The sequence below is a fragment of the Ictidomys tridecemlineatus genome, chromosome 11 (assembly GCF_052094955.1).
Source record: "Ictidomys tridecemlineatus isolate mIctTri1 chromosome 11, mIctTri1.hap1, whole genome shotgun sequence".
NCBI classification, from domain to species: Eukaryota; Metazoa; Chordata; class Mammalia; order Rodentia; family Sciuridae; genus Ictidomys; species Ictidomys tridecemlineatus.
The window spans coordinates 122,664,031-122,735,671 of record NC_135487.1 but is presented as its reverse complement, the minus strand read 5'-3'; the positions used below and the strand labels follow the sequence as shown (position 1 = coordinate 122,735,671).

Genomic DNA, 71,641 nt, shown 5'->3' with positions numbered 1-71,641 from the left:
AAAACTAAAGAGATATAGCTGAAATTAACTTGGACTGGAAAGGTTAATGTCTCTTTACTTATTTGTCAATAGGTCCGATGGAGATCAGAGAAAGCAATTACCTTATCAAAATACTAAGAAAGTTGTCATTGTTGAAGACTTTCATATATTTTTATCCAGGGCATCTGATTACAAATCTCATTGGACAGCGATCTTCTAGAATAACCTTGAGGTCAGTATATTGCCTGGTAATTAAGATTAGCATTTGGATTGGCATTAACATAGATTCTAAGCTATATTAATTTTTTTTTTTTTTTTTTGCAGTGCTGGGGACAGAACTCAGTCCTTTCATGCTAGGTAGCACTGCACTACTGAGATGCACCCCAGCCCCAAGAGATATTATCAGGATCATCGATTTTCTCATGTGATTTTTGGTTTAGATAAGTCTAATATTAGAAAAGTTACTTTTACATTTATGCTGACTTAAGGATCACTGCAGATGTAAGAAAGTGGTTCTAATTTTTTAAGGCGGTTTAGGTGAATTCTAATAATAGAGTGTGATTACACTTATAAGGAGTTTTAGAGGTAGCATGGGAGCTAGATCTAAGTATAGAAAATGCCAAAGATACCCTTGCTTAGGATTGATGCCTTGACATTTGAATATATTAAAAAACATTGGCTTCAATTTTAAGGCTAAGAATGGTATCAGGTGTTGACTCCTTTAGGTTTATAGCAACAGTAAAAATGTCCGGATGCAAACGTTCACTTTATTGTCTTCTTGGCGTTGTACTGAGACAAAGAGAGCTAAAAGACAACTTGTCACGCAACCAAATATCCAATAAGTTGGGATCCAGTTGAGAGAGCAATTCGAGTTGCCAATCATGGTTTCAGGCTTACAGATGAGTAAACGGGCTGATAAGTGGTGGAAACAGAAAGTGTGTCAGAAAGTTCAAGGAATTAAAAGCTGTGCTCGGATGTCTCGATGGCAGCATTCAACATGTCAGAAACAAAGCCGTTCTGGCCAAAGACCAAGCCCAGGTCGTGAGACTGGGCGAGGGTGAAGGTGGAAGTTGCAGAAGCCGAGGAGAAGAGGATAGCACTGAGGGACTTGGGCAGCTGGAACAGATGGCGTGGGACTCAGTGGGAGGCAGAGTCCAAGGCTGTGTAGACACTTGCCGAGACCACAGTGCTATCTGACACACATCGGTGTGGGAGGCACTCTGCCGGGCACTAAATTATTTGGCACCAAGGTAAACTCCCAACCACAACAATATTTGATAAGTTCCCAAATTTCTGGTGATAGGAGCTCCCCCAGCTCACACCTGGGTGAGATGTTATGCTCCCAGTCACCCCCTCCCCATTTGATTGTCCTACTTCCAGTCACCTAAAGGAGGTGGGGGACTTACAGAGCCCCCAAGCACCCTTCCTTTTACCTAAATTTCTATGGATCCCATATGTCAGTTACTAGGCTGTGGGCTCCATGGGGGGAGGAAACCATCTCAAATGCTCCCCCCACCCTTATATTCCTAGCACTTGGCCTCAAATATACAGTTGCTGAATCAATAAATAAATGAATAATTGTATTGGCAGCCAAAGAACCCCACAAATCTTTAGACCCACCAGAAATGGCATCTCTTGGCTGTGCTCCTTGTCCATTATGGCCACATGGGCTAATATGGGCTGGGGGAGAGAGGTAGGGTTTCCGGGAAGCGTTGCCATATGACCTATTAATTGATTCTGCATTATTTATGATTAATTGGCTGTTATTAATGATTTTTTTAAAAAATCACTAAATATCAGAGTTGCTTATTGAAAAAAAATTCTCATTACTCACAGGAAAGACGTCCTAAGGAGACCTCAACTTCCACAGCGACCCTGTCAGTCAGGGGGCCCTCGTGGATGCTGAGGAGCACACAGGACCCCTGAGCTGTGACCTCCTTCAACCCGCAACAAAGCCGTAATGGTCTCCTATTCCTCAGGTATCTGCAATGAGGGATCCAAAGAGGACAGGCAATGGCAGCCCAAAGAGTAGAGTCCACGGGGCAGAGACCCTGTCAGTCTGGCTGCCTGTGCGTATGTATCTGTCTGTTTATGTCCTGCTGGTCTGTCAAGGTCTCCAAGGAGACAGAATAACTAGGATGCATGGAGGTGAGATGGGATAGGTAGGTGATTGATAGATGATAGATAGATAGATAGATAGATAGATAGATAGATAGATAAATGGATGACAGAGGCTTATTAAAAAAATTGGTTCACATCACTATGGGGGTCGAGAAATTCCATGGCAGACTGCAAGCTGGAGACCTGGAACGCTGGTCGTACACCCAAGACCAAGTTGGAAGCCTTAAAACCAGGAAAGTTGATGGTGTCATTCTCAGTTTGAGGCCAAAGGCCTGATTACCCAGGAGGATGGAGTCTCAGAGCCAGAAAGCCCAGAGTTCTGATGTCCCAGGACAGGAGGAGAAGAGCGTTCTAACCCTGGGATGGAAAGAGGGAGAAGCAATCCTTTCTTTCCTTTTTTGTTCTGTTTAGGTCCCCAGCTGATTGGACGATGCCTGCCCACACTGAAGACTAGTCTTCCCCACTCGGTCCACTCGCTCACACACGCGTCTCCTCTGGAAACACCCTCACAGATACCTCTATCAGTTAGCTATCTAGGTGTTCCTTAGTCCTGTCAGGGCAACGACTAACATTAACTTCTAAACAGCTGCTCCCATGGTTCGGGGGTGCTCTGCCCTGGAATTCCACCCTGTGCTCTCCTGGACTTCATTGGAGTTATCCTTGAACACAAGCATTAAGGCCCAGAGGCCCAGAGCCTGGGCTCTGGAGGTGGGCAGAGCCCATTTCAGTGGTGATTCAGTCACTCTCTAGCTGTGTGAGCTCCATCAAGACACCTGGGCCCTTTCTCCACACTCCGGTTGCACGGGATTCACCCTTCCTTTGGCCGGGACGATCAGTTTCCATTTCTGCCTTTTACTAAATACACATCGAACTCATCTGATCCTGCTTAACCCACTTTCGTGCTCCTCTTTTCAATGGAAATTCAAAAGTGGCAGCAAAGCCAGTTAAGATGTTGACACCTCAGAGAAGCACCAAGCAGGGGGCCTGGCTGACACCCCAGTGCCTTGGCCTGGCACAGGCCCCATGTGCTAAACTCACGGTGAGGTCTGAGAGAGCCGCGGTGAAGAGTCCACATTCTGATCACGTCAGAATCAGTGGGTCCGGGGAGGGCCGTGGGGGGAGAGGAGCCTTCTGGGAAGCTGGCCCCAGACTGGGAGGTGTCCCTGAGGTTACTGGACGTCACTGCACTCTGCTGCCCCTGCCTGGGGGGAGGGGTGTTGTACCAGTGGTGACATGAGAGTCCCCTAAGGAGTCACATGCACAGCTCACCCCTGGTGCTTCCTCCCCATCCTTGGGAATACTGAGCCGTGAAATTCCAGTCCCTCCTCAGCAAGGGGATGATGGTTTTCCTTATGTGATCAAGTGGACCATCTCTGTCCTACCCAACCCCAGTTTCTCTCTTCGTGAGGACCTGCCAATATTTTGTGTACCGACGTGATTTTGTCCCACTGTTATCTGGGTGTGAGTGTCTGCTTTCCGTGTTTCTCTTTTATCAACTGGGATATGCCACTCTTCCTGGAAAAGCAGCTGGGAGTGGAATAAAGAGATGATCATTGTGAAATCTGTCACAACTATTGCACTTTTGTAAATCAATTGAGTCATGTATTTTATTCCAGTTTCCCCTCCTGGATCCAGAGGAGGATGCCGTCTACTCCTCTGTTATGGCTCCTTCAATCTGGAGCCTTTCCACAGTGTTTGGTTTTTGCATATCAGTGGCATTTTAAAAACTATTATCCCCTTGTCTGCATTTTCTTTTCTGTTTTGAGGATGTGTCTTATTGTTGTTTTTTTAAAAATATTTTGTTTTAGTTGTAGTTGGACACAGTACCTTTATTTTATTTTTATGAGGTGCTGAGGATTGAACCCAGTGCCCTGCACGTGCCAGGCGAGCACTCCACCGCTGAGCCACAACCCCAGCCCCCAGAATGTGTCTTAATTTGAACCTGATGTTTCACATGAATTCTCAGCCAGAAAACTATGAAGGTGATGCTGTTCTCCATGCTGAGGCTCATGATGCCCATGTGCTCCTTAAACAAGGTCGATGTTCGTCATCCAGTTCAGGTGATGTCGTTTCCCCTGATAAGTCATTCCAGGGGAGATACTTTAAGACCAACAAGCCTCATGCTCTGCCTCACACATTCACTCTGTCGGTTGCCTAAGCCCATCTTTACCATGAGGGTGACGATGTGATGATTTCCCGTCCTTCGGCCATCTCTGAACATTTGCCACTTGGTATTTATTTAGCATTGACACTGTAAGCAAGAGTCTTCTCTTTTCCCTCTTATGAACTTTGGAATTAACCTAACTCAATGATGAGACATCTTAACCAAAAACGTGGTTGTCTTTCTGCGTACTCAAATCCACTTTTGCGATGCACCAGAGTTGAAAAGGATCCTGTGTTTATGGAGAACCCTGTGGAACTCGGCTGCCAGGTGGTTATCCAGCTTTATCTTGGATACCTGCGGTAATGGGGAACACAGTATGTGCTGTTGGAAAGTTCCCATGTGAGTAAACCTCTCTGCTCCCGGGACCTACAGATGCTCATGTGTGGCCTGCGGTTTGTATGGAAGGTGCAGTTCTGGGGCCTGGGGACACACCTGGGCTTGTAAAGTGTCTGTCAACTCGGACGTTCACAGAGGCACTAGAGGAGAGCCAGGTGCCCTGTGGAGAGCATTGGTCAGAGCCGGGGCCTGTCCCCATCCGGGTTGCTCACCTGGCTCACGGGCTCAGACGAGTCACTAGATTCTGGGAGGAGAATAATATCTACACCTGGACCTTTTCTTTTTCCTTTCTTTCTTCTTCTTCTTTTTTTTTTTTTTTTTTAATGGAGAGGTGGGGGCAGGGCTAAGGGACCATAAAAGCTCATTAAACTTGAAGCAGAGAAGTGTTCCTAGGAGCACCTGCCTGGTATCAGAAGACCTTTCAGTCCCAGGGTGGAGGACGCTCTCACTGCTGCCCAGCGCTTCCTGGATCTCTTCGTGTTGAGGTCTGTTTAAAAGCAGGGCGTGAAGGGCTAACTGACCTGGGTCCTCCGAGGGCGGGGTCCAGCCCCTGGAGGCTGCTTGCTGGAGGGAGAGGCTCAGTGGACCCGGGACCAGCCTTAGCTGTGGGAGAGGGGACCCCGACCTCGGTTGCCTTCTACATCGATTCCGACACCCAGTACTAATCCTCTCATAAGCCCTTCCATTTCCAAGGATTTCGCTCCTTTTCTTTGACCTAAAAGCTCGAGCCCTTTAAATGAAGCCGGAGACCCTCCACCCTGAGCTGCAGAGGCCCAGCCTTCACCTCCCTGGGCCTCTCCAGTCCCCCTGCTCCTCTGCCCTTCTGTCTCGGTTCTCACTTCCCTCTCCCGGACGGTCTCCTTGCTCTGTGGTTCTTGATTCTCGGTTCTTACTTTTTACCCACCTTCCTTCCTTCCCTCCACAGTTCTTCTCTCAAGGTCCCTCCTTCGGTCCCCAGGGAGGGTCCTCACCTGCATGTCGCCCCGCCCTGTGCAGGAGAGCAGGCTGGGGACGTGCCCCGTCTCCAGGGAGGGGCCTCAGTCACTGAGAACTGCCTCAGAAGCCACTAGGAATGTGGGGACAGGCCCACCCCAGACACCTCCTTCCTCACTGCCCTCTGTCTCTTCAAAATACAGGATTGGGGATCCCAGGCCCTCTCCTCCAGGTTCTTCTTCTAAATTAATTTTCTCTCCTCTCTCTCTCCTCCCTCCCTCTCTCCCTCTCTCTCTCTCTCCTGGAGATTGAACCTGGGAGTGCTTTACCACTAACCTACATTCCCAGCCCTTTTTATTTTATTTCATTTTTTTTAAACCGACTCTTGTTATACTGCCCAGACTGATTGGCCTTGAACTTGCAATACTCCTGTTTCAGACTCCCAGGTCACCAGGGTGACAGGCATGTCACCGCTGCTCCCTGTCCTGCCTTGCAGTGAACAAGGCACTCTTCCTGGTTTTAGTGGGACTACTCTTAATGCTTCCTCATGACGTGTTGCATTTAGGTAAATGTATGTTTAACATGTTAAGAAAATACCCACGATTTCCTATTTTCTCAAGAGATTTTGTGCAGAATGGATGCTGTTTCCTCAATGGCTTTTTTCATCATCTGTGAAGGTAATCACGTTGATCTCTTTTAATTCTATTTCTATGGCAAATCACATTGATCTACTTTTCAAAATAAACCATCTTCAAATCTCTCGCATAAGCCTTGCTTGCTTGGTCATGGTGTATTTAGGTTATTTATTAATCTCGATTGCCTAGGCCACTCCCCGTGCTCCAAAATGGATCGTTTGACAGGCCTTTGTTCTAAATTTAGACCTTATATAAGATTATCATTTTCATATGAAGTAAAGCTCCTGCTCTGGTTACTCCAGAGTAAACTATTTAATTCAGGGGCTTATGAGAGAGAGGGAGAGAAAAAGTAAATATGGATCTGCTCTGGGATTGAGAAATGTACCAGGGTATTGTCATGTCTTATTGGCAATATCTTGCCCCGGCAAAGAAGGAATTCATTAAAAGTGGCTGAATCCATGTTCTGTGATGAGATGTATATACGGGAACACAAATATACATCTTACCTAGCAACTAAGTATAAGATTTAGTTGTTTTTTGGTGTATAATTTAGTGTTTCCTCGCTTAGAAAATGTTGACTTCTTCTTAATTAGTTTGACCAGTTACTTTTCATTACAACGCTCTTGGAATTCCATTATTACGGATTCTTCTGATCATCTCCTGTATGGTGGATGGCCATTCTCCTTCCACACTGTGTGGGCTGGAATTGTCTCTTCCCTTAGGTCACGACATTTACTGCTATTTTCAGAGCACACTGCTATCTTCTAGAAGGAGAATGGAATGGAATAAAAAGATGAAATCATATGAGTTAAAGGCCACAACTATGTGGAGGAGTCCTCGGTGTTTTGCATCCATGATTAAAAAGATAAAGATGGAATGGAAGTAGAGCCTTTAAATACAAATGACCGAGGATGTGTTCGACCTTCCTAGTTATTTCCACACTTAAAATAGTCTTTTTTTTTTCATTTTTTTATTCATACACTATAAATTTAGCCAATATTACTTAGTCTGTGTTCTGTTGTTATAACAGAATATCTAAGACTAGGTGATTTATAAAGAAAAAAGTTCATGGTTCTGGAGACAGGAAAGTTCAAGATCATCTGGTGAAGCCCTCCTTCTGTGTCTTAACATGTCAGAAACCGTCACATGGGCAAAGGGCATGACAGAATGGCAAGGGGTGGTTAAACAGGGGACCTTGCTTTATAACAACTTGCTCTTGAGAAAACTGATCCATTTCAGTGAGAACTAATACAATCTCACAAGAAAAGCACTGATCACTCTTAGAGGCCTAAGAACCTCTTAAACGCCCATCCCTAGTACTGTACATTAGCAACCAAATTACATGTTTTGACAGGAACAAACTACATCCAAATAATAGCAGTGTATTTGCAGGTTAGCAACTGTCTGTCAATCATGGTGCTAGGTTCCATGTAAAGACAGGTGTGAATAAACCCTGACTTTTGCCAAGATAAATACTCATTAGGGAAAGGCAGAATCTTGGCAATGCTATAGTTTAGGTGACAGGAAAAAAATTATTTATAGTCTCCTTGTAATTTTTAGTGTAATAAAGAATTCATCCTTCTTTAATATGCTTGAAAATACTGCACTTATTAAGGGCTCGTAAACCTGACTTATCAGTTATCTATCAGCACGGAGCCAATCACTTTGAAACAATCACTGTTTATTAATTCTTGCAACAACCATTGTTTATTTAGTCCATAATTTCATAGGTCAGCAGCTTGGACCGGGTGTAGCAGAACCGTTCTTGTCTTAGCTGGGCTCACTCTGCAGCTGGCTGTAGGACAGATAGCTACCTCTGATTCTCATGAGTTGGCTGACTGTCAAGGGGGATGGGGCAAGAGTGGTGGGCCACCGATCTCTCATCATCCATCAGCCAACTCCATGGTATTTCCACACAACAGAGCTCCCGAGAGCAGCCGTAAGTATGCAAGTACTTTCCCAGACTCGGCTCGCAGCAGCATGTTTGCTACCATTCATTGGCCAAAGCAAATAGTAAAGGCAGCCCAGATTCTGGGGGTAGAGAAAAACACCATCCCTCAAAGGGAGAAGGTTTCAAGACAAATTGCCCATGAGGTCTGGGCAGGAAGATTTGTGGCCATTTTTGAAATCTGTAATAGGTGACAGAGCTGATGAAAAGTATATTTACCACACATTCATTCATTCATTCATTCATTCATTCTCTATCTCTCTCTCTCTCCATCCTTCCTTCTACCTACCTATCATCTATCTACCTGAGTCAGGGTGAAGGGCAAGGCTTATTTTCTACCACATTGTAAATGAGAACATTAAGGAGAAGCAAAACGTCCAAGGAATACTTATTTTGCCTTTTGTGGTGGGGGGAAGTGATATAATTTTCTTCTCGATTTTCCTTACTATACAACTAATAACACCTACTTTGCTCGCATAAACTGTTAACTATGATTTTACCATGCATCGTATGGAAGTTTTGACAGACCTAGGAAAAATAAGTTTCAGTCCACGTGTGTAGGAAAATAAGCTGCAGACCATTTATGTAGGAAATGCTCAGAGATGGGGACATTGCTTTCTGCCCTTGTGAAATTCTAGACGTCTAAGATAAGGCCAAGAATTTGCTAAAAATGGATTAGTAGTAAAGAACTCCTTTTAAGAGGTTTTTATGTGTTCCATTTTCCTCCACCATCTCTCCTCAGACTAAATGATGGAGGCTGCAGAAAATCTCTTTGTGTACAAAGATGAACGCCTTCTTTCTGGAGTTGGGAAGGCCTTGGAACTGCTATCTGACTCGCATCTGAAATTGTCTGAACATGAGCAAATGGCTGGAGTTCTCTGTAATAACAGCATGAAAGCACAGTGCGGCATGAGCAATAGCCGGTACATTCAGAGTTTGGCAGGAAAGATACACGTTTCCTGTGGTCACTGTGAACCAGATGGGACCACCTTGAAGGTGACCTTGTGCACAAGGATGCACAGAGGATGAGGTGACCTCAACAGAGATCTTCTCGTCAGCTTTTACCCTTATTATTTCCTTCATTCTGTTATTTTGACTTTATGTGAACTTTTTCTAGGTTAAGATGTAAGTAGAGATATTGAATTATAGATCTTTCTGCTTAAGCATTTCAAGCTATGAAAATTTCCCCTCAGCTCCGCGGTAGCTGCTGCTATTCACAAACTTTGACATGTTGTGCTTTTAATATCTAATTCCCCTTGAGATTTTTTTTTCTTTGATCCATGGCTTATTAAAAAAGTGTGAACTTAATTCCAAAATATCATGAATTTTTCATTGATATTTTCACTCTTGATTTCTAATTTAATTCCTTTGTGGTCAGAGAATTTTCTTTATGATGATTAAAATCCTTTGATGCCCATTTTATAGGCTCTATAAAGAATGTGACTTGAATATACCCCGTATACGCTTGAGAAAGGCATCCTGCATTTGCTGAGTGCAGTGTTACATAAAATCTATTAGATCAAGTTTATTGGTTGAGTTGCTCACATTTTCTACATCCTTATTGATGACTTCATGGTTTTTTACATGCAGTAATTAATTTCGTGGAGGTGAGAGGAAGGAAGATGAGCCCGCCGAGGGAATTATGTAGGTCCCAAAGAGGAATGACATATGGAAACAGACTTCTGTCCAATCACTCCATCGAAATGCTGAGAAACTGAATCCCACCAGTGAGTGCAGGTTAACTTCTCAACCAAGAGAGTCTTCAAATTCTGTATATAATCCAGCTTCTCCACAGATACCTACCAGCGCTCTAGTCTTGGTACACATAAGCAGAGCTTGAGATAGGTAGGTCTCCACCCTTTATCTGATCTAACTACTCTGTTTAGGTGCCTGTCTCATTAGAGGCAGGGCCTCTTCACGCTCTCCATAGAATTGCCACATCTTGGCATAATTGAGGGTACCTAGTAGGTGCTCAATGAATGCTGAGTGAATCCACGAAACTCTGAATCCATGAAACGCTGCTTACTTACCTAAGTCATTGGCCAGGACACATTCAAACTCTTTGACTCACCCAACATCTTTATCTATTGAGAGAATTTGGACAGTTTGTCAGGCCTATCAAAAGGCTGATCGAAACAAAACTAAAATATAATTTTAAGCATTCATGTTCAGTTAGGAGAGCGTGGAAAGAATTTGGGCCCAAGTTGTAGGAGGTACATGTGGAAGATTCAGGTGGAACTAGAACTGACTCTCGGATCTTTTTTTCCCTCCTGCACTCTAGGGGCAGCCTTGGGACACTACATACTTTGGGGCAATCTGTGCCCTGTGCATCTCCTGGGTGGGTTGGGAAGGTGCCATTCACTTTATGCTCAATGAGATTGTCTCCTTGGAGTTGTGCTCTGCAGGATGCCTCTATATGGATGACCCAGGTACAGGAAAAAATTACCCTGCATAAGCCTTGCCTGAGTAGGTCAACAGCTAGGCTTTCTCCTTCAAGGGAAAATAAAAGGTTTTGTGTATACCAGCAGAGGGCAGTGTACTCTCACCAATCCTTGAACTTAGGCAGAGCCAAGTTTAGAAACAAACGTATCATCCTACCAGCTATGGAAGATTTAAAGTTGATTCAGAAATATGTGTGTGTGTTTCTACAATTGTGAAATATAATTTAAATTATATTTATTTGCTAATAGGTTACATATTCATATAGTTTTTAATTAAAAAATGGATAAGATGGCATGCACTCTTATCTTGAACTATTAAGTTCCCACCTTTGGGAGCAACTTGTCTTACTAACTGCTTAGATAACATTTTGAAGAATTTTTATGCATAAGCAGCTAAGTACACACATTTGCTTCTCTTACCTTTTTAAAACGGTGACATGTTACGTTAATTGGAAAATCTCTGGGAAAACTCCATAGACATTGTAGTGCATCTTGTTTTCTTTAAACAGTAGTTCTTAGAGATCATTCTAATTTGGTATACAAATTATGTATTCATTTTCATAGTAGAATACTATTTTTTATGTCTTTTTTTTTGTACCAGAGGTTGGACTCAGGAGCACTCATGCACCAAGCCATATCCCCAGCCCATTTTTGTATTCTATTTAGAGACAGAGTCTCACTGAGTTACTTAGCACCTCACCATTACAGAGGCTGGCTTTGAACTCAGGATCCTCCTGCTTCAGCCTCCTCAGCCACTGGGATTATAGGCATGTACCACTGCACCCCGCGCAAAATACTGTTTCATATTTCAGAATACTGTTAACAAAATTAACCTTCCCTCTGCTAATGAAAATAAAGATTATGTCTAGTTGTTACCTATTTCAAATAATGATGCAGGGAATGAGTTTGATTATTTGCTCTCTGTCACGTGAGCTCCATTAGCAAAGGGGTTTTATCTGTTATTCATTAATGTATCCCAGTGCTCACAGAAGTACCTAGTGCATAAGTTGGATGATCAATAAATCATTATGGAGCTGACCCATTTTTTCACATGCACACACACATGTACACACATCCATAATCTGTCTACACCTGGATCTATTTTGACCACAAGGTGCCTATTCACCCTTTAACATTAGAGAACTCATGCCTCGCACCAAGAAGATCCCTTATATTCTTTTTGTCCTGTACACATTCCTCACCCTAGAACAACTTCCTTCTGGTTCTTATACTCTTTCTGATACTGTAAATCAAGTTCACCTGATGTTGGATATCATATAAATCAAACCATATAGCATATTCTCATTTGTTCTGGTTTATTTCAATGGATAAAATGTGAGAAACATCCATGTTTTTGCATATATCAGTCATGACATTTTTTAAGTTGCTGGGTACTTCATCGCTGTATGAATTTATTACAGTTTATTTATATCTTGTTAAGCATTTGGGTAGTTTCTAGTTTGGGGCTATGATGAATAAAGTCATTGTCGACATTCTTGTACAAGTATTTTTTTTTTAGTTGTAGCTGGATGCCATATTTTATTTTATTTATTTTATTATTCACTTTATTTAATTTATTTATTTTGATATACTGAGGATCAAACCTAAAACATTCTACCTCAGTGGTACAACCCTACCCTTGTACAAGTATTTTTTTAATCTGTTTTAATTAGTTACACATGACAGTACAATGATCTTAACATATCATACATTTGAATCAGATGGGATATAATTTCTCATTTTTCTGAGTGTACAGGTTGCAGAATTACATTGGTCATGAGTGTACAAGTCTTTGAAGACAAAATATATTTATCTGGGATAAATATTTGGGAAGGGGATTTCTGAGTCACAGAGTAGATGCATCTTTGACTTTATAAATGCTAGAGAATCCTTCAAAATGAATGTACCACTTTATTACTATTAATCAATGCCTGAGCATTCTAGCTGCTGCGTATCTTCAACAACACTAAGTGTTTTCAGTCTTTTTAATTAAAGACATTCTGGTGGGTATGATGTATATTTCATTATGACTTTAATTCACATCTCCCTGATGACTAATGATATTAAGGACCTTTTCATTATTGACTATCATATATATTGTTCTGTGAAGTGTCTGTTCAAAGTTTTGCTCAGTTTTAATGGATTGCTCATTTCTTCTTCTTGTTCTGTAGGAAATCTTTGCATAGTCTAGGAACAATTTTTTTCCCTATTATGGCTTCTCTATTTTTTCTAAATTGTCTTCTTTTTTAATATGGAAAATTTTTAATTGTAATGAAGTCTGATTTATCAAATTATTGTAAATTATTAGAGCTTTTTTTTTCCTGCTTAAAAAATCTTTGATTACCTTTAGGTCACCAGGACATTTTCCTATGTGTTCTTCTAGAAGCTTTATGGAATTGTGTGCTTAGTTAGGTCTGTGATCCATCTCGATTACTAGTATTATTATTTTTACACAATTTACAAAATGTGATTGTGTTAAGAGCCAAAAAAAAATCTACATCTTGATTTTTATGAACTGTTCTGACTTCATAATGGGAAACATATATAGCTTACATAATTGAAGTACATTGTTTCTCAGAATTTATCTGTTCATCTCAACCTTTTGTTAGACCTTCATACGTATCACAAAATGACTGGCTTGAGTGTCTTCATAACTCTTTCTTTTCCATCACGCGGTGATGGGATGGCATAGGACTGTTGGTCAGTTCTTAGAAATTTGGTTTCTGTAATAGTGGGGAAGTGATGCAGGCAACCTTCCTGTTAACCTTCCTGAACTTTAGTTTCCTCTTCATAGCTCTAATGTTATGGTTATGATTTTTATGATGATGTTGATGACATTAAGTGAGACAGAGACCAAGGTTCCTGTTTTCCATTCAGATATGCAGTTGACCTAACATTATTTGTTAAGAAATCTCTCTTCTCCTTAATGCATTGAGTTCACAACTTTTTTTTTTTTAATCAACTGATGGTATTTCTGAACTCTCTATTATGTTCCATTGATATATTTGTTGATCCCTGCAACAATACCTCATACTGTCTTCTTTTCTCAAAAAAAATTATTTTGGATATTGTAAGCCTTTAAATTTATACAAATTTTAGAACTCACTGTTTGAGATGTTCAAAAAAGCATGCTGAAATGTCAACAGGGATTGAAATGAATCTTGATAAATTTAGAGAGAATAGACATTTTTAACATTGTTGAGTCTACCCATCCATGATTTAGGTTTTTAATTTCTCTAAGAAATTAAAGTAGAGGTTTTGTACATATTTCATGAGATTGTTTCCTAGATACCTGTAATTTGATGTTATTATGATGATGTTGTTATGAAATGTTATCTTCAATATTTTCCCTAGTATTTTGAGAGCCATTTGATTTTGTATTTTGGTCTTGGGTTCTCCAACCTTGCTAAATTATTCATTTTAGAAGGTTAGATTCCTATGAATAAAACCATGTTGTTTTCAAATAACAATACTTTTGCTTTTTAAAAAAACTTCCCCAGTTTTTATGCCTTTTATCACTTTTGTCTTATGATATTGCACTGTATTAGCGCAGATGATACAATGCAGACTAAAGGCAAGGAGGTAGAATTCTTTGATTCTTTCTTGATCTGCATAGGTTGTTATTCTTTATTAACTTAAGGATAGGTCTTTCATTTATAGTTTATTGAGAGTTGTTCTGTTTTGTTTTAATCATGAATAGAGGCTGAATGAGTGATCAAGAAGATTCCACTCTCTGGACTTTGTTCCCTTAGAGTTTGTTAAAATAAAAAGTGCTTAATTTATGTTCCATGAACTATGTGTAGGTTATCTATGTGAATAATCCGACTAGTGGAAAGAGGACAACAGACCTTAGCAGAGTGAGTTTTGCTTGAGTTTTTCTTGTTCTTTATACCAGTTACTTTTCAAATGAAAAATCTCCATTGAGATTTTCTAACTTGTCCAAGAGCACACAGGAAAATAAAAATTTCCATCAAAGAGCTGTTAATATTTGGTATAATGTCTCAGAGGAAGCAGTGTAAAAGCAAGCAAGACTGAAATACACACAGAGGAGAGGGTCAAAAGTGGATATTTGCGGTCACTTTCTCAGAATTCTCTACCAATGCTCCACTTTCCCTCTACATTAGAATTTGGCTGTCTACTGGGCAGTTAAGGCAAAGCCAGGTAGATCCACTTGTGGTTGTGTGTTGTGTACCAAGTTGTGGGTGATTACTACCATGATGTGCTGGAGAGAATCAAGATCCAGGGCTCCAGGAGCAACTGTGCTACCATATCACTGTGTGACATCTGCCAAGTCACTACATGTCTCTGGACCAGTTTCCCTTTGGAGATAAAGGACTTGAATTAAACCAAGAACCCTTAATCCATGAGTCACAGGCTAGAAGCCACAATCAGGTTCACTTCAAGGGGTGCAGAAGAGTTAGAAATGGGCAATGGAGAGGACTCATTACCTCAAAAATCTCTTACATTTTTTCCCTCTCTCTTCTTCCATCCTCCAAATATCAACAGTATTTTCCTTCATTGAATAATGAACCCTGTTCTTCTTCACATGGAAAGATAAATTTTTTAAATTAATTAATTAATTTTACAGTAGAATACACTTTGACATAGAGTACACAAACGGAGCACAACTTCTCATTCCTCTAGCTGTACATGCTTTGGACCAGTTGATTTCTAAGTTTTCTTCTCCAATCCTGAATATATGGAAGGATCTTCCCTGTGGGCTTGCTAGAAGGCTAGAAATTCTCTTGGTCATTTCAGTAACTTTACTTATCTTAAAATAATAAAGATGACAATAACAAGTTAAACACATCTAATCCATTCCCAAATCCGTAATGCTCCAAAGTCCAAAACTGTTTGAGCTATGACATGATGCTATGTGTAGGAAATTCTGCACCTGTTTTCAAGTGACAGGTTGTATGTGTGCCTGCATTTTGGCTGCAACCTGTCACCTGAAAACAGGTTTTAGCCCAAAATGTAGGCACACTAACAATATTGTATAAAATTACGTTCAGGGTATTAGTATAGGGTATATATTCAGAAATGAATTTTGTGTTTAGACTTGAGTTATATCCCTGAGATCTCTCATTATGCATATGCAAATATTTTAAAGTCCCAACAAATCAAAAATCTGAAACACTTCTGGTCCTAAGCATTTCAGGTAAGGGATACGCAACCTGTATTGTGAAGTTTAAGTGCGTTGATTCATGCAGAGCTTTTAGAACAATGTCAGTCACCTGTTAAGGACTTGACAAATATTTGCTATTTCCATTACTATCTGCTTCACCGTGACAATGATTTATAGATCAGTTTACGTTCCAGATTTACCCTAGAAGAAACAGAAAAGCCAAAGAAGGAAGTCTCCTGGAGTGGGTGGGAGCCCAACCAGTCCTTGGGGACACAGGTTTTCGGATCTGAGCCTCCGTAGCTGGATCCTGCCCTGAATGTGGCTCCAACATTGCTGTGTCTCTCTCTAGGTGAGACTCGGTAGAATGCATTTTGCAGTTGGCAAATGGACATTACCAACTCAAGACATTATTATCAAAGGCTCCAAATTTGGAGGGAGATGTGTCAGATCTGAGGTCCACTTGCTGGCTGAATTATGCCAGGTGAGCCGCCTAGAGCCTTGTCATGTTCTCCATTCAACTGGGGAAAAAGACTGCCCTGTTGTTACCAGCCACCACAAAAACATCAATACTAATTCATGTGCATCTACAATTCAAATCATCATTCCCTGAAAGGATAAAAATGTTTCATTTCTTTGAGTAGAGAGTTCCCCCAAGATTTCCCTAGCAGTCGTTGTTCTGTTTAGTTGCAGGAACATGTAAATCATGTTGCTATTCTTAGTTACCCAGATGAGAAGACAGTGTTCACTGTGGGCTTGCTCTCTGACTTTCAGATCAGACCTCTGCAGATGTGGCAAAAAGGGTGAAGCTTTTGATATCAGGCTTCTGCCTTTTCTTTCATGAATAAGTGATGTGCACGGTCCCCACTGCTACTCCAACCTGGAAAAAGTGTGTGGTAAGAAAATTTTGTTTCCAGACCCCCACTGAGTTATATGTCCCCCCAAAGATATGCTGAAGTTTGACCCCTGACTCACAGGTTTGCAAAAGTAATTAAGATATCATTAGAGTGGAGCCTAATTGATAAGAATGGTGTCCTTATGAGAAGGAGACACTTAATACAGATCGCAGGGAAAACACCAGGTGACAATGAGGCAGAGACTGAAGTGGTACATTTTAAGCCAAGAAACTCTTGGAGACACCAGATACTGGAAGGGGCCAGAAAGGATCCTTCCTTAGAGGATCCAGAGAGAAATGGCTCTGTCAATACCTTGAACTTGGGCTTCTCTAGGGAGGCTGCCAGCATCTTGCCAGGGGGGTCCTTCTTCCTGCCCCGGAGGGTGTAAGCCACTGGAGAAAATAAGTCAGAAATAATTAGTGAAGAAAAAAAGACACAGAGTCAGAAAAATAGTTTTAAAGCAGAGCGCCTGATAGACTCAGCCCAGCAGGAACTGGGGTTGGACAATTAGAAAATGGCTCCCATGGTTTATTTAAGGGGGTATCTCAAAGGCAGAGATAAAGTTTCAGCGGTGAAGTCTTGCTTCGTGATGTGTTGCAGTCAGCAGGTTGATTGAAATCTTGGCAGGTCACACCCATCTCTGAGGGGCTGTGTGGCTACAGCAGGTCACCCCGTCTCCGGCGCTGTGTGGGACCAGGCAGAGCTGAACAGAAATTCACGTGTATGTGGGACTGCCACAGGAAGTTCCCAAACACCAGATGTTCCTATTCAGTAGGCTGTGGTGCCAATGTAGTCCACACACCACCCACAGAGGGCTCTCAACAGATTTCTAATCACAGATCTGAGAAATAATAGATTTCTATCGTTTTTTTAAACCACTCTAGTTTATAGTACTTTGTTACAGCAGCCACAGGAAACTAATACACACACTGTCCTCATTCTGTCCTCATCTCTTTACTTGCTTAGTTATTTAAACCTTTCTTTGAAAAGCTCTTGTCTGTCCAAAGCCTCAGAAAAGAATGGAAACTAAGCCTCCTTTACACTGAGGTAAGTGAGCTGGAAATGGTGTAACGTGGTAGCTCTCTCAGGCCACTGGCTTCTGGGGCTCACACTCCTACAGTAAAGGAATCAGTGGAACAATAGACACATTGCCTGGCTAGGAATCAGTTGACCCCTTTTGGCATCTCAGTTCACGTCAAAGCTACGTAAATGCAAAGATATCTTTCAGATTTGACACTTGTTGATTATTTGAGTCTATGAATGAAGCTCCAAAGGTGGAGTCTCAGATTTTTATCTTGATGGAGAGAATGATTTTGCTTTATCTAGAGCCTTCTGTCTCGGTTGACATCAGTTGATTCTCTCCATTTTTTAATCAGTTCAAGCCCTCAGTGTCTCTCTCCAGATTGTTATAATGTTCCTTAAGGACATCACTTCCTTTGATCCTCCCTACAATCTGCCAAAGTGATAGTCTGGCTTAATTTGCATAATTTCTCTGTGAAGTCTAGCGTTAACGACTTCAGACAAATCAACCATCAGAGCCCTATGGAAGACTCCGTGGAACTTGTACCTAAGCTTTCTTTGTCTCTCCAGACTCCTCCCCCACCACATCCTTCACTTGACTCACATTTCTCACCTCCTCGCTCCCTATGAATACTTAAGCTTCTGCCCTTGTGTGGTTTTGATGAGGCCCTTCCTCCAGGGTGAAAGGCCCTGCCCTCATGCAACCCTGTTGCTGCTCTACCCATCCTTCAGGGACCACTCCTAACCAGACTCCACGCCCCTTTCTCTGTCTTGCACAAATACTTTTTAGCAGTGTCCCAAGTTTTCTTTTGCTGTAACCTGTTATTTATAAACCCAGTTTTATCCACTGTTTGTCACCTTCTTGAGGACAGATTTGGTATCATATTTATCTTCCTATTTCTATTTCCTACTCGACTGTCTGGTACATGGTGTTTTTAAATCAACCTTCACTGATATGCATTGGATTTTCCAAATGCAATCAGTTATTTCAGGTAGTCAAAAGAAATGTTCTCATTGGCCTTGAAAACTGTTTATTGTATTTCTCACTTTGCTAAAAATCTGCCAACAGTTAAGTGGAAATAAATACAAGTGGGTCACAGTAGTCATAGAGTTGCAAGTCTCTCTATTTTTTTGTACCTAAAATTCACTTTTTGACTTTTCCCTGGATTTGAAAATGGGAATCCTGCCTCATCATCTCATTACCATAAGTCTGTGTTCATGAAGCTTCCTGGTGACTCTTGGGACAAAGTTCACCTGAGCTGGGGGACAGACATGGACCAGAACCCAGCAATGATGTTCAAAGTCCCTGAGCATGGGGCCTCTGAAAATTTCTTCAATGTCTGAAAAGTTCCTCTTGTTCTCAGCTCTCTTGCTCTACTCTTATGATATAAAAATATATGGTTGGGGCTGGGGCTGTAGCTCAGTGGCAGAGCACTTGCCTCACATGAGTGAGACATTGGGTTGTAACCTCAGCATCACATAAAAGGTAAATAAATAAAATACAACTAAAAAAAATCTTAAAACTATGCTCAATTTATCGTATAAACACAGAGTAGCTGATTTTCTCAGATTAGTTGGATTTTTTAGAAGCCCAGTATTTGTCCCTTTCTACTTGAGAACCTTGACTTATCTCATCTATAAGACACACGGAGCAGAGTAGGAGGAAGTGTGGTGAGGGAGACGCCCATCTTTTCTCTCTTCACCTTCCCTTTCTTTCCTTCCATCCCCACCCCAGGCTTGGGGAGGCTTCAACTCTGGAAGAATACGTATCTTTCTCACTAGGCTCCTAGCTGTGTGCCCATCTAGAACACATTACGGTCTCACATAGTCTCACCCAAGGAGATGACTGTCCTTGCCACATCCATCATGGCATCTGCAAGGCAGCACCACACCCTTGCCACATCCATCATGGCATCCACAAGATAGCAGGTACAGAGGAGGATGCGGAACAAATGGGCCAAGGCAGAGCATATCAGAGACCCAGGTCTTTCCAGAGATCCAGTAGCAGCACAGAGAGAATGAGAAGGCCTGTGTCTGGGCAGAAGCCTGTGGTTTGGATGAAAAGGCTACAGAGTATAAAACAAAGAATTATAATTTGAGGCACATGTAGCTATAACAGATATGGGCCATGGGTATCTGCCAAATACCCCAGAAAAAGATGGGACAGAATTATTCAGAACTAAGCAGGAGCCAATCCGGTGAGTCCAGGGATAAAACCAGGCTACCCAAGTCCCAGGGACCCCAGGGAGGAAGCTCACTGCCCACAGGCCCCTCCGTTCCAGCGGAAGGCAGCCTCTCTTCTGTGGTCTCCCTCTCAAGAAATCTCTTCTACGTCCACCCGTCATCTTAATAAACAAAACAAAGATAAAACAGGGCTTTGGGGAGTTTAAATTTGGAATTCACTGAATATGTATGCAAAAGAGGCTGAATTTGGATAAAAGAGACCATTTAAAATTAGCCAAGTCTCAGGCCTATTTAATAGGCCATCATTTTCTTTTATTTATGTATTTAATTGCATACATTTTCTTAAGACATCAGCAAGGGTAGAAGCTCAAAAATAAGATATCCTTGGCCACAGATAAGAATGAAAGTGTCGATTCTTTGCACATCTGAGTTGTGAATAAGCCTCACATAATCTTACTCTATCTCCCGCAGACACCTGATATTAAGACCCTTGATGTAAGCAGTATCAAACCACAGATGTCTGCAAGACAAACATTTATTAGCCTAAGTGAGTTTTATTTTTATCTCGAATGGGAGCCAAACGATCGCCTTCTTGGACTTTATCTCCTTTGCACCTCTATCTAGGAACTCAGAGAGACCCTGTCTCTAAATAAAATACAAAAAAAGGGCTGGGGAGTGGCTCAGTGGTCGAGTGCCCCTGAGTTCAATCCCTGGTACCCACCCAACCTCCCCCCCAAAGAAAGAGAAAATAAAAGAAAGAAAGTCAAAAGAATAAGTCTGGTTCATTCTAAACCTTGGCCTCCCCACGTGACAGCCTTCCTTGCCCTCTCTTAGCTCAGGGCTGACTTCTTGGAAACCTGAAGCAAGGAAAGAGGGGGTGGGGTTTGTTTCCTCTCTCTCTTTGCTTCACTTCCTTGCGAACTCATGATCTGCTATTTGGGGATGGGTGGTGTTCAAGAAGTGGGGACAGGATGGGAGCGTTTATGACAAAGGGTACAATCCTCTGTGAGCGGCTGTTACAGTGGGCTGGTGCCCCCTGGGCAGGGCCCATGTCCAACGGCTGCCTCTTCCTCTTGAGCAGTATCTTTGAAGCTTCTTTAGAGACTTGTCCACCTGAACCTGCAGGTCCCAGGTGCAATGACGTCTCCTCCAGCCAGCTACTTGTTACTCCCTTGCTCTTCCGGGTATTCCTCATTCCTGTGGAGATTCCCTCCTAGATGTCCTCTCAGTGTGGTCACCTTCGAAATAATCCAGTGGTACACGTGAAACCCTGAAAAACACACAGATTTCCCAGCTGAAATCTTAGTGCACAGGCTGCTTCCAGTATGGCTCCAGACTCTCACCTTCAGACATTTGAAAATATGAGCCAAGGACCGGTCCATGGCCCTCCAAACTCCAGGGGACACATGTGAAACTTTCTCATGGATGATCTGGATTCCTCTCTCAGTTTATTTGGGGGAATGAAAAAGAAAGTAAACAGTACACTAAAAACTCTACTTAAAGAAATTCCCTGTTACGTATTTCTTATTACTTGATGAATTCTTGGCTCAGTATTATAAAGCACAGATGTGCAAGAGGAGCTAGTAATGATGGCAGTAAGCCATTTAACTCTTTAAATAAGTCTTGCACAAATGTTCTAGCACTTATTGTTCCAGGCTTTGGTGCTTCTGCCCAAACTGAGATCATTTGAAAAATCATACTTATGACTAAGAGACATACTAAAGATTTTTATAGTGGAGAAATGAGAATCTACATTAGCTCCTCACAACAGTGACAAACACCAAATAAATCCCCACTAAGCATTTCAATTCTTTCCAAAGTTACCTAGTCTCAGTTTCACTGAAATTGAATCTTGATTCTTTTCCAGCAAGATATAAGATAGCAGTGTCTATTCTTTGGTCTGTGTCTGAATCTACAGCTAAATTTATCTATATCCACAGAGAGTTTTATCCCTTGCCCCCATTTACAGAAGGGACTTATATTACTGAGCTTACTTTATGCCATGGTTTTCAACTTACTGGTAATTTTCAAGTGACAAAGTTTATATATACACAATGGAATATTACTCAGCCTTAAAGAAAATGAAATTATGGCATTTGCAAGTAAACTAATGGATCTGGAGGATTTCATGCTAAGTGAAATAAGCCAATCCCCCTCCAAACCAAAGGCCGAATGTTTTCTCTGATAGGCGGATGCTAACACACAATAGCGGGGTGGAGGCTAAGGAAGAATAGATGTACTTGTGGTTAGACAGAGGGGAGTGGAGGGAGGGGAGGGGATATGGGGGTAGGAAAGAGAGTAGAATGAATTGGACATTATTACTCTATATGCATATATGATTATACAACCAGTGTGATTCTACATTGGGTACAACCAGAAGAATGAGAAGTTGTACTCCATTTGTGTCTGATATGTCAAAATGCATTCTACTTTCACGTACAACTAATTAGAACAAATAAAAATAAATAAAACAGAATAGTAATTAAAAATAATAGCAATTACAATGTTAAACCAATTATAAATCATAATCATATTACATATAATTAGTAATGTTATAGTAAATGATGGATCAAGTATTAATATTAAGCAAACATTAAGTATGGAGGCTGTATTAATAATTATAGGAATATAACAGGAACTATGGATAAAAATTTTCTTAAAATTTTTAAATTTATACTGCAGCATTGAAAATATAGTACTTGGGTCTTAAAAGAAAAGATTGTCATTAATTTATTTTGAACTCATATCCTCCTCCTTCCGACAGCCAAGGACAGTGCCTGATGCCCAGGAGATAATCAGTAGCTATGGTTAAATTAATGATGCTTCATTGAAAATCTTATTACCAACTTTGAGAGTTCTGAGAATAAAGCTGGCGGGATGTTCACAGGCTGCTGTCCTTTCTCCTTGTCCTACAGGTTTTATATCCATAGACCAATCAGCGTGCGTGTGTGTGCACTCGTGCGCGCGCGCGCGCGCACACACACACACACACACACACACACACACACACACGATTCTCAATGAAAACAAAAAAATTCTCTCCACTGAGGAAGCACATGGAAAGTACTGTCTGTTGGAGTTTGGTCCCGACAGACCAGGTGGGTGCGCTCCCAGGGGGGCTGCTGCAGAGTTCAGAGTGGGGAGCTTCGGCAGCGGGGACAGAGCTCTAACAAGGCTGGGTAGAATCTAGTCTAGAGAGATGGGATCAGCAGATCTGGATTGGGAGCAGGCAGAGGCTCATCTCTGCTGAAAGTCTGGATCTCAGAAGCCTCCCAAGAGTTCTACTGCCAGAGCAGGGGAGCCAGTCCTCCAAGGGTCTGGAACCTTCCACTGCCATGAATAGAACCCTTCCTGGCTTCATCCCCAAGGGTATTCACGCCCACCTGCTCAGTTTCCTCACTCTCTTCAGTTGATCATTGAATTCAAAGGAAGTGAGTTACTCTCCTCTTGGTCTCTCTGACTTGAATCCCCATGGGGACAATCTTCTCTGTGCCTGCTTCACTTATGTTCTTCTAGGTACACCACAGGCCACGCAGTAGGGGCTGAGACAACATGGCGACGTGTGCTGTGGTCTCCCAGGCTCCTGCCTCCTCAGCATGGCTCCTGCCCCAGTTCTGCACTTGCCAACTGAGAAAGGCAGGCTGCTTTTCAAATACCAGCTCACTGGGCAGCCTCTGGATCAGCTCAGTTCTGGATCAGCTGAGGCTGCTTTTCTGTTCTATAGGTATTTTAAGCCAAATTTGTTCATTGTGTTTCTGTGTGTGTGTGTGTGTGTGTGTGTGTGTGTGTGTGTGTGTGTGTTCCCTCCCCTCTGTGATGAACCAGCTGCTGGGATGCTGCTACAACCAGCTTGGTTCTTTGTTCAAGGACCCTAATTCCTGAGTCTCTAGGAGACTCTGTCCAATACTGAACCCCAGTGAATCCTGTCTTTCACCCCTTTGCTGAGACGCAGCACTCCACTGCTTGAATTCCAAGCCTCAGAGCAACTGGAAATTTAGTCTTTCACTGTCTTGAATTCTTCCTGGCCTGCATGCTCTCAGACATCCTTCCCATCTCTGCCTTCTCTTCCATTTCCAACCAAGCTTTGGTTAATAAAAGCAGAGGGAGGAGTTGAAAGGGAAGCTGTTCCTGCCCAGGTCACAGGCAACAGGAATGATGCAGATGCAGAAGGGGATCTGCAGACCCTGAAGAAGAGGACTCAGGGCTGGGTACACAGACAGGGTCCACTTGGTCATGCAAGTCAACCCCTCCGTGAGGAGGGACTGGAATTTCACGGCTCAGTATGCCCAAGGCTAGGGAGGAAGCACCAGGGTGAGCTGTGCATGTGACTCCTTAGGGGACTCTCATGTCACCACTGGTACAACCCCTACCCCCTCCAGGCCGGAGCAGCATAGTGCAGTGAGGTCCAGTAACCTCAGGGACACCTCCCAGTCGGGGGCCAACTTCTCAGAAAGCTCCTCTTGACTCTCTTCCCATGGCCCTATGCTGAGCCATTTGTTCTGACATGATCAGAATGTGGACTGTTAATCTGGGCTTTATCTTTCATGAAGTCTAAATTCAGGAGCAGGGCAGCCCTGCCCTGGAACACGCAGGCCCTGTGCAAGGCCAAGCCACCTTGGGAGGGAGGCAGCCTCGCCTGCTTGGTGCTTCTCTGAGGTGCCAACATGTGAACTCTTTGCTTTGCTATCACTTTTGAATTTCCAGTGAAAAGAGGAACACAAAGGTGGATTAAGCAAGATTAAATTAGTTAAATGTATATTTAGTAAAAGGCAGAAATGAAAACTGATCATCTTAGCAAAAAAAAAAAAAAAAAAAAGTATAAATCCTACGCAACCAAAGTTCCAAGAATGGGTCAGAGTATCTTGTTGGAGGTCACACAGCTGGAAAGTGACTGAAGTGAACTGGAATCGGGTCTGCCCACCTCCAACGTCCAGGCGCTTGGCCTCTGTGCTTAACGCTTCTGTTTAGGGATGATTTCAGTTAAGTCCAGAAAAGTACAGCTTGAAGTTCCAGGATGGAACACACTGGGAACACGAGGACAGTGAAGGCCAGTTTTCGTGCCAGCAGGACATAGACAGCTCGCTGGATGCAGAGTGGACAGCCAGGCTGATAGGTTTTCCTCCCTGTGGAGTCTACTCTTTGTACTACTGTCACCTGTCCTCCATCCTCCTGGACCCCTCATTGCAAACACCTGTCAAAGAGGAGACAGTTATGAGTTTCCTGTGCCCCCGGGGGAGACCACAGTCCTATCCTGTCTGTCCTCAGCATCCACAAGGGTCTCCAGAATGACAGGGTCACTGCTGGCCTTTTAAGAAGTCATTAGCGCCTCTTAGGAGATTAGAATCTTTTGCAATAAACAGCCCTAAAATTTGATGATTTAAAATATTAATAATAATCAACCAGCCATAAGTAATGGAGTGCCTATTAACAGGCCATGCATGTGACTGCAACATGTACAGTTGCAAAATACTATGGGTCAATTGCTCCTAGAAAGCTCCTCCAGGAGACGCCCCGTTTTCCTGATAAACGTCTCAGGACGTCAGTCCCAGCGGACCGTAGAAGACAGCAGGGCAGGGCCGAGAGACGGCATTTCTGGTACATCTGTGGGCTCACCGATGCTCTCCGCCTGGTCACTCTTCAGGCATTCATGGAACTGTCAACCATTTAGGGCGCGCCGGGCGCAGGGACTATTCAGAGGGACAACTCAGATGTTCTGCACTGTTCTCACGAAGCCCACTATCAATGGTCACCACTATTTGCCGGAGGGATTTCACCTTGATGCCAGTCCAGCGGGACGTGGAGCTTGCCTTCCTGACAGTATCAGAGAGAGTGGCTTCAGTTGCTGTCATAATTGTCCACAGCACACAGCTTTGAGCTTCCCCCGTCAGTCTGTGTCCCCTGGCCCAGCTCCCTTCTCTGGGCAAATCTCTTCCTGAGAACCCCTTCTCCATTCCCTGAACCTCTCCACTCCTGAATCTTCCGTCTTCATTCTCCTCCACTCCCCTGGCTGGGCCTCTCATTGCCCGGAACTGCTCCTCCTCTAAAACCTTGAACAGCCTTCTCCAGGCTCTGAGCCACCTCCGTGACCTTGAACTTCCCAATGCTCTTCTTTCCCCAAGTCCTGCCTCCTTGAAGTCCTTTTCTCCAGGGCTTCTGATTTCCCTTTGTAGCAACCCACCTGCTGGCTTCGCGCAGCCTTGAAACCACTTGCGTTGGTGCCTCAGCTGGAAGCCCTGGTTTTATGATGCCACCCACAATGCAGGCTTTACAACCCAATGCTGAAAAGTGGATTAATTTCTCCTGGTCTTTATCTAGGGCCCCTTTTCCTCTGAGTACTTATTTCAGAGCTTCGCTACATTTTAGAAGCTTCTAGCCTAATACAGCCTCCCTGGCTCACATGAGGCGACTTACTGCCCATTTCACCCCCAGACACCGTGACGGTCGGGCAAGTCTCATACCTTCTGTTTGAGATCTCCTCTGCACCTCTGACTGGTACAGAGTGCTCTCCTCCTGGGTCTCTGTGACTCCCTAGGCTCTACCTCCATTCCACGTCCTCCTACATGCTGTATAGCCAGATCACATGCTCTGACATGCACAACACCCTTTAGTCCTTTATGTCCTCTGGGATCATGTCCTTTCCAGCTACAGAGGCTTCCTTTCCCTTCTTAATGTTCTTGACTCTGTCAGTAAAATAAATAAATAAATAAATAAAATATATATATATATTTGGTGCTGGGGATCGAACCTAGGGCCCTGTGCATGCAAGGCAAGCACTCTATCAACTGAGCTATATCCCCAACCCCTGTAACATATTTTATTGGGGCAAAGTGCTTTATCTTTCCTTCCCACTTCTTTCACTCAATTGTCCAAGTGAGAGGGGGAGAAATATATTTCCGTATCCTGAGACCTGGGCTTGTCTGCTCACAGGTCTTATGAAGGCTTTCATCCTTCAAGTGTAAAGTCAGTTGTCCACATCATGCTCCTAAAGGATGGAGCCGAATGCATAGGATCTTGGATTCCAGTTGCCTCCTAATTTGGCTTCATCAAATAGTAAAGCTGCTATTTTGAGCCTCTTCTAAATTCTGCGTCTGTTACTGCATTGAAACAGAAACTAGAGAGGGAAGAATGTGAGTAATTAGCATTTACAAACCCATTTATAATATATCTTCCATAACACCAGTAAACAATAACCCATGACCCCTGAGCACCAATCAGACCGTGATCCATTCATTCCAAACCACCTGTCATTCCTTAGATGGATAATGCTGCATTTATCTGCATATGCATTGCATATATATATATATATATATATATATATATAATATATATATATATTATTCTGACTATCCACTCTACTCACCTTTAACTCCTGCTCTTAGTGAACTCTTCTCCAATTAGCTCCAAGCAGAGGTAATCGTTTTTCCCACTGTGTCTGCAAAGCATCTTATACTTTCCAGTCTCACAGTAGTTTTTGCGTGTGATTGCAATTACTCATCCTTATTCTTCTGGTGTGCTAAACTATACCTCATTCATCCATATACTCCCCCTACCTAGCATGTCACCGGGCACTCAAGGCTGCTCCAAACTTTTTCTTGAACATAAGAGAAGTAAATAAGAAATACAGGCTTAAAAATGAATGCCTGCAATGAACCAAGCATCGTGTCAAGTGACCTGAGTATTACAAAGAACCTAAGACATTCCACTGTAGAGGGACAATGACCCTGCTTGAAACAGCAGGGGTTGTGTCAGCATGTGGCGTTAAATGTTTAACTAATGGAGTTGAATCACTTTTCAATCTCGGCTGAATAATTCAACAAGGCAGCGGGGCCCTGGCAACACTGAGGGTCTTGCTACTCAATCTCTGTCCATCATAGATGTAAAGAACACTTGAGGGGCTGGGTTGTGGCCCAGCGGTAGAGCGCTTGCCTAGCTAGCATGTGTGAGGCACTGGGTTCCATCCTCAGCACCACTTAAACAAATTAAATAAACAAATAAAGTTAAAAAAAAAAAGAACACTGGAGCTGAGTCCAGTGATCAGGAAGCCCATCACCACAGGGACCTATTGCCACTCAGTTTTGAAAGATGGGCACAAGCACAGAGGCAGGGCAGACCTGTTGGACCCTCTGGCCAGTGTGGGGAAGCCCATGTGAGGGTAAGAAAGCCAACTCTGTAGGTGGACATCACCACCTGGACTCTACTGTGGCTCCAAGGGGATCTCTGCATTTATTCCATGACCTCTGGCTTCCATATTCTTTATGAAATAAATCTAAATTCTCCTACTTCCCCCCAAAATCATCCTTAGAGACTAGGCATTACCTGACCTTCTAATGAGAGAGGGCCACACTGGGTCACTCTCCTTTTTCTGTGGAAGGGCAAGGGGCAGGAGCAGAGATGGCTGGAGCTAAACTTGCAGCAGAATCCGGACATGACAGACTGGTTTTGTTCTTGTTTGTTTGTTTGTTTCAGCATCTTTTTTTGCCGGTTACAGCCCCATTCCTTCATCTAGAACAGGCTGAATTCAGCAAGTCCAGCTCTATCATTTCTGTCCCTCGAGTCCACTGGCTTCTGGTCATCTGATACAGCTCTTGCAGCACAGGGGACCTGCCTCTCTTCCTACTCTGAGCACACTTGGGGCCCAAACTGAATGCTGCTGCCTGGGGACTTATTACCAGCCGCGTTTCAGTTGGTCATCTTCGACCTGAGGGATGGCTCCGCTGTTCTCCTTGATCCTTGGTGAGTACCTTTGCTTCGGTGGGTTTACATTTTAGGGTTTTCCGGAAATTTCATTAGGAGAATCTTTTCCCTGCCCAGATTCAAATATCTTCGAAGGATGGCTTTCTCCTTTCTTTCTCTACCTATTCTAAGCCCTAAAAACCCCTTGATCCATACCCAATTTATATTTTAATGGCCAGATTTTTTTCTATCGCCCCATAGTTATACCAACAGATATATGACATTTTTCCCCTTCCTCTTTTCCATTGTTTCCCCCTAATATACTATTATAAGAAGACAAATGAGTGAGATGCTAAGTAGCAACAGGTAGAGCAAGGAAAGATGGTACTGCTATAAGACAATCACTTTTCATTGGCTATTTTGTCTAATTTCCTCTGAAAGGTGCTTCACATAATGTTTCTCTCATTTTCTCCAATTTCCCGTTGCCTAGCGAGTCTACAGATTAGCATGAATGATCTGGAGGCTTTAATCCTGGCCCCTGGATTCCTTCCTTCCTTCCTTGTACTGGGACTATGAACCCAGGGTGTTATGTGTGCTGGGCAAGCACTCTGCCACTGAGCTGCAGCCCCAGCCCTCCTGGCTCTTCAAATTCTTAGCTTTGTGAATTTGAAGATTACCATATTTCTCTGAAACCTCCCTAATCTATACAGTAAGACTAATGTTATGTTTCTCAGAGTTTTTTTTTTCTTTTAAAGGAGATGTTTCATATGATAACTAATACAGGGCATCTAACAGCATGGGATAAACCTCTATCCTCGTTGATCACATTCATTTTTATTGTCTTGATGACCTAGGCATTGCTGAAGCCCACAGTCTTTCAACGTAGCACTCGGGTGTCCCGTGTAGGGCACTTGCCATATTTAGCATCCCTGCATTTCCCACTGCACCCGACAGCTGATGCTGCCTCTCAGGGTGCATTGCTGGCTCTCCCAAGCTCACCTGCAGGCCGGTCTCCTTCATGGATTCTTTCTGGTCTGCAGCTGCTATTGCAGCTATTGACCCTGTGGAGGAGCTCCCAGTTACTCACTAGCTACCCCGCATTTGCACCTGCACACCGGGCTTCACACTTTCCTTCCCCTGTGTAATTCTGTGGGGGAGGTTATGCAACAGCTCATCACATATGTACAATATCGCCTTGAGTCTCCCAGAGTCGTAGACAAGACTTCACCGAGTCTGAGAGTGGCCATGTGAGAAAGACGGAGGGCATGGGATTCATGAGAAAGAGTCTGGAAACTAAGAGAAGAAAATATTTCAGGGTTAACCACTGAAATATTTGGTTCTGCCTGGAAAGCCCGAGGATGGAGTTCCACAGACTCTCAGTCACTCTTTCATAAACCCATTGAGGGGGTGAATTCTTCAGTCGCAAATACCAAGGTCTCAGGGACTACTGAAGGTCACAGGGTTCAGGATTCTTTACAGCACTAAGAGGGAGCCTATCGGACAAAAGAATCCAACTATACGGAGATCTCACGGGAAGAAGCTTGATGTTCCAAAGATGTACTGGGTGCTTAAATGTGGAGATTCCAAACTCAACATTGAGCTGCTTCTGACCCGTTAATCTATAGTCAGTAACCTACAGCCTACCCGTTGAGAATGGCTTTTATATTTTTTAACAGTGGGGGAAATTTTTTTTTTAAAAAATCTAATATTTCATGACACATGAAAATACATGGAACTTAAATTTGTGTCTCCATACATTAAGATGTATCGGAACACAACTGGGTTCATGTATCCACAAGGACATGGCGACTCTCATGTTGTAAAGATAGAGCTGAATAGCTGTGTCAGAGACCCTGTGGCCTCAAAGCCTGAAATATTTAGTATCTGGCCTTTGAAAGAAGGAGTTTGCCAACTCCAGTCTGAACGCGGTGTCCTTGAACTCCGGCAGATCCCGCCACTCCCCTCCACTCTCTGCCCTGCCCCTCTGCAACCTTGACCTTCCCCACCAGGGCATCTTTCCAGGGGGCCCCAGGGCTCTTTTCTGCAGAGCTAAGGGGGTGCATTACCACACTTCTACTCCAGCAGTTATGACCCTCCGATCCTCACCTGGGCTGGAAGCAACACCACCGTGGTGGCAAAGGGCCGGGCCAACTGTGACAGAATTGGCCTCTGGCTTCTAGTCAGTGTCCAGTGTTCTCTGAGGGCGGTCATCAAAGGACACTGTGACCCAGGACGAGAAGGTGACAACTGGACGGATCTTGGAGGTTCCCTATCTATTGCCTTAAGTTTGGCAAGGGCCTTCTAGAGAGTTCTATTTTTAAAAATAAAGCCCTGGAAATGTACTCGAGGGTCTCACTCACTTCCTCTTTTTCCTCCCCTCAGTCATGTGCGCTGGACCCGGCCTCTTAGGTAAGACTTCCAAGGGGTGGGGTGGGGGGAAGAGTCCTGACGGGGCGGCCTCTAGGATTAGGAGAGGGGAGATTTTGAAGGTTCCTGGGCTATGAAAAGAGACCATGGTCCCAAACAGGCCGAGTACCTTTCTTTTCAGGTTTCCCATCCCACTCTGTCAGTCTTGTGTGGGTGGATTTCCACTCCAGAGCCCAGAATGGTTTGAATGGTTTTTATCCAGCCAACGAACCTCTCTCCCCACTTGGCCTCTGTGGCCAGAGAAGCTTGGCCAGCATCCCCCAAAAAACCCGAGATAGCTTCATTTCAAGCCCAGGGGCATTTCACTGGCTGGGGGGTGTAACTCGGGAATGAACTTCTTGCGCCCTGATGGGTTCCAGCACATCCAGTCCTCCTCCCAGACTTCCTGGCACTTTTGAATTAGAAATGCGTCAGCTTCTGTGAAGTTCATGACTTCACCAGTAGAGGGCAGGATGGAGCTCAGCCTCTACCGGCTGCCTCCTGGAGGAATCTGGGCGCTACACCCCTGTGCACCCAAGGAGAGCAAGGGTGCATGGAATGAGTGTGCAGGAGTGGAAGGCTGTGACCGCCCAAAGCCAAGGAGGCTGTTTGTGGATTACCAGCTGCTTTTGCACCGTTCCTCCACTCTGTGCTTTCACTGGGTGGTGGTGGCTTTGCCAGAGAGAGAGAGGCAGCTACAAAATCTGCTATTGGGGTGGCCGATTCTGCCCTGACGGATGCAATTTGATTCCTTAGAGTTCCCCTTCTGGGATCTTGTCCAGAAGCTTAAATTACTTGCTCTTTTTTTCTTGATCTTCAGGGCTGTCCCTCACTGCCAGTGTGGGAGGACAACTGTTTTTGTCACAGCCTCCCCCTTCCCCGGATGTTGCTCTCCACCCCTGGGTCTTTCTCGAGCTCTGTGCTGATAAAGCAGGCTAGTGTCGGGCACGCGCCCTGGGGAGCCCTCAACTCTTTCCTTGAACATCTTTTCTGTTTCCTCCAGCTGAATTTCTTTTGTTGTGGTGGTGGTGGTTATTACTATTGCCATCACTGCTTGTTTCTTCTTTCCTGGGAACTGCTCTTGTCTACTTCATAGAAACTGAAAATTCAGGCCAGGCGTGGTGGTGGATGCCTGCAATCCCACTGGCTGGGGAGGCTGAGACAGGAGGATGGCGAGTTCAAAGCCAGGCTCAGCAAAGAGGAGGCACTAAGCAACTCAGGGAGACCCTGTCTCTAAATAAAATACAAAATAGGGCTGGGGGTGTGGCTCAGTGGTGGAGTGGCCCTGAGTTCAATCCCTGGTACCTCACCCCCCCAAAAAAAAGAAGGAAAAAAAATAAAAATTCATTGAAAGTGAGAATTTTACAATCCAAAATAAAACGATAACCTGTGTATAATTCTGAAGGCAGCTTCTTTCCAGAGTATACAATAATAACAATCCAGACTCTAATCTAGATCCAATGACCCCAAAGCCATTTCTAGGTGACTCTCTTGAATTATATTTTATTCAGATAAGTAAGCTTTAAATTCAAATGTGTAAAAAGTATAAATCTTTTTTTAAAAAACTTTTTAAAATGATTTTAAATTCTATCTCTATTTTCTTTTTTCAGTACTAGGGATTGAACCCAGGAGTGCTGTGTCACTGAGATTCGTCGCCATCCTTGTTTAATTTTTCTTTTTGGTCCTGGGGGATTGAACGCTGGGGTGCTTTACCCCTGAGACACATCTTCAGCCCTTTTTAGTTTTTATTTTGAGAGAGCGTCTCACTGAGTTGTTAAGGGTCTTGTTAAATTGCTGAGGCTGTCTTTGAACCTACAATCCTCCTGCCTCAGCCTCCCAAGCTGCCTGGATTATAGGCATGGGCCACTGTGCCCAGCCTTTTCAAAATTTTGAAATTGGGCTGGGGATGTGGCTCAAGCGGTCGTGCACTCGCCTGACATGTGTGGGGCCCAGGTTCGATCCTCAGCACCACATACAAAACAAAGATGTTGTGTCCGCTGAAAACTAAATAAATATTAAAATTCTCCCTCTCTCTCTCTCAAAAAAAAAAAAATCCTCCTGCCTCGGTATCCCAAAATGCTGGGCTTACAGGTGTGTGCCACCATTTCCAACTAATCTTCATTCTTTGTATCCGTTTCCCCACCACCAATTAAGGAAATGAAGCAAAAACAAATCAATAAACCAGACATGAACTTCTCACTGTAGTTTAAAACTCAGTCATATTGGAGTTTTGTCACTTAACCACTCCTCTGGGTTGATTTCATGTTCTGGGGAGTCTGTAGAGTTAAGACAGGAAGTGGGAAGTCTGCTCCTCAGGAGTCATGTGACCCACATTGGCCCTTATTAAGCTGTTCATATTCCATTAGGGCAGAGACCACAAGTCCAAATGCGACATTTTCTAGAACCCCAGACATGTCTCTCAGTTAATGGTCCCATTACACAAAGCTGTGGCAAATTCAGCTCTCTGCTCTCTTGCTTTGAGGCTACCGTAGACTTGGTGAGATTGTTTTAAGCCTCTAAATATCAGCTCTTGGGGGATAGAAGTCCTCTCTGTCTTGGTCATCACTGTTCTCTGAGTTCATAAGACAACACCCCACACGTGGTAGGTGCTTAGCAAATATTCAATGTCTGATGAGTTCTTCCCTCGTCACTCGACACAGCCATTTCTCCTCCACTTGTGTGCGGTGGTGGAAGGGAAAGAATTTCTCTTCATCTTTTCCATACCCAGAGTTCTCATTCCTCAGAACTTGTCCGGAGGCTCTGAGGTGCCTTGCTCCCACCTGGACCCCCGAAATCCTCTAGTTAAGTACTTAGAGCTGATCTGTCCTGGGCTTTCACTGTTGGACAGTGTGACCACCGGATCATCGCTTCCATGAGGACCCTTTCCCTCCTTTGTGGAGTACAGGGGTGGACATGGTATCTCTATGGATTATCCTGGTTCCGACCATCAGAGTCTCACAACTCTGCTGGCTCTCTGACTGATCTTTCCCTTAATCTTCAGCGTGAAAGGCTACCGTCAGGTCTGGGTCCTTGAAGGGGGATTTCTTGGTAGGGTGCAATTAAAGATGCGGTAGAATCAGAACTCAGGAATGGGGTCCCCCAGTGCGTCTCCCTCCCCTTCCCTTCTGACCCCTCCTGTCTAGTCCCCTACTCCCTGCTAGGAGCCACTGCAAAGTATTACATTCATATGGAAATTGGGCTCCTACTGTTCACTTAGGCCCATTTGGGGACTCAAGTTACAAGACTCCTGGAGAGTTCCCATTGGTTGGGGAAGGATGGTAGGAGGGTGTTCCGGGGGAAGTGGAGCCCCCGGGTCCGGTAGGGACACACGTGTGTGGGTGTGTGGACCGGCTTGTTAGGGGGACGCACACGGCCTCTCACAAAATAAAACTTTGTTTCAGTTCCATCTGGCTTGTGTTTTTGTGCTCAGCCGGATTGCAGCATCGCAAGCCGGCGTGCACTGACAGCGACCCGCGAAAGCGCCCAGCAGGAAGGCAGCAGGTGAAAACAGCAGCGGGCAGAAGCGGAGCCAAGGCTCACGCGGCCCCCGCCGTCCAGCCTGCAGCATTTTGGTGGCCCTTGTACGGGGAACGCCCAAAATTTATAGGTGAGTGATATCGCTCGCCCCTAAGGAAAGGCGACAGAATGGGTATTTTTGTTTTGATTTATTCTGCTTTTATTTCAGGCTCTCTAGCCTTACAATTTTTTCAGGCGAATTGGGAAAAATGGTTGGCTCAAGGTTTTAAGTTATTCGGCCCTGAGAAAGAAAAAATTGATATAATCATTTTTCTCCTCTCCGTTTCTGTTTCATTCTGTTTTGGCTTTCTTCTATCCTACCTTATTGGGTTACGTTACCTTTATAGTAGATTAGAATCTAGTAAAAAACAAACCGAAAGACTGTTAAGTAAATTGTTAGAGGTCCAGGCTATGGCAGAAAACTTATTAGGTCAAGCAAAACAAAAGGTCCCTCAAGCTAGTCAGACAGAAGAAAAATTGAAGAAGGCAAGCTTAGGGAAAAAACGACCCTCAGATAGGGAGGCTAGTACTAACTCCGTTCCATCACCAGAGGGCGTAATTCAACCAACAGCTTCACCTGTAGCTGAGCAGCCCTCAGTTTCCATAGGTGATGAACAGAATCCTGAGGCAGGACCCCAAAAGTTAGCATGCCCTGTAGTTGAGCGGGGAGAAGAAAGGGAACGAGTTTACCGTGCCTTAGATTTCAAAATAGTAAAGCAATTAAAGGAAGCTGTACAAACCTACGGGCCTGCGGCTCCCTTTACTGTCAGAATGGTCGAATCTATTACCAGCTGGGACTTAACACCAGAAGATTGGGCTAGCGTGTGTCACTCTGTGCTAAATGGAGGACAATATTTATTATGGAAAATTGCCAATGAGGAATTTTGCAGGGAGACAGCTAGGCGAAATGCAGCAGCAGGTTATCCTGAAAGAGATTCTCAAATGCTATTGGGGAAAGGACCTTATGAGGGTCAGAGGCAACAGATTAGATATGATCCTGGCGTATACGCTCAGATCACTATGAATGCAATTAAGGCATGGAAAACTTTGAAGGGACAAGGGGATTTACAAGGTCAACTATCTAAGATAACACAAGGAGTTAATGAGCCCTACGCTGACTTTGTAGCTAGACTTATTGAAACAGCCTCTAAGACATTTGAAAATACAGAACAGGCAATGCCATTTATAAAACAACTGGCTTATGACCAAGCAAATCGTTGCTGCAAAGAGGTCATTAGACCGTGGAAACATGGAGATTTAAACACATATATTAAATTATGTAGCGACATTGATGAACAAGGACAAGTCATGGCAGCTGAAGTAAAACAGGCTTTAGATACCAAACCAAAAACATGCTATAATTGCAATCAGAAAGGACATTTTAAAAGAAATTGCCCCATAGGAGGAGGGTTTAACAAAGCTAGGTATCAAAGGAGTAGAATCCCGGGTATTTGCCCACGATGCCATAGAGGGAGACATTGGGCTAATGAATGCCGTTCTCAAACCACCATAGAGGGTATTCCGTTATCAAAAAATGGACAAAGACCAAGTGTCTACCCACAATATCGTGGAGAAAGGTATCAGGCCCCGTTGTCAAAAAACGAATTGGAGGGCCCAATGCCCCGGGGCCCAAAGCCACAAATATACGGGGCAATGGAGGAACCCAGCAGCACCATCAAGGTAGTGCCCAGGACGCACTATCCATCAGATCCCTCATCAGACAAACTAGAGGGAGCGCAGGGTTGGACATCTGTGCCTCTGCCAGAGCAGTATTAACTCCAGAGATGGGAGTTCAAATCATTCCCACAGGAATAAAAGGACCTCTTCCCCAAGGAACAGTAGGCTTATTATTAGGACGCAGTTCTTCTACACTAAAAGGACTTATGATAAGTCCTGGGGTAATTGATCCCGATTATGAGGGTGAAATAAAAATTATAGCCAGTTCTCCAAGAGGTATATCCGTAATTTCATCAGGAGATAGAATAGCACAGTTATTAATAATACCCAGCCTACATGATGAATTTTCCAGTTGTAATGTAGAAAGAGGTTCCAAGGGATTAGGCTCCACAGGTGTAGATTGGGCTATGCTTTCTTTAAATTTAGATTCTCGCCCAATGCTAAAATTAAATATTCAAGGACATGATTTTAATGGGCTGCTGGACACAGGTGCTGACCTCAGCATCATATCTCGTCAGGAATGGCCAAAGCACTGGCCATTGCAACAAGCCACTCAAACGCTTCGAGGCCTAGGAGTGGCAACTAACCCCCATAGAAGTGCTATGGTATTAGATTGGAGGGATCCTGAAGGATGTGAAGGAACTATACAGCCTTATGTATTGGACCATCTTCCCATAAATTTATGGGGACGGGATGTCCTAGATCAATTAGGATTGACATTAACAAATAACGTCAATTCTAACGCGCCCACTAGTAGGGCTAAACAAGGCTTTAGAAAAGAAAAAGGATTAAGGAAACAAGATCAAGATATGATAGCACCAATTCAAATAGATCAAGAAATAAATAAACATGGATTGGGTTTTCAAAAAGGGCCACTGAGACAATCAAAATTACATGGAAATCAGAAAGACCAGTGTGGGTTCCTCAGTGGCCCCTGACTAAAGAAAAGATACAAGTAGCCCACGATCTGGTCAAACAACAATTAGCGGAAGGACATTTACAACCTTCCGTATCTCCCCATAATACTCCCATTTTTGTCATTAAAAAGAAATCTGGTAAATGGAGATTATTACAAGATTTAAGAGCCATTAATAATGAGATGGTTATTATGGGACCTGCTCAATCAGGGATTCCCCAATTGTCTGCTTTACCAAAAACCTGGCATGTGTTAACTATAGATATTAAGGATTGTTTCTTTTCAATTCCAATTCATCCCGAGGATAGTCCACATTTTGCATTTACTATCCCTGCACTAAATCATGAAGGTCCTGATCAGAGATATGAGTGGAAAGTTTTACCCCAGGGGATGGCGAACAGCCCGACTATGTGTCAAATTTATGTTAATAAAGCAATCCAGCCACTTAGAAATCAAAATCCTGAACTACAAATATTTCACTATATGGATGATGTGTTATTAGCACATAAAGATAAGAACACATTGCTAGAATGTTATGCCACACTTACAAACTTACTAAAAAATTATAATCTAGACATAGCAATAGATAAAGTACAATTAAATTTTCCAATTAATTATTTAGGAGTTTTATTATCCTCAACCATGGTCCGTCCACCAAAAATTCAAATACGAGTAGATCAACTCAAATCACTTAATGACTTTCAAAAATTATTGGGAGACATAAACTGGATAAGGCCTTACCTAGGCATACCAACAGGAGAATTAGGACCCTTATTTGATATCCTAAAAGGTCCATCAGATCCAAATTCACCCCGCATGTTAACGCCTGAAGCAAGAAAGGCATTAAAAATCATTGAAACATATATGGAAAATATGCATTTGGATAGAATTGATATAAGTTTGCCTTTATTATTTATTGTACTACCAACAAAAAATATTCCTACAGGAGTATTTTGGCAAGAAGGTCCATTATTGTGGATACATTTATCGTATTCCCCTAATACTATTCTTACTAGATATCCTGAGGCTGTAGGACAATTAATACTCAAAGGGATAAAAGCAGCGAAGGGAGTGTTTGGGATTTCTCCCAATAAAATTATTACTCCATATACTATGGATCAAATTGATGAGTTAGCTAATGAGTTAAATACTTGGGCAATAATCATGTGTAAATCTAGTGTCTCATTTGATAATCACTTGCCATCTAATCCCTTGTTGTCCTTTTGGTCTAAGCATCCTGTAGTTTTTCCTAAAATGACAAAAAAAAACCCTATCATGAATGCTCCAAATATATTCACTGATGGGTCAAACAATGGTACAGCAGCGGTAGTTACCCCTGATCAAACTTTTACATTTTTAGTACCCAAACAATCAGCTCAAAAGGTAGAGCTCAATGCAGTATTACAAGCTTTTATGATGTTCAAAGATTCTGTATTTAATTTATTCTCTGATAGCCAGTATGTAGTTAATGCTATAGCATCCCTTGAAGATGCTGGTAGGATTTCTCCTTCCTCTACTGTTTTCTCTTTGTTTTCTGCTATACAAACTCTAATCTGGGACAGAAAAGATCCATTCTTTATTGGACATATCAGGGCACATACAGGGTTGCCTGGAGCCCTTAGTTTGGGTAATGAACTAGCAGATAAATCTACACATGACATACATATTTTCTCCACAATAGAAGAAGCTATAAATTTTCATAAAAGGTTCCATGTCAATGCTAATACCTTACAAAAACGTTTTAAAATAACTAAGGAACAAGCCAGACATATAATAAAACAATGTCAAAATTGTGTGACATTTTTACCACAAGTTAATCTTGGAGTCAATCCTAGAGGACTGATACCTAACCATATTTGGCAGATGGACGTTACACACTTGCCAGAATTTGGAAAATTAAAATATTTACATGTTACAGTTGATACTTCTTCTGGATTTTTAATGGGCTCCCTTCATGCCGGAGAAAAAACTAAAGATGTTATAGCTCATTGCTTACAAAATTTTGCCACTGTGGGTGTTCCTAAACAGTTAAAAACTGATAACGCTCCTGGTTATACGTCTAACTCTTTTAAACAATTTTGCTCATCATTTGGCATTACTCATATAACAGGAATCCCATACAATCCACAGGGTCAAGGCATAGTTGAAAGAGCTCATCAAACTATTAAAATGTACTTATTAAAACAAAAGGAAGGAATTGGAAAAGGGTATATATCCCCCAAAGATAAACTTAAAATAACCCTTTTTACTCTAAACTTTCTAAATTTGGATTCATCAGGACTTAGTGCTGCGGAAAGACATATGTATCCGAAAAATGTACATAAGCCTAAGGTACTTTGGAAAGATATTCTAACAGGACAATGGAAAGGTCCGGACCCAGTAATAGTCTGGAGTCGGGGCTCCGTCTGTGTTTTTCCACAGGAGGAACAGCAACCAATTTGGATTCCAGAGAGATTAACTAAAACAATTTCTACAGAAAAAGAAGATGATTTGACTCAAATCCATAACAGCTGATATCCAGAGCTCCAGCTTGGCTATTCTTACATCTACAACAGTGATTTACCACGGTGCCTTTTTCAATATCTATTTTATTATTACATTTTTCCCACATCATAAGGTTCTATTTTATTTATTTATTTATTTTCTCTTTCTTTTTGAGCTCATACAAACCTAGGTTAATGTTTTTCTGATCAGTTTTATTTTTTGACTGTGTTTTATTTTTTTTTAACTGTAAAGTTTTTAAACATTGCAATGGAGATTTCACCTAGGTATAGCTACAAGGCCTTTATTTACTATTGTCCTATATGTTCTATGTTATGTATGCACTGTTTTGTGTTGTATGTCTGTATGTGTGTATGTCCATATTTCATTTATAAGGAGCGCTCATGTATAAATAGATATAAATGGATCCAAAAAAAAAAAAAAAAAAAAAAAAAAAAAAAAAAAAAATCACGTGACTTATATGGTTTAATTTAAATTAGGTAAACAGCTGTTATAAATTTTGCTTTTAAAGGTGGTTAACAGATCTGTTTGTTTACTTTCACCTTTCCTTTTCATTATATTTAACAATTCTGTTCAAGATAATGTCTCTTTAGCACCATGGCCAGAATTCCCATCTCCATCCCAATGCCGGTGAAGACTAAGATAAAACCAAACTACAACTTCTATGATAGCTATCACAGTAAACTATATAAACTGATACATCAATCAATATAACTCAATAAGTATCCTCAATCAAGGACTTAATTTACTTTGGGAGAAAATGGACATATTGACAGACTCCTCCACTTTGAACTGCTCAATCAAGGACTTAATTTACTTTGGGAGGAAATGGACATATTGATAGACTCCTCCACTTTGAACTGCTTACACAACTTGCCTGGACTATGTATCACCTGTATGCATTGTGCTCTATTTGTTGATACAGTGAATTATGGTAGTGCTGAAATATCTTAGCTGCTGTGTCACCAGTGTTACTGTTCTTCCTAAGGAGCCGTCAATTGGCTTGGTGTCGTGGCATTTCTGTATCTTCCTCCCTTCTACTAGTGATGGTCTAAAACTTGGGGGCCAACAGAGGTGAGGCAAGAACCTCACCCCCCCACTGGCACCAAAGTTAAATTTGGGGGCCAACAGAGGTGAGGCAAGAACCTCACCCCCCCACTGGTGCTTAGGCCTATCCACAAGCATGGCTATGCTAGACCGGTAGTCAGTGACGGGTTGATCTGATTACAGTGGATTCAACCTAAGACAGGAAACTGACGTGTAAAAGTCAGTTCTCCCATGACGGGTAAGAACCACATGTTAAATTGGACAACCTACCAGGCACGGTCCCTAGCCACATTGCCATTGCTTAATTAAACAGAAGGGGGCAGATGCTAGGAGCCACTGCAAAGTATTACATTCATATGGAAATTGGGCTCCTACTGTTCACTTAGGCCCATTTGGGGACTCAAGTTACAAGACTCCTGGAGAGTTCCCATTGGTTGGGGAAGGATGGTAGGAGGGTGTTCCGGGGGAAGTGGAGCCCCCGGGTCCGGTAGGGACACACGTGTGTGGGTGTGTGGACCGGCTTGTTAGGGGGACGCACACGGCCTCTCACAAAATAAAACTTTGTTTCAGTTCCATCTGGCTTGTGTTTTTGTGCTCAGCCGGATTGCAGCATCGCAAGCCGGCGTGCACTGACAGCGACCCGCGAAAGCGCCCAGCAGGAAGGCAGCAGGTGAAAACAGCAGCGGGCAGAAGCGGAGCCAAGGCTCACGCGGCCCCCGCCGTCCAGCCTGCAGCAACTCCCCACACCTTCTGTGCAGGGTGGAGGTGTCCCTGAGCATCCTCTGCCCTCCTCCCGCATCTCCATCCAACCTCCCGTCTCTTTGCAGAGACATCCAGAGTGCGGCTGGTGGGGGGTCCCCACCGCTGTGAAGGGAGAGTGGAGGTGGAACGGAACGGCCAGTGGGGCACCGTGTGTGATGACGGCTGGGACCTGAAGGATGTGGCCGTGCTGTGCCGGGAGCTGGGCTGTGGAGCAGCCAAGAAGACCCCCAGTGGTCGTTTATATGGGCCATACACAGACAAAGGGCAGGAAGTCCTCATCCAAGGGGTCAGGTGCAGCGGAATGGAAGACACCCTGGCTCAGTGTGAGCAGGACGAAGATGTCTATGGCTGCTCACACGACGAGGATGCCGGCGCAATTTGCCAGAGTAAGTAGCGCAAGGCTCGAGGGCCTCTGCCAGCTGCCCGTACCCCGCCCTGGCCACTCTTGTTGGATTTGATTCCCTGTCGTGGACTTCCACACAGCGGTAACGGCCTCCCTGTCCTCTCGTCTCACCCACGCTTTCTTAACTCTCAACTCTGGAGATAGATCATCCTCCCTTAGAATGTTACTGTGACTTGGTTGTATTAGTGCTTTTTTTTTTTTAAGTTTAAATAGAAATGAGAACGTATTTCTCTTATTTTTATACATGAAAAAAAAATATGCACAGATCGTGCAACCACTAAACCCTTGTTGACTGGTGTATCTTATACCTGGGGCTGGGCCTGAAGTCGTGGGTGAAGAGATGAGCCCCCAAGATGTCATCTGTGCTTTTTTGATAGTTCCAGTTCTCAAGAAGTCTGCCTGCGGTCAGGTAGACAGGGGAGGCTCAGAGGAAAGCAACACAATCTTAGAGAGATGATAGACTGATAGACACACTCATGGATCTGTATTCCTTTATTTCCATACACAGAGAGAGTAAACGTTTGCTTTCTATGTGCTTTTAATATTTTCTGTGTCTCTGTGTATCTTTTCTCCTCCTGTGATTTATGAGAGGCGAGTCTATGTCTCCTCCTTCTCTGTCTCCCCACAGAATTTATCAGAGAAACAATCACTTTTTGCCTTAATGCTATAAGTTAGAAAGACTGAGGATTGGTGAGGGTTGGAAGCACTGATCTGGAATACTTGGTTAATGTCAACATTGAACCCAAATGCTTTTTACTAGTCTGGGGCTGGGGCTCAGGGGTGGAGCACTTGCCGTGCACGTGTGAGGCACTGGGGTGAATCATCAGCACCACATAAAATAAATAAATAAAATAAAGAACATGCCACCTTCCTACTTAATCCAAAGTTTTTTTTAACCTTTTATGTGTATATGCTTATGTATCTGATCACCTGTATAATGTATGTATATACACACATATATACAGGTGATACATATATATTTATATATAAATAAATAATACATATATTTAATATACAAACAATATATATAATACAGTTATAATGACATAGAAAACACACATTATATACATTATATATTATACTATTATAATTCCATATTATAAAAAATGATCAATACTTATTATATATTAATTATGACATAAATGGATTATATATCCTGTGTAGTAATTATGTAATATACACATTTTATTTATAATGTCTGATATAATATTTAATGTAAATTCATTGTTTATACATAGATATATGTATAATAATGTATTAAAATATTTTGTGTGTGATTATAGTAATATATGATACATAGTAATTATGTATTAAAATATATACTATATTTATCATATATAAAAAGGACTGTGGATATAGCTCAGTGGTAGAGTGCCTTTGGGTTCAATACCCAATATCAAAATACATATGCTATATTTTAATACATAATACATAATGAATTTATAATATGTAAAAACATGTATATTTATAGTATATTATAATTATAAATATACTTATATATTATTTATGCATCATTATTATAATAATATAAATTTTACATGTAATATAATTATACTATACATATAATATAATATAAATGTTCCATATATATATATAAATTTATTTTGCCTCTGTCTCTTGGGAAGAGCAATGAGGAGTTGAATGGGAAAACAATTTGAAAGAGTAAAAGGCCACGATAATGACTCGCCCTGGGGTGAGCATGCGCTTCCTTGATTGGCTCCCTCACTTCTCCCCGAGCACTGGTTGGTCAGTGCCTCGCAGTCCAGTGCACAGGGTACTGAACACCAGAAACAGCCCCTGGGCAGTGAGCCCCCTTTTCTGAGACGACCCTGTGCTTGCAGGGAGTAGACCCTTCCTGTTTTTGCTTCGCAGACCCAGATTTGTCTCCAGTCCCAGAAAGTGTGCGGCTGGTCGGTGGCCCTGGGCCTTGCAAGGGGCGAGTGGAGGTGCAGTATGAGGGCCAGTGGAGCACCGTGTGCAAAACAGGCTGGGACCTCCGGGCTGCGAAGGTGGTGTGCCGGCAACTGGGGTGCGGCAGGGCCCTGCAGACCCACAGCCACTGTAACAAGGCTGCCCAGGGCCAAGGACCCATCTGGGAGAGGGAGATGTTCTGCTCGGGAAGAGAAGCAGCCCTTCAGGATTGCCCCTCTGGGCCTTGGGAGAAGCACAACTGCACGCACGACGAGGACGCGTGGGTGGAATGTGAAGGTAATGGAAGGTGATGCTCGCACATCCAGAGACCAAGGTCATGGGTGAGGTTAAATGGAATTCCATTCAGCATTATTCTCCAGAAGGACTCCTGCACCAGAGGATCCCTGCCAATCTATTGTGCTGACTGTCAATTCTCTTAAAATGGCAATTACAATAGCTGCCTTTCAGTGCTGGGCATGGTGATGCACACCTGGAATCCCATCTACCTGAAAGGCTGAGGCAGGAGGATCCCAAGTTCAAGGCCAGCCTGGGCAGCTTAGTAAGACCCTGTCTCAAGATAAAAAGTAAAAAGGACTCCAAATGTAGCTCCATTGTAGAGCACTACTGGGTTCAATCCCCAATACCACCCCCCCCAAAAAAAGAAATTTTTTAAAAATAACTTCTTTGAATGTGAAATGCTTAAAACGTTTTAAGCAATATTATGTGCTATATTAATATGAACTGTTATCATACTGAATTCCATATGATAGAGCACAGCACATTACTCTGTATCTGTTAAGTTCTTCAGTTTTAAAAAACTACCAGAAAGCCATTTATAAATATTAGATTTATAAAATAGGTAGGGGAAGCAAAAAGATCCTAGCTGAAGGAACATACCTGGCCACAGGGGTTGAAAGCTGATGGAGCGGTGGAGAGCAACTGCAGTCACAGAAACACGTGGAGGGTTTCAGATGTGCTGATGGGGTTTGGTTGGGGAGGATGCAGATGATCTTTTTTAAAAAAAATATTTAATTTTTACTTGTAGCTGGACATAACACCTTTATTTTATTTATTTATTTTTATGTGATGCTGAGGGTCCAACCCAGGGCCTTGCAGGTGCTAGGAGAATGCTCTGCCGCCGAGCCACCACCCCAACCTGTGATCTTATTTTTTTCTCTTTTCCCTTTTTCTCTCCAATCTCCAACTTCCTCCTCCACCCTGCAGATGCCTTTGACCTGAGGCTGGTAGGAAGAGATAATCAGTGCTCTGGGAGACTGGAAGTGCTGCACAAGGGCGTGTGGGGCTCTGTCTGTGATGACGGCTGGGGAGGAAAGGAGGACCGAGTGGTGTGCAAGCAACTGGGCTGTGGGGAACCCCTCTCTCTACCCTTCAAAGCCCGGAAAACCTACGGCCCTGGGGTTGGCCGCATCTGGCTGGATGATGTTCGTTGCTCAGGGCAGGAGCAGTCCCTGGAGCAGTGCAAACACAGGTTTTGGGGGTATCATGACTGTACCCATAAAGAAGATGTGGCTGTGATCTGCTCAGGTGAGTCCTGTAGGGCTGACGTGGGGGACAATGCAGGAAGAAGGGTTGGTGGGGTGAAGTCTGGGGACAAGGGTGGCTCTGCCTATGCCACAGAGCTGCTCATAATCCTTCCTTACTCTGTGGCTATTTCCAGGGATAAGACTGAGGCTTTCTGATATATATATATATATTTGGTTTTTATTTTTTTCTAGAGGAATCGGGCTGAGATATAATAAAAAATACAGTCTGAATGTGTCTTGAAAATTATTGGATCAACATCTTTATATTAAGTGTGAACAAAAGTGTGAAAGGATATAAGCCGCTTTTCAAAATCATCAAAATTGTTTCCATATCACATAGCAGAACCATAACGACCCAGCTTTCCTCTCGATTCAGGGTTAGTTCTCTTCAGTCCTCAAAGGCTAAGTCTGAACCTGGCAGATGCTCCCACCTCATTCTTTTTTTTTGTTACTCCCCAGATTTTATTTCCAGTGGCCTTGAGGCTATGGGCAAGGGCACTCTAAGAAAGTCCTTGGGAGTCTTATTGGAGAGAACAAGACCTGAAATAGACCCCTAAAGGGAGTATGCAGGAGGAAGCCCTGTCCCAACTTGGGTCAGGGAGTCCGAGTGTAGCCTCTGGGTCTCTGGGTGGCTGACTCAAGAGAGTCACAAGTCGGAAGCCCATTTGTGGAATTAGAGAGGGGACCCACTGTGCAGGTCTCTTTAGCTAAGCTATAAAGCTGCAGCTAGGGAAGAGCTGATATTTAACCAAGAAATACGGGGAACAGTTAATGCCTAGGAAAGGACAGATTTAGTGGTAATAGGCCAACGTTTACATCTGCTGCTGCTACTTTGAAATTGTTAAATTTTATGCAGTCACTAAACTACTCTCAACTTCAGTGTTTTCATCTGTAAAATAGACACTATCCCTCAAAGACTTTTGTGTAAGACATGAACACAGTTGGCCCTCTGTTTCCATGGCTTCTGCATCTGTGGCTTCAACCAACCGTGAATTGAAAATGCATATTTGATGCGTCACCAACTTTATTTCTGGTACACTTTGGCTTTTTATTCCATATTGATGTTCTTTCAAAATAGAATAAAGGATTCAATTACTCTACTGAAAAAAAAAAAAAAGAAGAAATCACATCTGTCCTGAACATGCACAGGATTTTCTTATCATTATTCCCTAAACAAGATAGCATAACAGTTATTTATGTGGCATTTACATTGTGGTAGGTATTATAAGAGACTTAGAGATGAGTTAGAATATATGGGAGGATGTGCTTCAGTTCAATGGAAATTTTTACAATGTCATTTTACATACGGGTTTAGAGCATCCTTTTTTTTTTTTTTTTTTGCTATCCTTGAGGGTCCTAGCACCAATTTTCTGTGGATACAGAGGAACAACTGTACAGTTTGTGCCTCACATGGGAACTGGTTCAATTGGCCCCTGGGACACTACACCAGATTCTGACCCAGGTGACATCCACCCGTGTGGGATATCCATGTAGCTGAGCTCTTTCCTGTTCTGAGCACCAGTCTGCTTCCTTAGCCAGTTTAGCTTGAAGGGAATAATTTCTTGCAGGCCTGTCCCCGCTCCTTACTACATGTTCCTCTTGTCTTTACAGGACAGTATCCTGGCCTTGATGCTTGACCTGGCTCCCACTGGCCCCACGTGCCCCTGCTTGTCCCCCTGGCCCCTGATTATCCTGGTGGTCACACTGGTCCTCAGTCTCTGGGGAGTCTGAGTACTGCAGAGACGCCTTGTTCTTGGAGTCAAGCACGCCCACCCCTGCACCTGTCCTAAGATATAGCTGTTGATTTCCCTGCTGGGAAAGATGACCTTCTCTTGGCATTGCTTCTGACCTTGCCTGCCCCTTCCTCACCTGCCTGGAATCCTCAGGCCGGCTGCTCTGACCAAAAGCACAGGCCTTACGAAGGTAAGGTCTTCATCTGCTCATTACAGGGATGAAAAAGACAGAGGGAACATTTTAAAGAAAGCGTGTGGAGAAAAATCTTTGGAATTGGGGTGGGGGACGAGACAGAGGCTTTTTGAAATCTTCTTCTCAAGCTTCAGCTGACCATAACAGTAAGCCCACACTTCTCTGCCCGTTCTCGAAGAGGGCAGTTTGCCATTTCAAGAGGGTGGCACAGCAGCGATCTGTAGTCCTGAACCTTTTCATAATGTCAGAAAAAGATATTTCACCTTCTGACGGTTCCCATGAAATACTTCTGTCATCTATCCCAGGGCAACCTGCCAACATAGTTGACATTTAATCTCAGAAATGCATCCAAAGAAAACTGTGATTGGTTCCTGGGAAAAGGTCAGGAGAGAGGTGGACAGAATTTGGGGAGAGCTACAGTTGTGTCTCATGCCAATCAGAAAGTACCATTTTCATCTTATAAATGGAGACTTGTAAACCTAAGGTACAGAATGACACTAAGGAGACAATCAAGGTTTAACTGTAAAAATCAGCAACTCTAGACTCAGAGGCTAAGTCCATACTTATGCTATGCCGAGGATTACACTGCATAATAAACCACATCTTGCAATCTCAACAGTTGCCGAGTTGTGTGATGTGCTCTTTCCGCCAACAGGGAAGCAGGTATTGTGGTGGGACAGGTTACTCAGAACACACACCAAGTCCCAGTTTTGTCCAAATTGAAGAGTCTTATTTAGCTGGCCAGCCAGAGACTGCCCCCCACAGGACCCATAACTGTCTCTGCAAGAAACAGCCCCGAGCCTGAGCATTTTAGGTTATCTAAAGACAAAAACCACATCTGGGTTGACACAGCTGCAAGCAAGCAGGCACAGAAACTGAACTGGCCAGTTAACGAGACAATGCGGTGGGTACCTTGGTATTTCCCATGGGACTTTCCAGGTTGGCACAGCAGCAGGCAAGCAGAAGGGAAGTGGGTCAAAATGACCCTAGTTCAGTACGCGTTAGAGAATGGTTACTAACGTCTACACAATCAATCTCTGACAAGGTACATTGCCCAAGAAAAATGAAAACTAAAGAGAAAATTTTCACATTGTATAGGAATTGCTCATTTGTGTTGCCAAGTATGTTGTGCTAGGTAACAATTAATGGGTAGAGAGGTGGGGCTTTCCCACAGGAGAAGCATTTCTTACATGGAGTCTGTTTGGTCATTGCCTGTATAGTCTGGCTGATAACAGGTATGTCTTTTATTTTATACAGGATTAGGTAAAAGAGAACCTGCCTGTAAATGCAACCACATGTGTAACATAGCTATCTCCTCTAGGTGGGGAACTTTCTTCCTATTTCCTGCTCTAGCTTGAAACTAAAAGTCAGTTCTGCCACTCTTACACTTTTTTTAGAAAAATATTTTATTTTGATTAATGTGTATTAACTGTACTTATTAATGGTCTTCAGTGTGAAATTTCAACACATGCGTGCAACATGCACTGATCAAATCCAACCAACTACTAACAGAGGGTGCTAGAGTCTTCCATATTGGTTGTGGGATCCTATGGCTACTAATGACTCTGGAGAGTGTTTCCACCTCCCAACTTGCTATTCCACTGTAGCTCAAATAGTTAAATGAATGGGAAAATAGGTAGAGAAACATCGTTTTTTAAAAGAGAAACAAGTCTTAACAGACATTTGGGGATCTATCCTGTTTCCTCAAACATACTTTGCCTTTAAACGATCAGCTCTCACAAGTCTTCCTGATTTTCCCTGTAGACCAAGATTCTAATCCACGGGCGAGCTAAACTGCCTTGATTGAATCATTGTGTTAGGCCAGATTTGTGAAACCCCAATAGACCTCCAGGAGCCAAATCCGATTTTCCGTGCTAATCAGGAAATGTGAGATTGTTCCTAATTATATTTTCACTATTAATTAACTATATTTTGGATGCTTATTTTTAATAGTATACTAAGACTTTTTTTCCACTAAAAACTATCCCAAGTATGTCCAAACATTTTTTAAACAACACAGTCCTTCCTCCCGGTGACAGTTAATTGGAACATCTGTCCCAAGATGGATCAATTAGTCCTTTCCAGGAATTGGGAACTGTGACCAAAAGTAGATTAGTTTCTCCAAGTGGCTGATCGTCTAGTCAGTCAGCCTAGGACCTGGAGGAAGCACATACCACATGGATCAGAGAACCAGAGGAAGGTCCTTTCACAGAGATAAATAATAGTGAAAGCAGCATTCATTAGACACACAGACATCCTGGACAGCATTTTCCACTTCTTTTCTTTTCCTGGGCTCCGACAGCATTCCTGGCATTAGGTTCTGTGACAGACTGCTGGGAGTTCATCATAATTTTTAAAATGTTTTGGTTGAGATCATCTTACGTGGGTTTTTGTGCTTCCAACCAAGAGAGCCACAGACAGTTTTCTTATTTTTAAGTTAATAAAGTGATAATTCATCCATCTTTTACAAGGTTGATTGTATCAGCTCAATTATTAATAACAAATTCCCTTTGCATTCATGAAATCATATTTATGGAACTGAAAACCCAGGAAACAGCCTACAGCTGAGGTACCACTTCGAGATACTGCTCTTGAGTGCCCCTGGCTGGATGAATGTCCAATCTATCTGTTCTACATAAGTGGAATTTAAAGCTCATCACCTCCATATTAAAAAATAGATTAATTAGAGATCCAGTGAAGGTGGGGTATAGAAAATAGACAACTCAGAAGTGACATGTTTTCTGCCTATTTTATGTTGAAAAGGCTCTCTCTCTCTCTCTCTCTCTTTTATTTTTTTAGTGAGAGAGAATTTTTTTAATACCTATTTTTCAGTTTTCGGTGGACACAACATCTTTTTATTCTTTTTTATGTGGTGCTGAGGATAGAACCTAGAGCTCCGCTCATGCCAGGTGAGCGTGTTACCGCTTGAGCCACATCTCCAGCTCCAAAAAGGCTCTCTTAAATTTTACTATCTGGTGAAATTTTAATCATTTTTGATGATTAGAAGTTGTAGTAATGCAAATCAGGTAATTAGAACTTGTTGTAATTTAAATCAGGTTACAAAACCTTGCTTAAATCCCTTTGAGAGCTTCCTATTGTGCATAAGTTCAATGGAAATGTCTCATTCTGGCTTAAGAGGCTTGGCATGACCTGGCCCCCACCTACTCCCTCAATCTTGTCTCATACAAGCATGCCTTATTTCACTTTATTTACTTGCTTTGCCTTACTGTGTTTCCCAGATACTGTTTTATTTATTTCTTTTCACAGATTGAAGATTTGTGGCAACTCTGCATTAAACAAGTCCATTGTCACCATTTTCCCAACAGCTCAGATGATCGTTAGCATTTTGTGGCAATAAAGCATTTTTTATTAAGGCACATCCATTGCTTTTTAGACATACTTGCTATTGCATACTTAATAGACTACAGTATAGTGGGGACATAATTTTTATATGTACTGAGAAACCAAAAAATTCACTACTCAATTTATTATATATATATATTTTTTATTACTGTGATCTGAAACTCCAATTCTCAATATCTCCAAACTATGTCTCCCCTATCAGCTCATTCCAACCACATGGGTTTTCTATCCCTTCCTAAGACACATCAAACTTACTGACCTGTGGTAAATCTTCCAGAAGAACAGGTTTTGGGCAGAGCAACTATCAGAAGCTCTATTTGAACATACTGAGTCTGATACATACTGAATCTCCATGTGAAGATATTCTATTAAAAGTTTAGGGGAAGCTGGGCACTGTGGTGCACACTTATGATCCCAGTGTCTCAGGAGGCTGAGGCAGGAGAATCACGAGTTCAAAGCCAGCTCAGCAATGGCAAGGTGCTAAGCAACTCAGTAAGACCCTGTCTCTAAAAAAAAACAATACACAAAAAAATAGGGCTGGGACGTGACTCAGTGGTCCAGCACCCCTGAGTTCAATCCCTGGTAGCAAAAAACAAAACAAAACAAAAAAGTTCAGGGTAGAGGTTTGGCCTTGCAGATATGATCTGGGAAATTTTTGTATTTCAGAGCTGATAAGGATAAGTGCTTTGAATACTCTTTCTCTTTTTGTCATGAATGTGTTTTTGTGGGTGTATGTGTGTGTGTTGTAGAGGGAGGAAAATAAAGATATTTGACATATACACAACATCTCTGCTTTTTTTCCCATTCTTATTCCTTTATCCTATAACACAAAATGTATTACTTATTAATAAGTAATAAACTATATTTAAGTATAGTTGAATTAGCATGAAAGTAAACTGTGGGATTGAAAGAAGTTTTAACTCAAGGATTTTTACCTCCTCTTTAGAATTAGAGGCTAGAGTGTTTTCGGTTTTTTGCAAGATAATTTTATCATGTTAGGTGGAATGAGGGCCTCGTTATTGATTTTATTAAGAGATTAAGTGAGGTTTAAGAAGATGGTTGCCAAGTTGACAAGGGGATTTGTAGTGGTTAATTTTACATGTTGACTTGCTGAGTCGTGAGGTGTTTGCTGTTTGATTAAACATTATTTCTGGATGTGTCTGTGGGAATATTTCTGGATGGGATTAGTATATCAACTGAAAGTCTCCATAGAGCCAATTGGGTTTCTTAAAGAAATCTCTTTAAGACTTCACAAATTGGTAAAGTCCTTCCCTAAACTCATGTTTTCAAAGACGTTTCCCCTCTCTCATCAGATAATCAGGGATTACCGCTGATATTTTCTTTCCTGTATTTTGACCTTGCCAGGGCTAATCTTATGTGATTCTGGGTTGAATTCACCAATCAAGTACGAAGTCTCCTTTAAAATTTTCTTCCTCAGGTATATAGAGACAAATTCCTACCTTTTATGGAAATATGAGGAGCAGAAAATATGTACCCCTAATAGTACAGAGCAGAGATTTTAAAAGACTAGTATTATTTTGAAAATAAAATCAAAGTGATAGTGCATGTTAATGCCCAGCTACAAATGCAATGTGCAATTTTGGTAAGTTTTTTTTTTGGGGGGGGGGGCGGGTGGGTACTGGGGATTGGACTCAGGAGCACTCCACCACTCATCCCCAGTCCTGTTTTGCATTTTATTTAGAGACAGAGTGTCACTGAGTTGCTAAGCACCTTGCCATTGTTGAGGCTGGTTTTGAACTTGCAATCCTCCTGCCTCAGCCTTGGAAGCCACTGGGATTACAGGCGTGCACCACTGCACCCAGCTGATTTTGGCAACTTTTTCTATGATAACAAACCTCACCAATATCTCCTGACTTCCAATGTAAACTTTTATTTTTTTTGCACAGGCAAATTAAGTGCTGCAAATCATTTGAAGTTTTGCTGGACTCAGCTGGTTTAAGTTGGATTTGGCTCTAGGATGTGGGCTCTGTTTACTTTTCTTCCAACTATTTTCTTGTTCTGGGGTCTGGATTGAAGCAGCAGCCAAGCCCAACCATGGAACTGCAAGTGGTGTCTTGTTGGATACATCAAATGCTTGTATTCTGACTTCTTTTTGCCCAAAATATGTCACACAGCCAGGCCAAAGGCCAGTGAATCAGGAACATATATTTATCCCCCAAAATACTTGAGAAGATCATCTGACAATGAGAAAACCCATTTACTTCTTTAATAGGAAGGGAGCCAGTAGTTGGAAGCAATAATCTTATCTATTCCAGTGGTGTGAAACCAGTTTCTACTCTGTGAGTCACATTTTATCCACTCAAAAAACATCAAGACTCTTCCTCTGAAAGTTCACTAGCTTCTGTATTAGGGTTTTTTGAAAAAACATAACCGATAGAGTGTATTTTAACAGTAGACCCCCTATACCCATGGATTCTGCAACCACAGATTGAACCAAGCTGACGGTTCCCTAAACAATACAATATATCTGTTATGATTATTCATAAAGCATTCATATTATAGACAGTATTTTAAGCAATCCAGAGATTTTAAAGTATAAAGAGGATACATATAAGTATATATGTTGTATGCAAGCACTATGCTATTTCATACAGGGCATTTGAGCATCTGTGGATTTTGGTTTTCATTCAAGTCTGGAATTAAACCCCTGTGGATACTGAGGAAGGACTGTATATACAGGGAAGGTTTATTTCAAGGAATTGGCTTATGTGGATTATGGAGGCTGTTAGGTCCAAAATCTGCAGCGTGGGTCAACGGCTGAAAATGAGGGATGAGCTGATGTTGCAGTTCAAGTGTGAAGGAAAGTGTGCTACGGTGTGTGTGTGTGTGTGTGTGTGTGTGTGTGTGTGTGTGTGTGTCCTTCTTTACATTTTCTTTAATTGCCTGTTTTCTTGGCATGTTCCACTCTGTGACAAATCCTAGCTCTATGGGCCATTTCTTTGTGCTTCATTTTGATTCCAAAGCCAGACCAAACCAAACCAAACATTACAAGAAAAGAAAGCCACTGAACAAATTTATTTTTATGAATAGCTATTTTTAAATTTTAACACAATGCTGTGGTTTGAATATGGTTGGTCCCTTTTAAAAGCCACGCTGATTTTTAATCCCCATCAGACAGTATGAAGGAGGTGGAAATGCAATCTAACTGAGCTGTTTAGAGTTGGGGTCTTTGGGAAGCAAGGGGTTAGATAAAGCCATTGGCATGGAGCCCCTTGTGGCTTTTTAAGAAGGAGAGAGACCAGAACACACACACCTGCATTCTCCATCTCTTGCCATGTGATACCCCTGCACTGCCTCTGGGTTCTGCCAGCAAGAAGGTTGACATTAAATGCAGCCTCTTGACCTTTGGGCCTCCAGAATTGGGGGTCAGAATAAGCCTCTTTTCTTTATCACTTGTGCAGTCTGTGGTACTGTTATTAGTAGTAGCTAAAAGACTAAGACACACAATTTTTTTTGTGTGTGTGTGGTGCTGAGGATTGAACCCTGGTTCTTGTGCATGCGAAGCAAGCACTCTACCAACTGAGCTATATCCTCAGCCCTAAGACACACAATATTAACAAAACAAATCCAACAGTACTTAAACAAGATAGTGTACAAAGTCTAAATTACATTTATTCCAGGAATGCAAGGTTTGGTTGATATTTCAATGTTAATATAATTCACTCTATTATAATAGGCTGGAGATGTAGCTCAGTGGTAGAGGACTTGCTTAGCATGCACAAGGCCCTGGGTTCAATCTTTGCCACTGCTCTGAGAGAGAGAGAGAGAGAGAGAGAGAGAGAGATTATACACACATGCATCGTACATACAGTTCATCCTATTACCAAAACAAGAGAGTCAATAGATACATCAAAAATATTTGACAAATTTTAAAATTCATTTATGATAAGAACTTTGAGTAAAGTATGAATACAAATGAACTTTCTTAATTTGATATTTGAAGCATCTATGAAAAACCTATAGTCCATATCATACATAGTTGTGACAGATGAATTAATTCTGCCCATCTTTGGGATAATGCAAAGATGTCTACTTTCACATCTTCAATTCAACATTGTGACAAAAGTCTTAGCTCAAGCAAGGAGGCAAGAAAAAGAAATAAAAAGTGCACAAACTGTAAAAGAATAATTAAGGCTGTTGTTGTTTATAGGTAGTGTGATTATACATGTAAAGATCCTGATGGAATTTATCAGAAAGCTACTTGAAATTAAAGAGATGGGAGGTTACAAAATTAATGTACAAAAACTAATTGTGCTTATACATACCAGCAAAAAATAGAAACTGAAATTTAAGAAACATTGTCCATTATAATAATCAGATAGGAATGGCCTAGGGCTCTATTTGACAAAAACGTGAAAAAACTGGATATTGAAAACTGCAAAACACTGTTGGAGATGTTAAAGAACACCTGAATAAATAGACATCCGTGCCTTGCTTGTGGGTCAAAAGGCTCAAAATTGTTGAAATGTGAATTCTCAGCCCAGTGTGGTAGGACATGCTGGCAATCCCAGTGACTAGGGAGGCTGAGGCAGGACCATGGCAAGTTGAGGCCAGCCTTGAAACTTGGTGAGACCCTCTCTCAAAATAAAAAATAAAAAGGGCTGGAGATGTAGCTCAGTGGTAGAACCTTTGCCCAGCGTGCACAAGACCCTGGGTTCAAGCCCTAATACCACAAAAATAAACCAATTAATTTAACTAAATTAGAAAGGCTAGCGATGTAGCTCAGTGGTAGGGTCCTTTGAGTTCCATTCCTAGTCGGGGGTGGGGGAAGAGAAAACAGAAACAAAAAAATAAACACTGTATTTCTATTTATTAGTAGAAAAGACAGATCTAATCTATATTAGATCTGATCTGAGTTGATCAAGAATTACATAGTTCTGGAATGCTCGGGGTGACTGGGACGGAGTGTGTGCGCGCGCGCACACACACGCGTGCACACAGCATGTTGAGATGACGTGTTCTACTTATGATTGTGATTGTATTTACATCAACGTATACCTTTGTCAAAAACCATGACATCATATATTTATAATGGGTTCACTTCAATGTACGTTCATTGTATCTCAATAAACTGATTTTTAAAAGCCTTTCAGTCGGTGGAGAAGGAGGGAAAACATTTTTAGCTGAAGAAGTCATGAGGCCACTGGAGCAGGACGTGCGTGACCACAGGGGAAGAGACACAAAGCAGCACCGTGTATGCAAAAGCAGCTTTACACCCCGGGCTTGCACTAAGGACTCCACAGTCTCAAAGAGGAGACTTCTGTGTGGTCCCCGACACTTTAACCTTGGCCATCCTTGTCTCCACATGGGCTTTCTCACGCCTGGGAGCAAAGGTGTGGGCCCACCGTCTGGTTTCAGCCATTCCTGGGGACCATTAGGCTGCTTCCCCACATGCTCTCGTTCTCCTTTATCTATGTGCATCACTGACCACTCATTTTGTTTTTCTCTCCGTCTTCCTCTTTGGACTTGATACCTGGATGCAGATGTCAGTATTGGACGGCACCTTTCCACATTTCTTAATGGCTCAGCTTCCATTTTTTTCGTCTATTTGCAACCCTAAATACTCAAAGGTTGAAAAAACTGGAAATTAAGGTCATTTATTCTCTAATCCATCATCTGAATTACACACAGGCATCAGGTACCAAGAATTGGTAGTTCAAAGCGATAAGGAAAGCCATGAGAGGGGTTCTAGATATCCAGACTTGGGATGAAGAAAGAGAAATATCCCAAATGTCAGTCGGGGTAAATGGCGAACTCCTCCCTAGTGTTCGGGGGCTGATTTGCATGTGCCTATTTTCTCTATCTTATTTTCATGGATTGTAACATTTTGTTATGAATTGTAATTTCCCACGATTTTGTTTCTCAGCTGTTTTATGCTCATTTGTTGGCACACCAAAAGTCCCAGTACGAAAGCTTGTAAAGGTGTGAACAGTTGGACCCTGTGCAGATCATCCTACGAGACAGCTGTCAGACGTGACCTGGTGACCGCCCCGTCCATCCGCAGCTTGATGACGTTTGCCTGGCGTGACTTTTCTAGGGACTGCTGGGAAACAGGGAGGTGTTGATGAGACCGGGGAGGGGACAGAGGTGAAACTGTGCCACTTGGATTTCAGGAGGTCTGTATCATGGCGAGACCCACTGAAGTCAGAAACTGTCTTGAGAGACCAGAGTTCTGAAAGGAGGCCCTGGAACACTGATGGACGCACAGGGTCTCCGGGTTGTGGGATGGCACCAAACGACAGAATAGCTTTGATTTTCCTCAGCCTTCATAGGAGAAGAACCTGGCCATTGGGGGTTCTTCTTCCTCCTTCTGTTTCTGTAAACGTGCGCTGAAGGGTGAACTTCCGGCCCTGACTTCCTCAAACCCGAGAGCTGTCACCTCTTGACCTGAGGGGCATTATTTTGGTGTCAGGAGCATCTTCATTTAACCATCTTCCATCTGGTCCTCATGCGGCCGGGGCTCTTGCTGTTTATCTGCGGTGAGTCGGACACCTGGGAGCAGGGTCTGGGAGCCATCACACTGGGGCTCCACTAGCTGACCATCTATGGGGACTCCTGGGGACCAAGTCTCCGCCTGGCGAGGCTCAGGGATGCCCGGCACATCTCAGATCTGTACTTCCAACTCGGGGCTCAGAGTCAGGCAGAGTTTTGAGGACAATCATCGTTTCGGTTTTTACCTAAGACGTGTTCACTGCCCAACTCTCCTTCTACCCTTAATTCTGTCTTTGTTCTTGATGGTTTCAGCAGCCGTGCCAAAAAATATCTGCACGACAGAAATACCCTTTCAGTTCCCTCCTTCTTATTATCACCAGCATTATTTTTTTCTTCACCCTCTTTGCACCCCATTCCTACTGTCAAGCCTTAGAACTCATCATCACCCCCTTTTTCAGGATTCCTCCCCACCCCACTGGAACCTGGGCCACTTTCTCCAACACCGTCTCCGAGGGGTCTGTGACTCCCGGCATTGCTTTTCCATGATCGGTGACCACACACCATGTGCTCCATCCGTCCCCACGGGACGCAGATCCCCCAGCCCATCCCCACGACACCCCTTAATCTCTCAGTCCCCACAGCACTGTCCTGCTCAATCCTATTTTTTTTTGCACACTTTACATGTGTGCCTTAGCAGCTGGAGGGGACTTGAGACAAAAGGCACAGCCCAGCTGACATCTCCATTTAATGTGGGACCCCAAATTTCAGGCAGCTCTCAGCACTGCCAGGCACTTTCCTGCACTTTGACGGTCCTCTTCTCCTGCCCACGATGACCATCGTTTCACACTGTCTTTCCCCTAGATGGACCCCTTTGATTCCCATTTATACCCTTGCTTCATGGCACGTTCATAAAATAAAAACCACCAGAAGAAAACGTCCTCGTGCTTCTCCGCTGCATCTACCCACTCGCTGTCCCCTGCGGTCACCTACTCTGCCTCCTCTCCCACTGTCCTCAATATCTTCTCTCTCACCCACCCCCTTGCCCCATCCTCTTTCTGTCTCCCTTTACAAATTTTCAGTGAGTTACGGTCTTTGTTTCACTTCCTTCCATCTTTTTCTTTAAACTCCATATTTGATCTTTAATTGTGTTAAGATCTGCTTTTTTGAAATAGTATCTGGGATTTTTTAACAAAGGTTTAGGGTCTCATGGCCACCAGTACATTTCAAAAACCCATTTCCCTCACTTCAAACATCCCCTCCCCCCTCACTCTCTCCACGTCAGATAGTCTCCTCTCTGTAACCCCGACAGCAGATAAATGGCTGTAGGTCTCTGTGGTCCTTCCTTTTCCTTTCTTGAACCCATTTTAATTGGTCTTTCACTCACTGCTCCACGGAAACTGCTTTTGCTGATCAAGTCCACTACGTCCATGTGGCCTCACCTGGTTTGTAGTTTCCACTCCTCAGCCTCTTGGGGCACTCAACACTGAGGATCACTCCTTCTCCTGGACACATTTTCAACACCTGGCTCCCAGCATACTCTATTCTGCTGGCTCTCTTCCCTAAATTATATGATTCTGTTGCTCCATGAACCATTTTCAGCTTTTTCTCCAGCTTTGACTCCTTTGTTAAGCACCTTTTATGTATCAGTGGCCACTCAAATATCTAATAGCCTCTTTCCTTCTTCCTTCCTTCCTTCCTTCCTTCCTTCCTTCCTTCCTTCCTTCCTTCCTTCCTCGCTCTCTTTTTGGTGCTGGGCATTTCAAGGACTTCACATATGCTCGGCAAGTGCTCTGCCGCAAAGCTAAACCCCAAGTCCCTTATTGACCATCTTAAACTCAAACAGACCTCTTGACCTTCCACCTCTACCCGCCACCACCACCAAACCTAACCCATCTCTCCCCACTTCTTCTCCATTTCAGTAGCTATCACACATTTCTTCCTGTGGCTGTGGTCAAAATTTTGAGTCATATTTAATTCATCTATTTTTTTTGTACTTTCTATTTCATATTAATTCTACTTTCAAAATTCATGCTAACACAGGACCGCTTCGCAGCATCAGTGCTGCCTAACCAAGCCGCCATCCCTGCTCTCCTAGATTCCCACTAACATTCTCCTGAGCTCTCTTGCATTTCTACAGCCTGATTCCTTTACAATGTCAGACTGAACTTGTAAATGTAAATTGACTCAGAACTGTTCAGGGGTCCCCATCACATCTAGATTAAACCCAAAATTGCTCTGAAGTCCGTAAAGACCCCCAGATCTGGCTCCTTTCAGGCTGATGCTCTCCACTGTCCCTCACCTGCTCAGGTGCAGGACTTGCCTTCTCCTTCCTCCCTAGGCAAGCTCATCCCCACAGCCCCAAGGCCTGAGAATTTGCTGTTTTTAATCTCTGCTAGATGCACTTTCCCAGATATTCCAAAGTCTTGCTCCCGAATCTATTGAGACAGTCAAGACCATCCTAAGACATTCTGTAACTTATTCCTCTGCTCTGTTTTTCTTGTGTCACCAACCACTTTAGGAAACCATCCTACATTTATTTTGTCATTGTCTCCCTCCCGGCATAGCGTTAATTCTTGACACCACAGACTCTTGGTCATATTCCCTACTGTAAACCTGGTGCCATGCACAATGACTGGCATACAGTAAACCCTCAAAATTATTTTTTAAAAGACCCCAGTACAACTTAAAGGAAACTTGCAAGGTTTCAATAAAAATGTACATACCAAATAATATAAAGCAAAAAAAACAAAACCTCTAATTTCTGATGTTTTAGAATGCAATAATGCATCAAAAATTTGAATGAAATTAAAATTAAGCTTTTTAAAGACTATTCATTGTGTGGATTAATACCTAAAATATGTTTCTCTCCCCCTGCTTGAGAAACTAATAATTCAAATAAGAATTTAACCTAAAACAATAGGCATCTCAGACTAAACAGAATAGTGATAAGACAATATTTATTAGATACTAAGTAAGTTTCAGGCTCTATTCTAAGCACTTTGTGGGTATCAACTCACTTGATCCTCACAAAAACTCTGCCAGGCAGGTACTATTATTGTCTCATTTTGTATAAAAAGAAACCAAAACACAGAGAGGAGAAACATTTTTCCTAGAGTCACAAAGCTTGTAAGAGTAAACTAAAGATCCAAATCTCTGTCTTCTAGTTATAAAGCCTGCATTATCTCCCAATTTTTTTCCTTCTTGACCATTATGACACCATAGTGGGGTGAAATCCTTGGGCTAGAAGAGAATCAGGAGAAATGTCTATCCATTCTCTGGACCTAAGCTTCTTCTGATCTCAAGTTGGTAAAACAAGGGACTCCAAGCCTTAGCCATGAGACCCTTACCCCCTTGCCTGAGTGTGTTGTGGTCCTGAGACAGCGAGTCCTGACTGGATCATCAAGACTTTTGACAGGAGGAGGTGGAAATGGGAATAAGAAGTTCTAAGAGGGATGTTAAGTAATTAAGAGCAAAGCCTTAATGGAGAACAAAATTGACAAATTACCTTCTTAGATGGTGCATGTATGACTATGTAAAAAGGAATCCCACTATTATGTATAATCGTAATGCACCAATTAGAATAAATAGATTTTTAAAAATAAAGGTTATAATGCACTAATTTAAATAACTGTAAGTAAATAGAAAAAAAAAGCCATTAGAGGAAAGGGAAGCAGGGGAGGAGGGGAGGGAGAGGGGAAGTACTGAGGACCGAATTGGAGCAAATTATATTCCATGCTTGTAGAAGTATGTCAAAATGAACCCCAATATTGTGCATAACTATCATGCACGACAAAAAAATTAAGAAACAACAAAGTTACCATTTCCGAATGACAGATGACAAAAGTTATTGGAAATTATGATCAGAGGGAAAAAAAAGTGCTCGGGGGTGGGTGTTCTGTGGGTGACATGGAATGTTGGTAAAGGAACAGAGAGAAGGAAAGACGGAAGGAAGGGGAGGGAGATGAATGAGGGAAGTGAAAGAAGGAGGAGGCAGTGACAAGGAGGGAGGGTCTACTGCTGGAAAGTCCTAGGGGAGTCACACTTGTCTGCCTGGAGGACTTCCTGCCTGTGCTGATGTCTCCTGAATTTTCTTGCAGCTCTGCTCTGCGAACCTGACGGTGAGTTGCACTTCCTTTACTGCCTCACAGTCTGTCCCTCGGCTCAGATCAGGAGACCTGTGGATGGCCCTCTGAGCAGCCCCTACCTGTCCAAGAGGCATCTGGTGACAGCTGCTGAGGTGTCCGGACATCAGTGGCTCCCCTGAGCCCAGGCTGCTGAGCCGTGTCTGCCCAGCTGGGTGATGGGGTCTCGCCTGGCCTTCTCCTTCCTTTCTGGGAAGTCTCAGCACAGGGATGAAGATGCTATTTGCACAAGAGAGGCAGAGGGTGCCAAAGGCTGAAGAGTCTCTGTCCTCCCTGCCCCAGGGGCTTCAAGTCCCCTGGGAACTCTGCCATGGGTGATGGAGGAAATGCTGCAATCACAGAGCCATGGAGAACAACACTGAAGTCCGTCCCCAGGCCACGTGCAACAAAGATTTTCTGTGCCTCCTGCCTATTTTTAGCTCCCCTCTGCAGCCACAATTGTTGCCCCAGTTCAGTTTCCTCTCTCCGACTGGTTTATGCAAACGTACTTCATGGCTCTGATCCTGATTCAGAGTCTTGCCTTTCTCAGAAGAGGGGAGTAGGAAAGTCTTCTGCCTTGAGAAATCTCACTAAAGCAGCTTCCAATATAATATATGCTAGAACCGCTCTCGTGTGCGTAAGATACTAACCTAAGGGTTAAGAGAGGACGTTATGCTACCTCCAGGGATCAGGGATTCCTGTGACCAGAGAGATCAGAATCACCTTGGCCCTCTGAGTTCCTTCCCTAATATTTGTCCAAGTCCAGCTCCTACTTGGTGTTAATGTCACACGAGCTTTCTTCTTGGTCTCTCCTTTACCCTTAAACTCAGGTGCCAAATTCTAGCCTAAGCAAAAATCCATAGCTACATCAAGGACAAAGAAGCAAAATTCCCAGGTATCTCCAGGTAATCTCTGCTGCCTGGGATTTAATGGCATTAAGCTTGACCTGCAAGTCTGAGCTCCAGGCTCTTGTAGTCATCCCTGTGTGGCTTCCAGCTCCACCTGCTCCCCTGCCCTGGACAGAAGCTTGAGTGGACTCTGGGTGCCCAAATGCCTGTTTTATTCCTTTCTCTATTCAGCTCCAAAAGCTGTAATGCTCCTCTGTTTTCTGGGGACCAGCTTTCTGAGGACAAAAAGAACAGGGTATTCCATGCCCCAGGTCAGAGGGAACATTCTGGTAACCACAGATGGAACTGAGGTTTAAAAAGACCCAGGGAAAAGCCTTGTGTGTGTGTGTGGGGGGGTGCAGAATTGGAAATGATAGACTTTAGTCTAGGAACCATCTCTCAGTGATCCAGAGTACTCGTCGCCGGCATCTGGTGAGGGGAGGAAGAGGTTTCTTTCAGAAAAAAAAAAAAATTAAATCTCCCACATGTCAGAGGCTCTAAGAGTTGGATAAACACGTGCCCAAAGATTTGTGAGATTTGTAGGCTGCTGCAACTGGGAGTGCTAAGGGGAGAGGGCAGAGTAGAATGCACCTTCGCCATCTTTATTTACCCAGAACAAAAGCCCTAAAGGATCCACCCCTGAGGCCTAAGGCATGGACTAAATTCTCTTCTCCTGTGGCTGCAGCAGAGGTCTGTGTCGAAGTCCCAGATCAGGGGAACAGGGCTGTGTGGATGTCCACAGGGCACTTCCCAGCAATGGGGCTAGCGACAGCAGGGACAGGACATGGTCGACACAGAGGGGTTTGAGTTCCTCGGTGCTGTCCCCACCCTGACTGATTCCTCAGGTCCACATTCTGCCTTTGAAACAGCGTGTGTCTGAGCCGGGAGGGGAACGAGAACAGAAGAGAATAACGACCAGGTGATAGACCATGGTCCACAGAAATGTATTCGCTTTTATTAAAAATCACAGCTTCCCCGTCTCCAATGCCAGCTGCAGCGACTGTCTTCAATGTTCCTGCCCTGGCTTCCAGAAAGGGCTTCTTAGTTCCTGGGTAGAAACTTCAAGAATTATAAGATCCGAGTCACAGTGCTGCCTCCTGGAAGTGGCTGCTGTGGCCCGTGGCAGGATGTGTGAGGATGCACAGGGTGGGTCCGTGGCCAGGGGAAGCCCATGGGCCACTTGAGGGAACAGAGGGGTATTGTGTGGCTGGGGACGGAATGCCTCTCACCGGGAACTGTGAGCCCCCGGCCCTGCACTCTATCTGTTGAATTATTCTCTCCAGAGCTGTTTCTACATCTCGTGCTGACAGCCAGGCCTGCCAACCCCATAGAGGGCAGCTCACTGACCCTAACCTGTGAGACCCGGCTTCAGCCGCCACCTGTCCAACCCCAGTTCAGCTTCTTCAGAGGTGGCCACAACCTGGGATCAGAACGGAGCAGCTCCCCAAAGCTCCAGATCCCCACGGTGTGGAAGGAAGACTCGGGGAACTACTGGTGTACCATGACGACAGCGGGGAATAGACCCCCCAAACAGAGCTGGAGTTCCGCCATACAGGTGCAGAGTGAGTATCTAAGGACCGTGCTTCCAGAGTCCGCTGGGGAGAGGACGGCAGATGACCTCTCCTGTCCCTGGGATGGTAGAGGTGGAGGGAGGCTTCAGCTATCCTCGTATCCCTCTCTCTCCAGGGTCAGCTTGACCAGGTGGCAAGAGAAGGCTTGGCAGAAGTGTGTGAATAGACTATTGGAGAAGGCTTGTGTGTGTGTGTGGGGGGGGGGTTGATTTTGAAAGAATACAAAAAGAAAGCTTTATTATTATGAACCATGTCATACCATATCAGATTGACACTTCTGTGACATGATCTCCTGCAAAAACCCAACATTGAGTCAGGTGCCAGGGTGCACGCCTGTAATCCCAGTGACTTGGGAGGCTAAGTCAGAAGCATTGCAAGTTTGAGGTTAGCAAGACCCTGACTCAAAATAAGAATTAAAAAGGGCTGGAGGTATAGCTCAGTGGTAGAGCACCCCTGGGTTCAATCCCCAGTACAGAGTTGGAGGTGTGGCCGGAGTATGATATTCATATCTATTACCTCTAGAACATTAGGTAGTTCCAGACTTCTAAAAACTCAACACTAGTGAAACTAAACCTTCTGCTATCTCCACCCCAGCAATAACCATTGAACAGCTTGTACACAGCAGGTGCCAATTTAGTGCTTCACATATATGTTTAATTGAAGCGTCACACCTGCAGGAGATAACTATCATGGCATCCCCATTTACAGATGAGAAATTAAGTCTTATAAAAGTAATTTGATCAAGCATGCACCACAAGCAAGAGTTGGAACCAGTATCCACACCCAGGCAGATTGACTCACAATTTGGACTTATAATCACTATATTACTGTGCCTTAAAAAAAAAGAAAGCTTGAGACTCAGGGGAATGGAAGTCACATTGTCCTAGGCAAGGAGGCGATGCCACATTTTCCCATGGTGATCTTATCGTATCTTTCTAACCCTATCATCACCACCAAACTAGGAGTGATTCCAAATCAGTAGAGCCTCCCCTCCAGTCAGACTTTATGCATCATGACTTTGCCTTCAGCTTTGCCCTGAAGACCCCCATACCTACTCCCTGGGCTCCAAACACTCCCTGCTCGGGGTTCTCCCACATGATCTGGTGTTTGTGCAGGAATCCCTGTCTCCGACGTGAGCTTGGAGACTCAGCCTCCAGGGGGACGGGTGATGAAGGGAGACAAACTGGTCCTCATCTGCTCGGTGGCTGAGGGCACAGGAAACATCACCTTCGCCTGGTACAAAGGGCATTTGGGCTTAAACCTGGAAACCAAGACCCAGCGTTCACGGACAGCAAACTTGGAGGTCGCACCAGTGACGGAGAGTGATTCCGGCCAGTACTACTGCGCAGCTGACAACGGCGACGGCCCCAGCCTCAGCGGACTGGTGGACATCGCTGTCAGGAGTGAGTTCCATGTGGTGGCAACGGGCCTCTCCTGGGGTGCTGGGGTGCCTGCAGCGTGGCCGGCTCGGCTCCGTGTTCCCCTGGGGTGCCTTGGGGAAGTTCCATGGGGGGAGTCCCTGGGGACAGGCAGGGATTATGGCTCTACTGCACCAGTGGAGACGCGTCTCTGACAGTCCACTGTCCCTGTCAGTTCCAGTGTCCCGCCCTGTGCTCACCCTCAGGGCTGCCAGGGCCCAGGCTGAGGTGGGGGACGTGGTGGAGCTTCACTGCGAGGCCCTGAGGGGCTCTCCCCCGATCCTGTACCAGTTTTACCTGGAGGACGTCACCCTGGGGAACAGCTCAGCGCCCTCTGGGGGAGGGGCATCCTTCAACCTCTCCCTGACTGCAGAACATTCTGGAAACTACTCCTGCGAGGCTGACAATGGCCAGGGTGCCCAGCGCAGTGAGGCGGTGACTCTCAATTTCACAGGTATAGCTTCGGCGGTGGGGTTGTCTCCATCAGCCTCTTCCCCAGCACCCTAGGAGAGGCCCACTGACACCCCAGTGCCTCTGCTGCTCTACTCAGGATGAGGGTCCTGTGGGAGGAGCTGGAGGTTGGGTGCCTCTCTTCTTCCTTCAATGTGAACAGCCGCAGATCCCTAAATAAATAAGTACATCCATCCTGGGAGAGCAGCTGTTGAGCAGAGCCCATACCAAGAGGTCTGTCCCCAAACCCAATTCCTTCCCTACAGCAGCTCACCCCAGGTCTCCCCCTCAGTGCCTGCCGAACCCAGAAGCGAACATCTTACTCCAGGGGTCGTTGAGGGGCTGCTCGGCAGCGTTGGTGTCATCACCGCAGTCCTGTTACTTTGCTACTGGCTCAGGAGAAAAATAGGTTAGTATTTATAGAGGTGGGTATTTTGTGACCTCAGATTTCACTGAAATAGGCTGGGAGGGTAACATGTAAACTGCAAAGGATAAATATATGCTTTTAGCCACCCTACTACGGATCTTAAAAAGCATAATATTTTTAGTAAAATTCGTTTTCTCCCTATATGTCATCGATTGAGGTTCAGCTGATGTCATATTCTTCTGTGATTCAATTTTTTATAGAGAAGCATAATACTTTAATTCATCAGCCCCTGGAAGAGAAAAGTGCTTAACAACTCCAGCTAGCCTGCTCCTCTCCTAGCTCTAAAGTCAGTGCAGAGGGTCTTATTTATCTTTTGGGTTTGCCAAAAGCTACTCCCTACTCCCCCAAAAGCTCATTCACATATCCACATGTTCTAATCATTGCTGGAAACTTCACTCTTGAGTGGAAATGCCATTTTCTCCAAGACGCTTCAGCGGGTCACACGGCCTCCCACAGTTCTCTTCTGTTATGAATTCCGGGTGACTCAGCCTCCCACTCTATCACCAATGGCAGTTACGTATTCCTTGGTGTATTGAGCTCCAGGCTCTTGCTCTCCCCTGAGCGAGTAGGAGATGGAGCAGGAGAGGACAATGTGAGATTTTCATTTAAATTCTAGACTTTTCCAGCATCTTTGGGCACCTCAACTATAACATGGCTGTGGCAACACCTGCCCGTGAGGATTTGGGGCAGGATAAGATTCCCATCCTCACATCATAGACATGAGAGTTCAGAGACCTGGGCTCCACTCCTAGCTCCAGTATTTTTTGCTTTGGGGTAGCTCATTTATATTCTGGACCTGAGTCTCCTCATTTGTGAAAGGAAGGCTCTGCAAATAATTCCCAGATGTCCTCTGGGCACAGGTTGGCATCCACAGTGGGCATTCTGGCAGGAGGTGCATCCCTGTGTACCAGGGCTATAAGGGAGCCGAGAAGGAGGTTCCTCCATTGACAGGTTCACTGATCTGTTTGACTTTCAGGAAGATGCTCAACCAGGGACCCACACAGGTAAGACCTCTGCTTTCTCTGCAGGTGCTACTAATGCAGGAAAACAAGAAAAATTTTAACTCTGAATTGTCCTATTTTGGGGGGAGCTGTTTTCCTATCTTCTCATACCTAAAAATCACACCTGAGTTCAATGTACTTTGATTTTCTACTTCTGGTCTTTTTAAGTTTCATATGATAACTAATTGATCATTTTTTTCTATGTCTATCCCTTTCAATACAACTTCACAATAAGAAAGTTACATTGCTTTGACCAGGACTGTCCATTTGTTCAAGCGGTCAGTGTCTCAGGGTCTGTTGGCTGCAGAGACCATGAACATATGGAAAGATCTTGAGAGTCCTAAAGTATTTCAGGGTAGGTGAGGTATACACACATTTCTGTAATGTTAGACAGGAATAAACAGACTGAAAAATTATTGATGACATTCTGTAGAAGTTTAGAGGAAGAAAACATTTTCAAATACTTCCTCCTAGGGCTACCAGTGTTTATTTGATATATTTTATACTGTTATTGTTTATGCCAACAATAAACAGATTTTTCTTTTCCAAATCAGAGTGGCCCTCTTTCAGGGGTACATCACATGGATGCCTGTTTAATTCTGCCTTTTCTTCAAGTTCCTTAGTGTGGTCAGCCACCTGTTTTCCTCTGGGGTGAATCATTCTTTCTCTATCCAGGATTTAGTGAGCTTTTATCACGTAAGTGACATCATTTCAGGTGTGGGCTGTCCCACAGTGACTCAGTCAGCTAAGACCTGTGGAATATGTGCACTAGGGCGACTGCAGTGTCCACACTTAGGGCCCGCGGCTTACATGGTACAGGTGTGCCTTCCAGTTCCCTGGGCTGATATTCTGTCCAGGACTCTTCCTTAAAGAGCTTCTCTCCTTGGCTGTTTTACGATCTCGGATAGATGGGTCTGGGACATCTGGAACGCTATTCCGGACAGCTCACGCGTGTTTCTGTGTTTGTAGGAGCTCTTCCAGTCCTGAACCCCAAGAACCCAACTATCTCAACTCACCTGACCCAGTGCAGCTACCGCCTGTATACGAAAATGGTAAAGTTTCTCAATGACCTGGGCCCAAGTAGGCATAGCATTTGAGTCAGATTTTCATCACTGTGACCAAAAGACCTGGCAAGGACAATTTTAGAGGAGAAAAATTTATTTGGTGATTGCAGTCCATAGACGGCCGGCTCCATGCCTTGGGGCTCAAGGTAGGCAGAAAAAACGTTATGGAAGAAGGTCGTGGTAGAAGAAAGCAGCTCAGGACATTACATCAGGAAGCAGAGCCAAAGTCCCCTCACCAGGGACAAAATATATACCCCAATGACATAGTCTCAATGACCCACCTCCTCCAGCCACACCTTTCTGCCTACAGCTACCACCAGTTAATACCCAGCAGAGGATTAATGCACTGGTTAGGGGAAGACTCATAACCCAGTCATTCCACCTCTAAACTTTCTTGCATTGTCTCACACGTGAGCTTTTGGGGGACACCTCATACTTAAGCCATAATAAATAATAAGCTAAGGAGCTGAGCCATGAGCTGACCTCTGCTGGCCAAACCTGATCCTGCTGTGTCTCAGCCTCCTCTACAAATAAATGATCCATCAGCCTCCAGGGCTGGGACAGGCGGTAGACACACAGAGTAGACCGAATGATAAGAAGAAGGGACTTTGTCATGATGTCGAAGCTATTTATTGTCCTGCTGCTACCTGGGCACAGCATGGCAGTTGGCGCTATAGAACTCTTTATGTGCTAAACTGGATAATTCACCTGCAAACTGTACTGGAAATTATTACTAATCAAACTGCTACAGCCTTTGGCCACACAACAGACCCAAATGTGAGTGCCTATCTATCAAGACCGCTTGGCATTAGATTACCCACTAGCTGAGGAAGGGGAAGTACGTGAAAAGTTTAACAGTTCAGACTGTCGCATCCAAATAGATGACCATGGACAGACAGACAAAGACATAGCCAGCAATATCAGAAAACTGTTAAAGACATAGCCAGCAATACCAGAAAACTAGCACAAGTACCCATCCTAACCTGGAAAGGCATTAAAGATTGGAATCCAATCTCACTATTTGCAGGATGGTTTTCAGCCCTTGGTGGATTTAAAAGCTTAATTGGCATAGCAGGTCTTCTGCTGTTAACCTATTTATTACTTCCACGTTTGGCTTCCCTGTGCATGAAAACTATTGGGTCTACTATAAAAATAGCTGTTAAAAGAAAGGCAACAATGGAGATCATGACATTATATAAAGCTTTAAAGCCAAGAAGAAGATGATGATATTTGATTGAAATAAAAATCATCAAAGGGGGGAATGAAGCAATCCAAAGACCCCCCACACACACATCCGGAAGACCCTTGCCATAATTAAGCTTCTCCTCTTGTCAGATCATCAGGATGCCTGCAGAGGTTACTGTGGTGGGTATTTCCTCTTTCTTGTATATGCCAGGTTTGCACACAAAAGCTGTGATAGTCAAGTCAGCAAACTTGTTGTAAAAAACTATATTATCTCTGTTTTCTTGGTAAGAAAAAAAAATTGTGGAACCTGTGTCTGGTCTCGGGCATGGAACAGAGAGAACTTGTCTTGTGAATCTCCAAGGACCTCCTCCCGCCACCACTGGGTATAAAGCTCAAAGAATTTCCAAAATCTTTGCTCAGAGAAAGAATTCTTAGGAGAGAGTCACCTCTGAACCCTGAAGTCAACAAACCTGCTTCCTGAAAATTCCTCGGGTGTCCACTCTTCTGTCCTACTTCAATGGGTCCTTTCTTCTCTTGCAGTGAATGCCATGCGTGGGGACGATGTGTACACCCTGGTCTATCATGTCCAGCAGGAGCAGGAGTCGGGAGCAGGTGAGACTTGAGGCTGGGGATGAATTTGCCTCTGACCTTTGTCTTTCCTTCTCTTGGAACCAAGAAGATAATCAATTTTTTCTTTGGATACTAAGGTAGTCATACTAGATCGAAAAGCAAAATAATAATAATAATAGTAATGAAAATCAATCTAAGGGAAATACCCAGAAGATGAAGAAGCCTTTATTGGTGAGCATTTATTTAAAGACTTTAAATATAAGTGGAATCTCACAGCATGCACTTTTTCTTTCACAGCTGAACACACGAGGACACAGGTGGAGAATAAGGTGAGACGGGTTCCTATTGGTTTTTTCTCCATGCACATTCTCTGTTTCCCCTGAGGACAGTTCGAAGACTTCTTACATGATAACCAATTAGAGGGAAAAAAAAGTCATGATCTCTTATCTACCATCAGAATGGAGGAATTTCTGTACAAGGAAGGAAGTTTTGGAGTCTTACATGTACATTTGCTTTAGCAATAGGCATATGGGTGATTTGTAGTTCAATTGCTGCTATTTCAGCCCTGTAAGCAAAAGACCTGACAAGAACAATTTCAGAGGAGGTAAAGTTTATTTGGGGCTCATGGTTTCAGAGGTCTCAGTCCATAAATGGGCTCTATTACCTGGACCAAAGTGAGGCAGAACTTCATGGCAGGGGAAAGCAGCTCACGACCTGGCCATCAGGAAGCAGAGGGAGAGCTCTGTTCATAAAATATATACTTTGAAGGTACCCCCCCACACACACCTACCTCCTCCAGCCACACCCTCCTGCCTACAGTTAAAATTAATCCATTCAAGTGGATTAATGCAGTGATTGGGTTAATGCTCTCATGACCCAATCATTGCATCTTCAAAATGAAATTGCATTATCTCACACATGAGCTTTGGAGGAACACCTCCTATCTAAACATACCGAATTTTTAAAAATTCTATTTATTTGAAAATATTTTTCCTAAAATACTGTTGGAATATATATATATATATATATATATATATATATATATATATATCACTTAGTGCTGTTAAGGTCAACAAAACAGTGTGTGGCAAACTAAATTAATATTGAACAAAACTAAGCTCATAGTGATTTGTGTTATGAGATATCAATAATTTGCAAAACTCAAACAATTCAAGATATATATTGATGATGCAAAATCACTTTCTGAAAATTGTAGGTATCCCAACTGCACAAAGAGTAGGTGCTTAGCATTTTCGTGCGGTGCATTCTGGCAGCCAGATATCTCAGGACAGAATTCAAGTCCTTGGGAAACTCTGGTGCTATGCTAAGTTTAGTTTTCAATTCTGAAATCTTTAAAAATGATAGCCCATGACAATGGCCCGTAAGGAGGAGGGAAGGCCTTATATGCTTGGATTAGTCTGCAGCTCATCAGGAAGGAAGTCCTCTGTAAGCCTCCAGTGGGCTGCAGGCCATCTGAAAATGCTTATGGGTAGTCACCATCTTCTAAGAGGCTCTTATTTACATGCTGTTGGTGCACCATGTTGGGATGTATTCAGCTGACTGGGGAGGAGGGTTGGTAGACTTCTGGTTTTTATTGCAGAAAATATACATAACACAAAATTGCTGTTTGTATGTTCTCCTTGTCTGTTGTCCTCTGATCCTATCCATGTGACTTTGCGTTCAGGTCTCTGCAGACATCTATTCTAGGCTGAGGAAGGCAGACATTGCAGATGTGGACTATGACGACACTACGTAAGGTGGTGGAAGACTCTGCTCTTCAAAACCCATCCATGCCCCGAGCCTCAGACCAATAGGATCTTCACAGATTCTCAGGAGTCAGGTTTCCAATCTACCTCATCCACATGTTTTTTTTCTGTGAGAAAATTCCTTCATCGACTGTGAAGTGAAGTTGGCACAAGTCCTGAAGAAACCACCCAGGAGAACCAACATAGACCAAGGACAGGGAAGGATTTTGTTACCAGAAACTGACTCCTGTTTTTTTTTTTTTTTTTTGGGGGGGAGGGGTCGAATTGTGAATTTCTCTCTTTTTTTTTTTGCAAGAGGAAACA

At 43.4% G+C, this 71,641-nt stretch overlaps 2 protein-coding genes and 1 long non-coding RNA gene across 4 annotated transcripts in view; 2 read left to right on the top strand and 1 right to left on the bottom strand.

The window, feature by feature from the left end:
* Positions 1–24,517: 24,517 nt before the first annotated feature.
* On the bottom strand, positions 24,518–26,854 carry LOC144367802 (uncharacterized). Its single transcript, XR_013427290.1, has 2 exons — positions 26,238–26,854; positions 24,518–24,970 (listed from the first exon to the last, which is right to left on the bottom strand). It is a non-coding gene; the product is annotated as an uncharacterized LOC144367802 (long non-coding RNA).
* A 1,414-nt stretch (positions 26,855–28,268) lies between these two features.
* On the top strand, positions 28,269–47,678 carry LOC144368397 (CD5 antigen-like). The gene is made up of 6 exons (XM_078027244.1): positions 28,269–28,512; positions 30,835–30,861; positions 41,344–41,664; positions 43,554–43,889; positions 44,817–45,137; positions 46,748–47,678. Exons 1-6 carry the CDS (start codon positions 28,485–28,487, stop codon positions 46,771–46,773), a joined length of 1,059 nt encoding a protein of 352 aa, XP_077883370.1. The 5' UTR covers positions 28,269–28,484; the 3' UTR covers positions 46,774–47,678.
* A 13,210-nt stretch (positions 47,679–60,888) lies between these two features.
* Positions 60,889–71,641, top strand: part of LOC144368388 (Fc receptor-like protein 1) — a 12,172-nt gene continuing 1,419 nt past the window's right edge. Inside the window, exons 1-10 of one of the 2 annotated variants that reach the window (XM_078027229.1) lie at positions 60,889–60,996; positions 62,857–63,448; positions 64,573–64,860; positions 65,051–65,329; positions 65,618–65,734; positions 66,729–66,756; positions 67,723–67,805; positions 69,543–69,614; positions 69,870–69,901; positions 71,257–71,641. The exon at positions 71,257–71,641 is cut by the window's right edge and continues 1,419 nt beyond it. In XM_078027229.1, the coding sequence (XP_077883355.1) occupies positions 63,058–63,448; positions 64,573–64,860; positions 65,051–65,329; positions 65,618–65,734; positions 66,729–66,756; positions 67,723–67,805; positions 69,543–69,614; positions 69,870–69,901; positions 71,257–71,328 (1,362 nt within the window). In that variant the 5' untranslated portion in view covers positions 60,889–60,996; positions 62,857–63,057 and the 3' untranslated portion in view covers positions 71,329–71,641. The remainder of the gene's footprint in view (positions 60,997–62,856; positions 63,449–64,572; positions 64,861–65,050; positions 65,330–65,617; positions 65,735–66,728; positions 66,757–67,722; positions 67,806–69,542; positions 69,615–69,869; positions 69,902–71,256) is intronic. The other variant, XM_078027231.1, reaches the window with a different exon arrangement.

Bases quoted from the DNA above. Each gene is read 5' to 3' on its own strand.
- LOC144368397 (XM_078027244.1), top strand. From the start codon at position 28,485: ATGGCTCCGCTGTTCTCCTTGATCCTTG. The intron at 30,862-41,343 runs GTAAGACTTCCA...GTCTCTTTGCAG, and splicing joins CGCTGGACCCGGCCTCTTAG to AGACATCCAGAGTGCGGCTG. The intron at 43,890-44,816 runs GTAATGGAAGGT...TCCACCCTGCAG, and splicing joins CGCGTGGGTGGAATGTGAAG to ATGCCTTTGACCTGAGGCTG.